Source organism: Ooceraea biroi, chromosome 3 (genome assembly GCF_003672135.1).
Source record: "Ooceraea biroi isolate clonal line C1 chromosome 3, Obir_v5.4, whole genome shotgun sequence".
NCBI lineage: Eukaryota > Metazoa > Arthropoda > Insecta > Hymenoptera > Formicidae > Ooceraea > Ooceraea biroi.
In genome coordinates, this window is record NC_039508.1 from 8545020 (window position 1) to 8606941 (window position 61922).

Sequence of the window (61922 nt, forward strand, 5' to 3'; positions counted from 1 at the left end):
GTTCAATAGGTCTGTTCTTTTTAGCTGCACTGCTGAACTAGTGCAATACGTTAAAGTGAGACAAGTATATTTTTTCTCACTCTAACTTATTGCACCAGTTCAGCAGTGCAGCTAAAAAGAACAGACCTAATATTGTCGTTCTAGTTGTGGTTGTTTAGAACATTCACGCCGTTGGTTAGGATCGGATCGCTATAAGACTGCCTTCATATGAGGCGTAAGGCTGCCTCCCCATGTGTACGCGTAACTTGCGCCACACTGCGTCAGCCAATAAAATTATCTCAACTGCCATTGTTGTATCTTATGCCCTATGTGAAGGCAGCTTTATAGCGACCTGATTTCGAAGCAAGCGATCACGTAACGTTTACCCTAAGGTGGAAACAGGAGTGACAGGTAATAAATATTGTTACTTGTGAGTGAAGAACGCGTTACTACGCGGAGTAAAGTAAAAAAGTAAGGTAAGTAATAGAATTAGAATGTATTATTATGCGCATCATTAATTTTAGTCATTAGTGATAATTTCGATTTGTTTATTTTCAGGAGCAGACAATTGTTGCGGAGGAGCACGCAGAGAAGGAAGAGAATGTCTTTGGTTATCGTCGTCGTCACGCAGGGATTTCAGATCATTGAAAGACGAGAGGAACGGACGAAACAAACTCGCGACTTCTCTATTTTGAAACTACGTAGTGTAGGTCTAGCTGCAGTGTAAGTCTCAACATTCTGCTTTATGTTACAGGTACAGAGTTTCCCTTTAAAAATTTAGAGAAGGGACGAGACGTTGCGCATTCCGGTCGTGAAATTCTCGAACTGGACGATGCACTGATAGGCTTGACCGTTGGGAACGGCGAGGCTACCAGTGTTTCGACTAGGTAAATACATAAACAGTTAGTATAGAAGTACCATTAATTGTTGTTTGGATGTGTGTGTGTGTGTGCGCGCGCGCGTGTGCGTGCGTGCGTGTGCGTGTTATGCTATATATATTAGGTTGTTCATTAAGTTCTGCGGTTTTTTGCTCTAAATTAAAACATAAATCTATTGTACTTACACATTTATTCAATCTAGAATGTATTGTCCATCTTGATCGACCACCTTCTGCCAACGTTCTGGAAGAGACATAATGCCGCGTTTGTAGAAGTCGCGCGACTTCTGCGCGAAAAAGTCCTCCAAGTACGTTTGAATATCGTCCACTGAATTAAAGCGCTGCCCGTCGAGATTGTTTTGGAGTGACCGGAACAGATGGTAATCCGACGGCGCAAGGTCTGGGGAGTACGGTGGGTGCTGCATGACTTCCCAGCCAAAGCACTTAAACTTCTTTTTGGTCACCAAAGCAGTGTGTGGTTTGACGTTGTCGTGGTGGAAGACAACGCCCTTCCTGTTCGCCAATTCCGGCCGCTTCTCCGCCACTGCCTGCTTCAATTTTTTTAACTGAGCGCAATACTTCTCGGCGTCGATGGTCTGACCGCGCGGAAGCAGCTCGAAGTACAGGACGCCTCGCCAATCCCACCACACACTCAGCATCACTTTCTTCGGATGCAAATCCGCTTTGGTAACCGATTGTGACGACTCACCTGGACCGCACCATGACCGCTTGCGTCGAATGTTGTTATATACCACCCATTTTTCATCTCCCGTGACCACCCGTTTGAGAAAGGCCTCCAGCGAGTTCCATTTCAGCAGGGATTCACAGATCATGACGCGGTCCAAAATGTTCTTTTCAGTGAGCTCGTGAGGGACCCAAACATCTGCTTTTTTCGACATCCCAAGCCGTTTTAATCGCTGCGCAACCGTTGTATGGGCGATGTCGAAGCGCTCCGCGATCTCCCGCGTCGTTAGGTGTCGGTCTGCTTTGATTGCGGCCACGATTTGGTCGTCGTCAGTGGTGGATGGACGACCGGAGCGAGCAGCATCGGAGACGTTCACATCTCCGGAACGAAAACGCGCAAACCAACGCTGACAAGTGTCAGCGCTTATGGCCGAGTCCCCGTACACGCCACATATCTCACGTTGTGCGTCTGTCGCTTTTACTCCTTTGCGGAAGAAAAATAGCAAAATGTGCCGAAAATGCACCTTTTGATCCTCCATTTTCAATGAATAGCGCGTACACACAACACGTCAAAACACAACAAAGACTCTGGCGAAATGTCAAGCGTTGTCTAACCTGTCACGGAGTATGCGGCAATCCGCGGTTCAGGCGATGTATGCTATCTTTTTCAATGGACAAACGCTATCTATCGAGAAAACCGCAGAACTTAATGAACAACCTTATAGTATATATGTTTACGTTGATTTTAATTTGTGTTTTCCTTTATGTTTCAGGTCTCTTACGACAGGCAGAAGACTTGAGGAAGAACGACTGGTGGTTATCAACGCCCTAAGGAGAACGCGCAGCCCTAATTGTGACAATGCCCTGATAAAAGTACTATCGAACAATGCTTCAACACCCTGCGGAGAGTACAAAGAGAAGATCAACTCATGGAAAAAGCACAAAATGAAGGAGACATCGCAAATAGCAATCAGATAAGTATCTTTCTAAAGATTATTTAATATTATTAATTCCTTTATTTGTTAGACATAGTATAGCTTGTGTAAAAGTTTTCCTTGTTTGTTTCAGATTTCTTTTCAGGGATATTCATTGGAGGACGAGGAATGGCTAACGAATTCCAGTGTGCAAGAAAGAAGAGGATTCAGTGTTTAATACTAAAGTCAGTGCACTAAGCGTGTCAAGTGAGTGCATTGAATAGTGTGTAAGTAATGGTTTGTAAGCAGTACTACAGTACTTAGTATTAATTTGTTTAATATGTAATCTTTACAATAGTAATTCGAGTAGAGATTTTGTTTTTTTTGTATACATCATGTAAAATTATAGATGTATAGATGTATAAATGTATAGATTGAGCGAGTTGCTTTGTATAAATTGTGAGTGGAGTATGAATGTTCATGTAAAACACGTTGTAATTTATTGTATATATTCTAATTAAAAACATAATTAAAACAATTATTTGTAGTTACGTGTATGATTAACGAGATTTAAGGGTTCTATGTGTAAAATAGAGGTTTCGAAATTGTATGAGATCTGAGTACATGGTATCTATTGTGGTAATAATATGGCAATTATTTTGTAAATGTGTTTGTGTGGTTTCCCATCTTTCGCATCTTGATGTGAGATGTGTGAGCGCAATTATATTATAGAATTTGTACTTATTTTATGTAATTGTATGCAATTGCAGTGTGAGGAAGTATAAATGTGATTTTATATTTAAAAATCTGTACATATTGTGTAAATTATATATTTAATTGTGAAATATCATTCAGTGTATAATTTATTATGCTTCCTTTGTCCCTTGTAGTAATGAAGAGCTTATTAAAGTTATGAGAATCATGATAATAGCCTCATTGTATTATACTTGGTTTGACAATTTATTTGATGAACGTAAATACTAAATGTTGAGAACAAAATTACATTTCTTATATTAAATATAACAGTTTCAAGATATAATATTCGTTCTTTATTTATTCATATTTGCGCGTTACGCATCAAGTGTTTGTTTCGTGTCATGTATCAGTGAAAATTGTTTAAGCGCATTTTTATATGTGCATTGTAAAGAAGGCGACATTGCCGTAATTGTTTGTCAGTACTTATTACATATCATCATGTTAATAATTCTTGTAGTAATAGAATCAAAGCGTATTGTAATTGCATATAATTTCTTAAACTATAAATTAATGAGTATCGCAATGTCATGATAGTGTGTGTAGAGTGTGAAGAATGCTTGTAGTAAGTACATTTTGTAAGGTTTCTGGATTGTAAATATAGGTTGAATGTTATATTTGTGCGAATAGTGTGCGGGTTGCGTATGCAAAGTGTTGGTTTGTCAAAAGGATTGTAATAAGTTTCTAGTAGCATGCATTGAGTGAGCATATATGAGGTAATTTATATTGAAATTAAGAGTATGTGTAATTTGTATTTAAATTAAGATTGCGTATAAAATAGATTGTAATTTATTGTGAATATTTTATATTGCATAAATCTACTTGCGTGTATAATTAATTAGATTTAAAGATTCTACATGTAAATAATAGATCATTGCTGTTGTATTTAAGATCTGGGGGTCTATTACGTATCTCTTCACGGAGTGAAAATGCGAAAAGTGAGCAAATTCACTAGGTGTTGACCAATTAAATTATAAATATTCTAGTAAATTTGCTCATTTTTCACATTTTCACTCCGTGAAGAGATACGTAATAGACCCCCTGAGGACATATTATCTATCGTATGGCCATAATTTTGTAAAATAGTGATTCTAATCGTAGTATAATATATGTGAGTATGATTACATTGTAGAAACTGTGCATATTTCATGTAATTGTATGTCATCACTGTGTGTGGAAATTCGAGTATGCTTTTATATTATGCAATCTGTAGATATTTGTGAAAATTATATTGTGAACTGTATTACTGAAAATATTACTGAATATTTTATTTATTCTGTATTGCTTGTTCTTAATTGTAAAATAAAGATATATTTAGTTGAGAGTATGAGAATCATAATGTTTGTAATTCTGAATTGCACAGTAGAAGTACAATAATGAAATATAAAATCTTTAGGATTGAGGAATTAATTGAATGAATTAGTATTGTAAACATGGTATTTTCGGTATCGGTATTTTATTATGAGCAATAGATTAGAATTGTAAAGTAATTATAAATTATCTTTGTAAATGTAAGTTAAAGCTTTAAATTCTTTGTAATAATAGTCTGTTATGTAGTAATGGTCTATATCATCTGCAATTAAATTACTGTATGTGGCTAGAGGAATAATAATGGAATGAATTTATGGTCGGTCATTATATTTTAAGTCACATTATTTTAATTATGACTCTTCGTCAATATAGAGGTCTAATAAATATTCTGCAGTATTTATAAAACCGTAAATCGGTAAATTATAATATAGTCAGAGAGGAGCCTAATTGTAAATTAATATGAATGTAGATATTCATCATTCGACAAGATGAGCGAAGTCTGCTGTATAATCTGCTTACGTTTACTGGTTAGTGACATTCGCCTTAAAACTAGTTATATTGGACATTAATGGATTAGGGTCGCAAATACTTGGCTTGATATTACCTCGATCTTCGTTGGCTTGATATTACATACGAACCTCGATAACTTCAAAACGGCTAATCCGAAGTAAATTACATTAGTGTTCTGCAAAGCTCTCGAGGTAAGCTACGAGAATATGCAATGAAAAATTGGGGGTTCCGTTTAAAAACTTCAAAGTGACTTTGATCTGACCTTAACGGCGTCACCCAAGGTCAAACGAATGGTACTGGTCCCCCAGTTGGCTGGAAACGCACGCACGCATGCACATGCTGATGATAAACAGTAAGATACTAAAAAAAACTTAAGTGTCTGTTATAAAGCGAGTATTATCATTGGTCCGCCTAAGGTTGAACCTGAGTTTTCTGGATAAGGAGAGCGTTTTTAAAAAACATGTTTCGAACAAAAGTTACTTACTTTTCGACGAAGAATCAGAATCTGCAATAAAAAGTATGGGGTTCCGTTTAAAAACACAAAGTTGATCTTCACATGTCCTTGACACGTTCACTCAAGGTCAAACTAATGACGCCGTCTTATGTCCCCCTTCGAACCGTACATCTTTTGTATGAAACATTTTTCCGTATCTTTTATACATTTCGAGATATTTCGGTGTCAAAGTTAAAATGGGACACCCTGTATAAACTACTACTGATCTACTGATCTACTGATCTACTGATACAACGCATAGGCTGGAGAGAGGCTCCACTTTTTCCCCTGCATCCCAAAAAAATATAACCTAACTTAACCTGTGTGTGAAGAATAATTTACCATGCTACAATAGACGACTTTTTTGAAATAATGAAGAAAGTATATCCTTTATAATAACAGATATTTATAATAAACTGTTTTTATTATATTTCTGTACATAATTTTCTTCCTATTTATATATTCGATGACCTATACTTAAAGAAAACTTCATTCTTCGAACACAAGTTGGATTAGGCTATATCTTTTTAGGATGGGGCTGCAGAGGAGGGACGGAGCTTCTCTCTCACCCATGCGTTTAATTTACTATACATAAAACATGAATTTGAAGGTACATTCTATTAAATGTACATCGTGTCAGAACAATTATACAGTTCCATTTATTAAACTTCTTTCATGAATAACTTTTTAACAATCAACGACGGCTAAAACATCTTGGAGATTACCCAGGAGGGTAATGTCTGCAATATATGCAATATCAAGATCAGTCGGGTTCGTTTATGATTAATATTTCCGGAATTCAAAACCATTTCGAAAGCTCTAGAATTTGCAGATCGAAAAAGTATTATCTTATAAATCGCTATTTGCCACTACGCGCAAAACCGCGAAAAACTTGCCCGTAATCATACAGAGATAGGTCGATATATATTAAAATACAGTTTTTTCTCATTTATTTCTAAACAGTTAAGATAGAGATTTCCGGAAGTCTATCATTTAGACAGCTCTATATTTTGTAGGTTAAAAAGATCTTATCTTATGAAACACTATCTGCCACTGTTTCAGCGCCAACTACGAAAAAGTGATATTACATTTCCGGAATTACCTTCTCGATAGTTATAGACGTTCCTGATTGAAAAGGTCTCATTATGCGAATTGCTGTCCCACCGTTATATCCCACCGTTTCACAAAATGTGAAAAATTTGACGGTCCTCATGCAATACGATAAGCCGATACGTAGAAAACTAAAGTTCCTTCCAATTTCCATTTAAACGGCTTGGGATAGAAATTTCTGGAGTACTACTATTCTGGAGTACTATTTCACCAGCTCTCGAATTTGCAACTCTAAAAGGTCTTATCACGCAAATCTCTTTGCAATCGGTCCATCAAACATTACGAAAACCTTAGCGGTCTTCATAGTAAACGATATACAGTAAAATAAAATACCTTCCAATTTACGCCTAAGCAGCTTGAGATAGAGATTTTAGGAATACTATCCTTTTCATAGCTGTAGACTTTGCTGATTGAAATGGTCGTATCCCGAGAATACCTATCTGCATCCGTTCCATGTGAAAAATTTGTCGGTCCCCATAATAAAATTAACTATACATTAAAATAAACTATCTTCCAATTTATGACTAAACGGCTTCAGATAGAGATATCCGTAATACTACTCCGTCGATAGCTCTGGAAAGTGTTGATGGAAATGATCTTACCCCCAAATCTCTATCTGCCATCGTTCCCTCCGAAAATACGAAAAACGTGTCGGTCCTCATAATAAACGATATACATTAAAATAAAATTCATGCAATTTGCGCATAAGCGACGTGAGATATAGATTTCCGGAATACTACTCGGTGTTGAAATCAGTGTTTCGTAATTATTATTCCTTTCCAACAAAATGTATTCCAACAAAATCTAGCTTTGTACTGAGTTGGAATACAAATTGTACAACAAATTCCGAAATTTTGCAAATTTGGTTTAGGTGACAGTTTATTTCCGTTGAACAGATATTGCATGCCAGAAAGCGATGAGAAATAAAACAATATATATTTCAGAATGAGCAAAGAAAGAGTCTAAATAATTTCTAAAATATCGGTCCTCAGTATATACGATTACTGTATACAGAGGAAAATGCTGAATAATTTCGGAAAATTAATACATATAAAAAATTCCGTTAATATACTCATCTACACGTTGATGTACACCTATGTACTCAAAAAAATATGTGTTAGTGTCGGTCCTCACAATATACGATTCACATACATATATATATATATGGACAAAAATGATATATAATTTTGTATAACCAGTTTTGTCTGATTATATATAAAAAATTTTTTACCGGGATGTTCCTAGAATATTTATTGAATATTCTATAAATATGCATAGTTATTATACAGAATATTTTATAGATTATTCTACTCACATTCAAAAAGGATTTATAATAGTGCTATTCGAATGTCCTACGAACATAAGATAAATATATAAGAATGACTTATGGAATATTCCAAATATTCTTCAAGAATATTCTTAAAACATTCATAGGAATGTCTTGTGCTATCTGGGTTATTGTACGAGGTTAGGTCACAAGCCGGTAATAAAAATGTACTGTTTAAATTTTTTTTCGTTTTTAACATAAATTTGGAGTCATTGACAAGCATTTCTATCTGTACTGTAATTGTGGAGAAGGATTTGTTGTTTTGTGCAACCAAAAAAGAATTATTTATGTAATAAAATTCTTTAATTCCGATGATGGCAACACTGTTTCACTAGCGACTCCAGGATCGCCTGGATGCGACCCGGGCACGCCAAGTACTTCAATGTCGTCATGCGATAAGAGAGTATGCATGAGAAATATTTAGATAAAATACTCAAATTGAATTGCTTTTAGGTACTTGGTTAGTTAACAATTGATTTTATATTTAGTTTTGATTTTTATAATAAATATTTTGTTAAACTTTGTTGTATACAAGTTGGGACTTTTTATGTACTTGGCGTATTTTTTCACCTCTGTGGGGTTTTTTTAGTGGGTCTCATTGCTTTTTGTAATATTTGTTTCTGCAAAAATATATATGCATTTCGAGGCCAACTGCACTTTTGTACTTTCGAATCATTTATTAATTGCCATTCGGTACCTTTAGCACGTATTTTATTTGTATAATGTCCGTCAAATGTACTTTCACCTTGATGAAAACTTCCACTAATCTTCTATACATATATATATATATATAAGCCAAATACCACTCACTGACTCATCAACGTGCAGCCCGAACCACTGCACCTATCGACTTGAAATTTTAAGGGTATATTCCTACTATTACGTAGATGCTCACTAAGGGTGGGTTTTCCGAAATTCCACCCCTAACGAGTGAGAAGGGGTAAAATGTGATTTTATTTAATTCTACACATAATATCGCGGGCGAAGCCCGCGTGACAGGGGATGCTAGTAATTTTATATATATGCAAACCAATAGAGATCTTTTCAGTAAGTACAGTTTTATTTTTGAAATCTGGTATTTTAATAATTTCAAGTTGAACTTGCAAAATAAATCTTTATTTAACAGATTTATATCATTATTATATCGGATCACTCGAATTTTGCCTAGTTTTATGTATTTTTTTTTATTTACTTGATTTTATTGACATCGTGACGCTACCGCGTCGTTGAATTTAAAATAATTAAATTTAAACTTTTATAATTTTTGCAATTTATATTTTTATTTATTTATATTACAATAAATCATTTCTCATGTATCAAAATCATTTTTAATTTCTAATAAGTTAAATAAGTCGTGCATGTGTGAACGCACCTTGAGGGACAAAATCGCTTTGCTTGTATGCGTACGAGCATACGTACGTGAGTCTGAACCAGAATATGGAAATGGAGAAAAACGAAACGTCATAATTCTAGCATACGATTACAATATCTCAGCATTAACTGCACCAATCTTATTCGGAGTGGTCGCGATCGAAAGCTTGTATCCACATTATATTATAAAAGTGCCGTTAGATTTTTGAATATGGCTTTAGTTCCTAAGATATTTTAATCAAAAGTTTGTTTGACATGAATTTGGCATGAAATTCCGGATAAGCTATACGGTAGCGCTCGACGTTTATGCAATGAATTTGGCAACGCTCGACGTCTATGCAGTGATGCTCATTGCTTGAAACCTTGTGTTTGTATGTACTTGGCGTCGCGACGCTACCGCGTCGCTTGATCTCTTGATTATGTCATATGTCAAATTACTTGAGCAGTTGTCATGTGCAATTATGCATAATTTCCTAGTATGTAACAAAATGCAGGCACTGTCCTCCTTGTGTTAAAGAATTCTACTAAAGCAGGTCAAATGATTTGTTCGATTTTAGGAAATAATGCAATGACCTACAAAATGTGTAAAAAATTATATCAAAGGTTTAAAGCAAGAATTTTAATTCTATTAGCCAAAGAAACTTGAGAATATCGAATTATATAAGATGAAGATTAAACACAAACAAACATTTCTTTTTATTGCATTTCTGTTCTTTTATCGATAGTGAGAATGAAAGCGAAAGATTGTTCCTTGTTTCGGCCTACATACAACACATGTAACGAATGTTACGCTCACTAGAGGTACGTGCATCATTTTTTATACGATTAATCAATATGCGGATACGTTTTACTGGTGCTGACATGCATCCTTTTTAAGGTACGTGCATCACTTTTAAACCGTAAAATAATTATCCATATTTTCCATCGTAACATTTCACAAACTTATACTATTTTCTTGCTTTTCTGTTCTTTTATCGGTGGTGAGGATGATGGTGAAAGATTGCATGACGCCAAAGATGGATAGATGCAGAGAGGAATGTAATGAGAAACCACGCATGAGATGTTCGATACTCTGTGGATACGTAATAATCTGTGGATACGTGTTACTGCTGCTGACATTAATCAGTTTTCCTTGTTTCGGCCTACATATAAGATACGTAACGCATGTTAATCTGATTGGAGGTACGTACATAAATATCAAAACGTAAAATATCTTTATATCTCCATTCTTACTGGTAATTTTGCAAACTAATATTCTTTTATTGCATTTCTGTTCTTTTATCGATAGTGAGAATGAAAGCGAAAGATTGCATGATGTCAAAGTTGGATGGATTGTGAGAGGAATGTAACAAGAAACCACACATGAGATGCTCGATACTCTGTGGATATGTAATAATCTGTGGATACGTGTTACTGGTGCTGACGTTAATCTGTTTTCCTTGTTTCGGCCTACATATAAGAATGGTAACCTGACTGGAGGTACGTGCGTAAGTGTCAAAACGTAAAATATTTATATATCTCCATTCTTCCTTGTAACATTTTGCAAACTAATAACCTTTTATTGCATTTCTGTTTTTTTATCGATAGTGAGAATGAATCTCACTATCCGGAAATCTCTGGGTGTAAAGTGCAGCCGCTTACCTTTGATTTTGTCGACACTCGCCATAAATAAGGATCATATCCGTCAACTCTTCGTACGAGTAATGGTTTCCTACAGGTTCCATTGTAATCTCTCAAGTCAAGAGACACAGAGACCGATCGTGTATCTTTACGCGACGTATGACTTTGATGCCATTAACTTCTTTTAAACAAAGACAAGCGGGAGGAAAAAAAAGCGAGAGATACTTCTAGATACTCAATTTTATGGCGAGTGTCGACAAAATCAAAGGCAAGCGGCTGCACTTTACACCCAGAGATTTCCGGACAGACGACGTGTGGACCATGGATTTTATTACCGCCTCTGCGAAAGATTAAAAAGAAATGGACAATTTTATAAATCCAGCAGGCCCATTCATGTTCCGCAAAGAAGACAGGAGGTAATTGATGCTGTTCAACAGACTCTTGTGACAAATCCCCATACGAGCACAAGAGCAATTGCCGCAGATTTGAATATGTCTCATGTTGCCGTTCATAAGACCATTAAAAAGTCTTTGGGTTGGCATCCATTTAAACGGCATACAAGACAAAAACTCAAACCTGGTGATATGCCACGAAGGTTAAATTTATGTGAATGGATTATTGAACATGTAAGTTTATTTAAAAAATTATTTTCTGTTCTTTTGTTGCAACATACTAGATGTTATTGTTGTTTACTACCTATAGAACATTAAACGTCTAAAAGACGTTTTTAAGACGTCTTTTAGACGTGCGTGTTTTGTAGGTACCATCAGCTTCATACTAATCATACTAACTTGCTCAATTTATGATTGGCAGGTGAATCTCAATGATGCCGGAAATGATGTATTTTTAAAAAATATTCTGTGGTCTGATGAAGCCATTTTTGGAAGTGATGGCTGCATAAACCGGCATAATGAGCATCACTATGCAGAGCGCAATCCACATTGCAGAAAACAAACAAAGATTCAAGGCAGATGGACTGTGAATGTGTGGCTCGGAATAATAGGGGATCACGTCATCGGTCCCGAATTTATTCAGGGCTATGTTAATGCACAATATTATATAGATTTTCTTCTCCATCGGCTCAATGAACTCCTGGAGGATGTGCCACTGGCACATAGAATAGGAATGATGTTTCAACAAGATGGACATCCCGCTCACTCTTCACGTTTGGCGAGAAATATTTTAAATAAAAAATTTCCCGAGAAATGGATTGGACTTCATGGTCCTCGCGAGTGGCCACCACGCTCTTCGGATTTGACGCCACTAGATTTTTTCGCGTGGGGCTTCTTAAAAAATAAAGTTTATGAAACTCTACCGGAAAATGCAGAAGTTCTTAAAAATAGAATTCGTAACGCGTGTACCGAGATCACTCTTCTCATGCTGAAACGAGTGAGAGAAAGTTTTATGCGTAAAATTGCTCTATGCTTGGAGGAAAATGGTGGTTACATCGAACACTTATTTTAAGCATAAGATCAAAAATATATGTTATTTTTCCAAATTTGTAATTGTTTTATTCAATTTGATATTTACGTCATTTTATCTATATTTTTAAATATATATTTTATCTATATTATTTAATACAATATTTTATCCATATTATGTTATTTATATACAGGGTGAGCCTTTTTAAGTAACGCATTGATTTTTCTCGAAAACCAAATCTTGTATTGAAAAATGTTTCAGACAAAAGTCGTTTGGTTCGAAGAGGGTAAGATGATAGCATTATCAATGTAATTGTAGATGGCGCCACTTTAGAGATTTTATCATGGCGGCCATTGTTTTAAATCGAAGTTGATTTTTCTCTTTAAGTAAAAGTTGTAGCTGATAATGAGACGAATATAACGGTTTTTTGTTTTTTGCAATTTGACAATTTTTCAGTGAGTTACAGCATTCCAAAATATACTGTTTTATAATTTAAGTATACACATAAACCAAATCTTGTATCGAAAAATGTTTCTTAAAAAAGTTTTATGACTTCAAGGGGGACATAAGATGCTGCCACTGATTTGACCTTGGGTGCACCTGTCAAGGTTATGTGAAGGTTAACTTATTTTAATGGATCTCTTTATTTCTCATTATACAGTCTTGTAGCTTACCTCGAGAGCTTTTCAAAACGCTATAATGAAGTATTTTGTCGTTAAATATTATTCGAGTTATGAGAACTAAAAACGTTTCTCGAAAGTAAAAGTCCACAAAGATTGCATATAAGTCGCTAAGCCAAACCGCGAATTAATTCTGTCGTATTGCGGCATACTGAGAGGAAGCTCTGCTACTCTATGGCGTGATAAGTTAGATATACGTTAAAGTTTCTTCTCTGTTCATATTTTTATTTCTTAACTATAATATTATCAGTAACATATTTTTTACGATAGTAAACATGGGTGATTATACTCCTAAAGAAATCGTCAATATGTTAGTAGTTTTCGGAGAATAATTTGGCAATTACCGTGAAGCTGCGAGACTTTACTGAAATCGGTATCCAAACAGACGACATCCAAATAATACCGTCATTCAGAGGCTTAAGATAAGAACCGAACAGGGTCAGTTGAATCGTCGTCACGCTAAACGTGATTATGATGTTGATGATGTACGTATTCTGGCTGTCTTAGCGGCTGTTCACATTGACCCTCATATTAGTACGCGCCAAATAGCTAGACAAACAGGTATACCTCAGAGAACGATTGTGAGAAGTTTGAGGAAAAAGAAGCATCATCCATACCATATCACATTAACGCAGGCTCTAACTCCAAATGACATGCGACAACGTGTACTGTTTTGTCAATGGGCTAGACAGATGATTGCGCATGATGCAGATTTCTTTAAATACGTTCTATTCTCTGATGAATCGACATTTAAAAATACCGGAGAATTAAATACACATAATTGTCATTACTGGTCGGATGTCAATCCTTATTGACATAGGCAAGTTAATAATTAACATCGTTGGAGTGTAGTAGTTTGGTGTGGAATTATCAACGGTTATCTAATTGGTCCTTATTTTTTTTCATCGGAATGTGACTGGACATAGCTTTCTAGAGTTATTAAGAGACTACTTACCCACTTTACTTGAAGAAGTCGATTTGGAGACAAGGCGAAGAATGTGGATTCAGATGGATGGTGCGCCACCACATTTCGCACGAAACATAAGACATTTTCTGGATAAAAACTTCAACGGTAGGTGGATCGGACGGGGTGATCCAATTGCATGGCCTCCTCGGAGATTTGACTTCACCTGATTTTTACTTGTGGGGGTATGTGAAAAATTCGGTGTTCGAACGGGAACCGACGACAAGGGAAGACATGATCGAACGAATGCGAATGGCTTGTAGAGCAATACCAAGGGCTGTCTTACTTCGAACGGTCGAACACTTCGCAAAGAGAATCAGGTTATGCATTCGAGCCAACGGGGATAACTTTGAACAGCTTTTTCGATAGATGCTGAGAAACAGTTAATCAAGCACCCAGAATCGCGAGAGGCTAGGGGACTCGCGTTAATCAAGCACCCCGAAGGGAACAGAAACCTACTACGTCCACGCCGTTGTTCCTGGGTAGCGCTAAAAGTAGGATAGTTGATAGAACGGTACACTTTGGGTAATGCAAATGCCGGCAGTACTGTAACTTGTAGTTCGCATAACTCGAATAATATTTAACGACAAAATACTTCATTATAGCGTTTTGAAAAGCTCTCGAGGTAAGCTACAAGACTGTATAATGAGAAATAAAGAGATCCATTAAAAAAAAGTTAACCTTCACATAACCTTGACAGGTGCACCCAAGGTCAAATTAGTGGCAGCATCTTATGTCCCCCTTGAAGTCATAAAACGTTTGTAAGAAACATTTTTCGATACAAGATTTGGTTTATGTGTATACTTAAATTATAAAACAGTATACTTTGGAACGCTGTAACTCACTGAAAACTGGTCCAATTGCAAAAAACAAAAAACCGTTGTATTCTTGTTTCTATGCGCGCGAGTTTCTTTCTGAAAAACAAGTGAAGGTTTTGTTATATGATGTGATCGTTTCAAGTATTCGTTGTTGTGCATTCGTAAGTGATAGACCATCTACCAATCTCACCATGCCAGTTTATTACGTACAAGATTACTACGATATGATTCGTTTGTATTTTACAAATGGAGAACAGGCTGCACCTGCCGCAGTTGAGTATACTAACTTATATGCGAATCGGCGCCATCCAAATCCGAACGTGATAGCTGATGCTGTTCGACGACTTCGAGAAACTGGTAGCGTTTTACCTAATCATAGAGACGGAGGTCGCCCGCGTCAAATACGCAATCTTGTGATGGAAGATACTATTATGACTGCCGTTCACAATGATCCCACAACCCAGTGGGGAAATTTAATTCTGGAGATATCATCAGATTAATCCGTGCAACGTCTCATTGAGACTGGGTGTTTAAAATATTTCTAGGATGTTCCTCCTTTGTTGCTACAGAATTGTTTCGGGGAATACTATTTGGAATACATTCTTAGTTGGTACGTGTTGACTTGTCTCTAACATGTCTTTTGAGAATGTCTAAACAATGTCTTATTTTCCTCCGCTTCGGAATATTCTGTGTTTTTGCGCCTAAGATATCCTAAGATAATCTAAAACGCATAAATGCAGGACATTCCGAAGCGGAGGAAAATAAGACATTTTTTAGACATCGTCAAAAGACATGTTAGAGACAAGTTAACACGCACCAACTAAGAATGTATTCCGAATAATCCTTAGCAGACTAAGAGAGGATATAGTGAAAAGAGCAAATATGTAGATATCCTCGAATAATATTCTCCGAAATAATTCTGTAACAACGAAGCAAAAATATTCTAAATAGATAGTCTCAATCTCCTTATATTTGAACCCTATACAAATATCTTGAAGCAATAGGTTTAGAATCGTAAAAACATTTCTACTATTATTGTGTTAAAATATCTAATTTATGAAACGTCATAATATCTAAGCATTCTTGGTTTATGAACGCTAAAATGTCTCGAACGTTGAACATCTTATGAACATTTTTACTCCCTTTGTTTAATTCTTGTTCAATTATACTGTAATTCTAACATATTCAGACAATCTTCTTTCAAGGTAAGTATGTGTTTTATTAAAGTGTTAAGATGTTCAATGAAATAATTTTATTCATAATGAGATTAACCGGAAATTCAAGAGTTTGTAAAGTTTTGTTCACGAAAACAATTCGCTCCTCCGCCACCAGGAGCTCTGTGACGCAGAGATGCCAGATTGCAGTCACTGGTCGTATTTGGAGGGGATAACGCACACAAGCTATGTATCGAATCCGTCTGTGCTCGAGCAGTTCCGAGTGGTCCCAAGTAGTGCCGCCAATTCGTTCCCGCGGTCCGCGACTCACCGAAGTGGTGGGGATGCGCAGACAAGCGCTGAGCGCCCGCTCAACGCTTGTCTGCGCATCCCCACCACTTCGGTGAGTCACGGACCGCGGGAACGAATTGGCGGCACTGACACGACGGCTTGTGTGTCCCTTCCACATGCTATCAAATGCGACACTGATGCGGGATCTGGTATCTCTGTCTGTGAGTCTTTCCGTTAGCAACAGGTTTGCACCAGCATTGACGTTAAGTGTGAAGCCTTTACTACACTTAAAGTATAAGCATATTTATATATAAGTATAATTATATTGGAACAATCTCCTTTCAGGGTAAGTATACGTTTCTCTAAAGTATTGAGATTATAGGTTAGGTTATACAAGTGCGTCAGGTCTGTTAAAGTGAGAATTCATTTCTTTTCTCCTCATACGTCCACATAATTTTGTTTGTTTAATTCATTGTGTGTTTGATATGTTGTAATGCGTTAGATATCAATTGTTAGATATCAGTAGTTTCAAAGATTTAAGAAGTATTGATATTCTATCGACTAGAGGATTAGGACTTAATGTGTTTCCAGGAGCTCAAGTCCCAAATCCCAATTCAAATCGAGAAAGAAGTTGGCAAATTTGATAGTTCGAGATATATTTCGGTTTTCACGTTTCATCGCATTCAGCATGTAAAAGTACGTACCAAGGGATCTGCAGTATTCTTCGATCCAATTGCTTTGAATTGGACTTGGACGCCAGCGTTACCAGAAATAATTGCCGAGAACTACGGATATCTCTTATAAACCTGAACTCCTAGCAACACATGAAATCCTAATATCTCTTGGAATCAATAAACCATTTGTCTGCAGTATTTGACTGTTTTCTGAAACTAATGACTGCTTCATTTATTAACTTCATTTATTTTGTTTTTACAGGCCATGAAAACAATTACAAAGAAACATTATACTACTAACGTGCAAACAGACAGGTTAGATATGCCACACAGTCTGTAAATATACAGGGACTAACATTTTCTTTCTTATGTTATATTTATCTGTCAAAATGAAAAGAAAGCGTAATACATCAAGGAAAACGTATCAAGTATTGAAAGCTGAAGTTGACAGACACTGTAGGAAAATGAAAAAGCTGGCCGAATCTTTAACAGATAATACTGTTGTGCAAGATTGTGTATTATCTTCTTCTTCATCGGATGAATTATCAGAAATTGAGGTTTGCGGTCCCTTGAGTAGAAAGAAAAATTATGAAACTATCACTCAAAGTAATATGTTAAGATATAGTTCTGATCAGTCCAGCAGTAGTGTAATGAGGTTTGATATAGAAGATATGACTTTAGGAAGTGAAAATAATGTATCGACTAGTAAAAACAAAATAGAGGAGGAAAATGTCCACATTTTTTGCGATTTTGATTGTTCTTCTGAGAAAGGGAGAAAAGATGCTATTTTGGATGTTGCTGATAAAGGAATGTTATGTTATGAAGATGAATATATAGACTGGTCATGTATTCTTCGCAAGTGGGCAGTTGAGAATCAGGTCACTTTGCGAACTTTGGGTAGTTTACTTAAAATTTTGAAATCAATATCTATGTTTTGTAATCTTCCACTTGATCCCAAAACTATATTGAGGTGTGGCAAACGGGTAGAAATAGAGAATATGGGTGAAGGAACATATTATAATTTTGGATTGAAAGAATCAATACGGAAGAGAATATTGTCAGGCCATATAAAGCAAAACATGATTTCCCTAAACATTAATATAGATTCGGTTCCACTTTTCAAAAGTATTGGTACATTGTTTACACCAATTCTTTGTCTGGTAAATGATTCCGGACTCCCTCCATTTATTAGTGCCGTTTACTGTGGGCCTGGTAAGCCTGACATAAAAATGTTTCTAAAAGATTTTACCCCCGAGTTGGAAGAGCTTTTACATGATGGAATTGATATTAATGAAATTAAATACAAAGTTATTGTGAAATGTTTTGTTTGCGATGCTCCTGCAAGAGCATATGTCAAGTGTATCATAGGACACAGTGGTTATCACGGATGTGAGAGATGCATTCAGAAAGGGAAAAGTGTAGGGCGCATTACTTTTCCTGAAATCAGTGCTCCCCTGAGAACGGATGAAAGTTTTGCATGCTATGTTGATCAAAAACATCATCATAATATAAGTCCCCTGACAGATATTGGCATTTTGATGGTCTCACAGTTTTCTCTTGACTATATGCATCTAGTATGTCTTGGTGTTATGCGTAGACTTTTATTAAAATGGATTAAGCAAAAGAGAGAATATCAATTTTCTTCCAAATGTAAAAGAACTGTGACAAGTTTGCTTCTCGCAGCTGCAAAGGTTTGGCCTTCTGATTTCAATCGTAAGCCACGTTCATTAGATGAAGTAAAGCGTTGGAAAGCTACAGAGCTTCGACAGTTTTTATTATATCTTGCTCCTGTTGTTCTTAAAAACTATTTGCCAAGACTTGTGTATCAGCACTTTCTCCTGCTTCATGTTGCAATAACAATATTTATAAGAGAGGATTTGCACAAGTGCATGCATTCTGAAGCTGCAGAGACGTTAAGAGACTTCGTTAAGAAAGGTACATCTCCTGAACTCTATGGCGAGACTTTTCCAGTATACAATGTTCATGGACTTATTCATATTGTTGATGATGTAAAGAGATTTGGTGTTCTTGATAATGTTTCGGCATTTATTTTTGAAAATGAATTGCATCGAATCAAGCATCTAATTCGAGGAGGATCAAAGCCTTTGCAGCAATTAGTAAATCGAATGACTGAGATTGAAATTAATGGGTTTGCTACAGCCAAAGCACGCCAAGATGGAATAGTTGAATCGTCGCTCCAACGTGCAAGTCCTACGGTATAATTACAAGGTGGTAGTAACTACTCAAAATACATTCATAATGGAAAAACTTTAACATTGAGAGATGGAGATAACTTTGCCATGTTACATGATAGCACAATAATTAAAGTAATTAATTTTTACAAGAATCCTGTCAGTGAATGGGTTATAGGAAAGAAATTTGTACAGTATACAGACTTGTATTCTGTTCCTCTAAAATCTTCGAAGCTGGGAATATTTGTAGTTGAAAAGCTAAGTGACCTCCCAAGAAAGTATCCAGTCAAAAAGATTAGATACAAATGTGTTGCTATTCCTTTGGAAAAACGTGGAGCTTATGCAATTTATCCATTAGTTAACTAAATTAGGTTTATTTATTAGCAAATTGTACAAACATGGACAAATGATTTTGGCTGAGTCAAGTCCATTAGTGAGAACGTTACTTGTTCTTTTTGTAAAAAAAAAGAAAGTTTACATTAATGTATATACTATGACATGATAAGACAAAGTGACAGACAGTAAAATGTGTGAGTTAGGATTTATGGCTATGAACAGTATAACCTGCCTCTCTATAAAGCACCTTGTCTCATGAGGGAGATGCGTTCTCAGTGTAGGATGTAAAAGGTGTAAGAAGAATTTATCGTCTTGTAAGGTGCAAGTACGTATCGTACTGCGCAGTTTGCATGTTAAACTATAATTGTATTGATTGATCTTGAAATGCATGAGAATTTTTGCAAACAAATTTTAGAATCTTCGATTTCTTTTACAACATTTGTAAGCAGTTTCAGCCACTTTTCTTTTTTTTACTATAATCTACTAAACTTTGCTTTATTATCTTTCTATCTGCAATCATGTTTGATGGTATTTGTTTAAAGAAGCATCGCTTTGGTGATAAGTTCTCTCTTTTATTTAACTTACACTTTATTTTTTATTTGAATTTTATCTTTTATTTCAGTTAGTTAAATAATAACTAGTTTATTCAATTGCAAGATGTGGTTGAAGTTTTAAGAGACACGAATAATTTTTAAACTTTGAAAGTACTACTTCGAACAATTTATTTCATATTTCCCATATTATTAATTTTTTTTATAGTTTCTGCATTGCAGAATTTCCATTAGAAAAAAATGCCACATCAGTGATACCTTCTTCGTGGATTAAAACGAAGGAAGGCTCAACATTTTGTTTGTGGCCCACTAAATTATCCAATTCAGAGACTAGTATAGCTATTAAAAGGGGTGATTCTCCTAATGCGGACTGGGAAGAAAAGTTAATTATCAAGATCTATCCGAAAAAGAGATGTGGCGGTACGAATTAATTCTAGTTTACATGTTTTGCCCTTATTTTGTTGTTATTTAATTTTCATTTATCTGTTTTTTTATTTTTTAGTACCATTCAAGAAATGCCAAAACAAACATTCTGCACTTTATAATTCAGGCTCAACCGGTCTTGACACTGAAGATACAGAAAATGGTAAGTGATGTGTGTCTAAAAATGATATATGCATCCTTTCTTATGCTTAATTTCTGTATATTGTTCTGTACAGATGAGATTCAATAGAGAATGCCGTGCCAATATTTCCCTCTCCGATAGGGTATAGTTGCAAGAGGCCATCAAAGACGTCAAAGCCTCCCTGTGCCCCATCCCAATGTAAGAAGCAACGGCTGGAAGTAGGTTCAGATTTATCTGGTTTTAAGGATGTTGGCAGCCAAAGCTCTTCAAAGGAGCCAAATGAATCAAATTCAGCATCTGCCAGTGAAGAGCACCTTAATAATGTCTCCCAAAATATTACATCTTCAAAATGTGCAGAGAAAATTCAAGACTCTGAGGAAGATTCAGATGTCAACTCATCATCTGGTACATCCGATGCGGAAAGCTCTAATTTTGAAGATAAAGATGCTGAAAGGAATAAGAATAATACATTAATTCAGGAGTTCAATGCTGAAAATAAGAGCACTAAAGTAATCGATTCCTTTCTGGATCAGCAATTTAAAAAAAGTGGCATTGATACCACGAATGAGTTGGGTATTATGAGTGGTAAGTTTTTATTTTCCATATTTCTGACTGCATTGTCTCGTGAAAACATATGTAGCTCTATTCTTATGTTTCTTTTTTCATAGAGTATACCATTCGACGTTTATTCCGTTGGATGTACAAATTGAACTTGCAAAATAAGCAACTCCAACAGTCGATTGAGGAGTTGAAATCCATGCTACAAAGGAAAAGCTTTAAAACATCTGCAACAGTAGTGCCAGATCTTATTTTACCATGTGCTAATCCGGATGAAGTAAAACGCTTGGACGAAAAACTTCAAGATAAAGTTGTTTTTGCAGATTTTGTAAGCGAAGTTATCATAGTTATTTAACTGAGTTTATTCTGGAGTCACCAATTTATCATGCTTTAGATGTCATGGTATATATTCGTTCACAGGTGGAATTCCTGTCTACCAAAGCTGCAGGAAACACAGCACTTCATATTGGGTATACTTTAATAGGGCTTATCATGACACCTTATTGTGGTGGATACTATACTTGGGATGGACTTCACAAATCAACAAAGAAACTTGCCGTGAAGTCTCACAGAAACCTGCACAAAGCCTTAGAAGGTGAGGCTTTATGTCGTCCTATCACATTGAATCAGGCATTAGTAGTTGTATGACAACAAAAGATGTATTTTTAAAATTGTCATCATAATTTGCAGATGCCATGAATGCTTTAATTGTAAAAAATGAAGGAGGAACTGTCATAGTGACATCTGACGCCATTAAGAAAAAGGCTGGTCGTTGGCTAACGACGTTTGAAACAAGACTCAAACCAGAAGACTCACAACCTGTTCTGCCGTGGAACAGTCAATGAGTTTTTGATATTTATGTACATATGAGCTGTTTTTTAAGTAGTTATAAGTTCATTTTTTTAAATATAAAAAGAAGACATCCATCTGTACCTAAAACTAGGCTTTCACTCATTTTTTAAAAATTGGACTTATACCACTTAAAAAAAACAGTTTATATGTTGTTCGTATTCTGTGTTTGTACCTATAAGACGTAAGTTTGTACCTATTTTATTTTAACAATTCTTTGTTTTATCCTCGAGCAATTTAATTAATACTTTTTTGAGACTCACTTGCTATTTGTATTCTGTGTATTAGATGCAAGTTTGAACCTATGTTTTGTTTTTACATTTGTGTCCTGCAATAGTTGCTCATTTTTTTACATTTGTATGTGCAATCTTATTTGTATTGTGTGCGTCATACCTATCTAAATACATCTTTTAAATTTACAATTCTCTGTCCTGTCCTGGAGCAGTTAATAATTATTTCATTATTATTTATTTACCTATTTTATTGTGGCTCTTACCTTTTTCCCTCCCCACAGCTCCCTGAGGCCCATCGACATATAGAATGGACTGCTGCTGGCTAGTGGAAGGAGGGTGTAGAGTGAGAGGAAGAAAATAAGAGGATACGTTCCAACTCTTTCTAGTAAAGTTTGATTGGTTGCTGTAACAACGTCACCAATCAGGCTTTAGAATCAGAACGTGTCCTCATATTGTTTGCCTCTCACTCTACGCGTGCAACCTTCTTTCCACTAGCCATCAGCGGTCCATATTCTGCATGTCGATGTTGAGGCCACTATTGCGCTTCCCAAAAAAGATTCTGCGAAACAATCAACAAAACATTCTGTGCATATCTTATGCATATATGCACATGATATTTAAATGAAACATGAGGAGAATATAGCTGCCAAACATTGTAAGTATGCCCTGAACGTAATTCAGTTTCTTGCACTGGCAGAACATTCAGGGATAATATCTAGAGTACGTGCTAAAGATATTCCCAACATAATTTTGACATCGCCTCTATCATCAATCCAACAGATATATGAACTACAGATATCCTACAAACATTCTGGAGACTATCTCACAGGACATCTTCCGGTCGGACTATGTGCGCATTGAGGCTAGTCTATAAGACATCTACCGACAATGTTCTGAGGACATCTAAATGTCACTTGAGATCATCTTCAGAATATCTTTCATACATTCATTTCCTCACTGGGAATAAGTACAAGATCTGTTGCTCGTCAATTAGGTATATCGCATATGAGTGTTCATAAACTGCTTAAAGAAAATCAGCAACATCCGTATCACTACACAAAAGTACATCTATTACGACGAGATTATCAACCTCGCGTGGACTTCGCTGTCTATTACTTAAATCAAGTGAATTTGAGGCCTAATTACAAAAGTCGGATTCTGTATACTGATGAATGCACATTTACAAGAAATGGTATGTTTAATATCCACAATTATCATTATTGGAGTAATGAAAATCCATTTCTCATGCGAGAAAGTACTTTTCAACATCGATATTCCGTAAATATTTGGTGTGGATTGCTGGACGATCAAATCGTAAGTATTTTAAGAAAAATTGTAATTCAAATTTAATTGAAACTATTTTTATTCTTTTCTTTTTCATCTTTCGTTTCCAATGTAATTTCTTCTCTTAATGTCTCTCTTGATTTGCCAAATTTATTTTATTTAATCGATGCAATAAGTATTTTCTTTTTAGAATACTAATTTATAATCATTAATTCACTGAGAAAGAAGGTTTGGTTGAAGCAAGTAAATTTTAGTTGAATCTCGGCCTACTAGATTTCAGTAGATTTTAACGAAATAATTTCGCTACGATTTTAATCTATAAAGTCGTAACATAATCCGATGCTTCCTTCCTCTGTCTCTCATTGTCAGTGCTATTATACTGTTAACTTTTGTTACATTTTGTATAATATTGTTCATATTGTTGACATAATCTTATTAACTTGGCTTATTAGATTGGACCTTTTATACTACCTGCACGTCTGAACTCTCAAGATTATCTGAATTTCTTGCGAAATGATCTGCCAGATTTGTTACTTCCGATAGAGAATAATTTGGAAGATATAGCACTAAATAGACGAGCTCCGATATTCATGCACGATGGCGCACCTGCCCATTCTGCACGTAATAATTGTTTTATTATAAAAACATTCATTGCCTGTAGTTTAAACGAATCTATCGAAATTAGTGAAGATTGATTCAATCAGTTCTCAGTTTTAATACTACTCTTGTTTACTCTCAAAGATAAATTTTTATATCATGCTTTATCAAGACTAAAAATCTTAATAACAGCAGTCATTATTACATATAATAATTTGTATTCATACAATAAAGCTTTTCGTTAATTATGTTACAAGTAAATATAATAAGTACATATTCCTTACCTGGGACAAATTTAACATGCAAGTGCAATTATTCATTGAATTTAATATTAATTTCAATTATTCTTATTCAAAGGTATCGTCCGCCATACCTCGATGAAAATTTTCCTCAAGGATGGTTCGGGAAGGGTTCAGTAACTCCGTGGCCTGCTCAATCGCCGAACTACAACCCATGCGATTTTTTTCTTTGGGGAGCTGTCAAAGAAAAAGTATTTCTGAATACAAATATCGAGACAGCTGACGAGATGGAAGAATTAGTATTCCGCACTATCGAGAGAATTGAGAATAATCAAATTCGTAGAGCTACGCAAAGCGTACAAAGAAGAGCAGAAGCATGCATTGAAGCAGGAGGGGCACACTTTGAACGTTGGCTTTAATTAATATTTGTTTAAATTCTGAGAAAATGATATTGTATTTTCCGTTTATTAAATTAAAATTGTAAACACTTATTTTAATTGTGTAGTTCTTAGTCTTACGAGAGAGAGAGAGAGATTGGGAGGGAGGGAGGGAGGGAGAATAAATGATTGCTTCGCTGCTCACTGTCGTTCTCCCGCCGCGTAGTTCCTCTGTTCCACTTTGTCTCGCTACGTCCCTGCTTTCCCGCTGTAAACGGGCGCTCAATGGCTAACTTTAACACTGTGTAACAACGAAAAGAAACCTTACATCAAAAAGTGGCTAAGGACTTTTCGATTTGGATTGTTGTCCTGTATCCGATGGTGTGTTCCATATATGTTTTTTTAGTTACACCCTGTATATGAATGTATAAATGTATGTGTACATATGTAATGTAACAATTACATATAATTCAATTGTTAATATAAAATAATATGAAAAAAAGAATGGGCCCCTCCACCGCCCATTCTCGTGAGAACGCAACCAATATATTTTTTCGTCTCTCCGATTGTTCATACGAGGCGTGTGAACAGTAACGCACTTTATTTGCAAGAAGTGTTGGCGTAAATTTCGCACACATGGAGCAACAAATGTCGGACTGTAATTGTCACATGCAATACCACGTATGTGATGCTTCGAATTGTTATTTTGAGCATTATTTTCATGTAAACCGCCTCTAACGTTGTTTCAGGTAGATACCAGTTCACGAGGTAAACCGTTACTGACTAATTATTCTACATATCAAGCTACGAGTAGATCGTTTTTTGTGTGATTTTTTTGTGCATGTCAGTCCACGAATTTCCGCATCTGACTTTATTTTTTATAAATGCCAGCCCACGAATTTCGGCATCTGACTTTATTTTTCGTAAATGCCAGCTCACGATTTACCGCATCTGACTTTATTTTTGTGATAAACATTTATCGTGTTGGAAATGGCGTCAATTTGTTACTTTGCAAAATAGTAACTAAATGACGTCTCATGCGCTCTATATCTTTTGAATATATTTCTTCGCATGGATTTCTTCCTAACACTATAGAAGTAGCGAAAGCGGCGGCATAAATACCACAACACGTGCTGTCCGGTTGTGTTTGCACTTTCTCAAATCACCTACGCTTACTTGAGGAAAACGTAGACGAATATAATGTTTTTCCTGCTCCGCTAATTTCTTGTATGTACAGTCAGGTATGCTGTCATACACATGCAGTTTCGAACCGTCGAAAAAAAATGCACCGCCAGTGATCGGTACAATTCCCTCCAATTATCTGTATGCTTTTGTCGCTATTACTAGCGTCAATAAGCTTAGGGAACTCGAGATACTGCACGCTTTGTGTCTCGAAAGGAGACGTCTCTCTGACGACGCGTAAAAAGGCATCTAATGATTCGTCGTTCAATTTGCTGTGCATAGGTAAAATATTCTGCTCCAGCAAAGAGAGACCAGTGATTGGTCGTCCAGAGTTTTTTTAAATTTCTTCACATCTTCATCAGTAAAATTATACTTTGATTGACTGATTATGATGCAATCATCATCTTGCCTTTCTAAAGCAGAAACAGCGACAGCTGTTATTGGACTCTGCTGTTCAGCAGATTCATCTGTACTGATATCTTGATATGGACTATTTCTTTTTGTACATGCATTTTTTGCCTGTATCGCTTCAGTTATGTATTTCGGATTTTTTATTGACATGTGCCTATTGTGGCGATTGTTCAATATTTCCGGAAGCATGCATTCGTAATAGAAACGTGTTAGGAGAGGTAGTATTTCGTTTTTCCAAAAAACAGCGTCTCTGCTAACACGCACTATTTTGCAGCTTTTTGGCGTCCACACTGCAAAAATGCAATATTCCCGCCGTGCGATGTTCAATTGACCTTGAACCTGATAATAAAATCGGTGCTTTCGATTCATTATATCAGGATTCTTTTTGTCAAAAACGGTTTTTAAATAAGGCAATTTCTGTAAAGCTTCTTCAGCTGTCAAATTTTCAGCTGACAAAGGACATTTAATCTCGACAAGACCGTCTTCATCAATAAGACCGTCAGGGAAGCACCCAAGCATGGATTTCCTTCATCAATGAATAATCCACATGATGGGATGTCCTTTTTCAATTTTTCAGCAATCTCTTTCCTTGCGATTCCCTCCATGTCGCGCCCATATTTCATGGCTGCAGTCTCCAAGGACAGAGGAAATAAAATGCTTTTGACAGTCGCTGCGCAAGGTGTTGTTTGTCTCAAGCGACATACGATTCCAAAATTGGATGCCGTCAACATTTCACGTCTCAATGACTGCCACAATTCGCAATCACTTTGACCACTTGTTTGGCATTCAATTTCATCACGATTATTAGCATTTTCGAGCAACTTTTCAGCATGATGTTGCTGCAATTGCTCAAAAACATGAGGTGGAAGATCTGGTTTTTGCGAGTGTGGGCCGTAATGAGAATCTGGTCCTGCATCTCGCTTAAACCTTTTTCTTCCATGCACTTTTCTACATTCTTTATTTCTGGCAACTTTTAGTTGTCGGTTTTCTAAATCGGCGACAACAGCAGGAACATCCTTACACATGTTTTCATGAATCTGTGTAAGAACTTGTGTATTATATTGCACAACACTTCCTGCAATTCGAACGTTATAAGAACCTCGTTTGCCGAAATGTATGCGTTTGCCACCAATTTCCTTGCAGATTATCGAATTAAATGACTCTGCAGGATTGTTTGTTACATTCAATAACAAACTATCGGAGTAAGTACTGAGCCACTTGACAGCACTGTAAATCTGTTGAAACAGACCGCAGTGTTTCAGAGACGGCACATAATTTTTCTTATTATTGCAGAGGTCTTGGTGTACACCACGTTCTCTGCATCGCTTATGCTCACCAAAGATATGGCTAGGAATATTTAAAATGTCTTCAAGTAATTCCTTAGCCTTCATATGGTGAGCTTGCGTTTCTTGATTTCGTACAGCGGCTACTCGCAAAATTTCTTTGCGCATTGCCAAAATGTTATGGTCCACAACATTTCGTAACTGTACAAAATCACGCTTCCTATGCATCATTGCCTTTGGCACAGTCGTTCGTGCGACAGTTTTCAGCTTTTTGCATAGGTTGTAAAGTAAATGATTGGTGTATTCTACCTTTCGCACCACTATATTCATGTCGTGGTACGGTGCATTATGCCTGATGGAATTATATACGCTGCTGTCGCCATCGGCAACCAGTGTTTTGTATATTAATCCATGCATTTCAAGGTTACTTTTAAAACCTTCTACAATGGCATCACTCTCCATCCTTGTTGAGCTTGCATTGGAGTCGAAGTTTTTGTAGCACTTGTGCTTCCGTACCTCGACACCTCGTTGCTCTGCCATGTCACATAGCACGCAATATTTGTTGCGAACACCGACGAAGAGTACTTTTCCCGTGCGGTAACCAATTATGGTACCGACACCGGAAGGTGAGTTATAGGCAGAGCCGTACGACCTCTTCATCCAACTACCATCCGCAACGACGGTTATATATGGAATGCCATTTATAGTTTCATTCCTTTCAATTGCAAGTTGTTTTTCCTCCTCGCCTGCCATTTTCATGCTTTGCATGGCAGTTTTCAAAAAATCATCGACTAAAGTATCTCGACGATTTATATATGTCTTTTCAGACATACAACGAATGTTTACAGCCGTACACAATTCTTCCAGTTGGGCGTAACCAATTCCCACTGTAAGTGTGCCTGCTGCAGCAGCTGTATTACTATCTAATACATGCGGTTCCGTGGGTTCTGACCAGATGTTATCTTTATAATTGCACATTTGGCATTGAAAGAACAACTGCGTCTTCAATCCACGGCGAAGAGAATTTACGAGTTTCCAATCTTTAAATTGGCACTCTATTCCTCGCGCATAATTGTCAAACGTTCTGTGATTTCATTCCACATAAAAGAAATGTCGACAATGCGACGGCCTTCCGGCAGGCTTTCTTGGATACGATTGATATCCAGATTGCCTTTTTCGATGACAAAATCATCGAAATCGTCGCAAACTTCGACATTGTTACTAAACTTACCTTTACTTGAGGCTGACTCCAAGCACTTTTGTATTACTGGAGTACGAGTTTCTGATTGCATCGTGTCGGCTGCTGATCCGTACTGATCCTCATTGGCATCGAAGCATTCCTGGCCAGTACCCACAGTATTCTCATTGCTTTTGGAGTCAGCCTCACGTGCAGCCTTCACTGCCCTCAGTACATGTCGCCTAAAACGGAACACAGTATCTTATTATTTCGTTTCACAGTAAAATAATTCACATTAAAATAATATGACACATATTACATACTACTCATAAAAATACATTTCCTCATCATATATTATTAATACGTATCACTTTACAAAAATGAAATGTATGAAAAAAGTGCAGTCGTTTGTTTATATTTATTTATCTTACAATTAGTACTTATATTGCCACTTTCTCAAAAAATACATATATATATATATATATTTGGAGAAAGTTTATATAAATATATACAGGGTGTCCCGGGTTTTAACCGACAAACTGCGGGAGCATATTCTACTAGTGGAAATAAGAAAAAATTCTTATATCGAGTTTGCTTAGAAATGCTTTATTACAAAGTTATAAACCAATATTGAAAAGAAATATCAGATAAGTAACAACGGAACATAGTCTAGAATTTGGAAGGTCGAAGATGTTTATGTTATATGTATTCACATGTATTCATGTTCACTATGTTGAAACGATTCAGTATGATTGTTACTTTCACAACAGTAGCTGTTAGATTTCAATCGTCGTGTGAACTAGCAATTACTATCAGAATGCCAAAAGTGTTTTCAAATGAGGAATACACTGATATTCATTTCGTTTACCGGATTCTGTGACGGAAATGCACGAGCTGCCGTACGAGAGTATCAACGTAGATTTCTTAACAGGAGAGTACCAGATAGTTCTGTGTTTAGTAATACCCATTTGCAATTACGTAATTTGGGTTCATTTCGACCTATGAATGAATATGATGATGTTCGTTCAGCTCTAAGACACCGACGACGCTCGGAAAGAATCTTAAATCTTCGCCAAAACAGCTGGATACAGTTAGACAGTTGTCCATCGCACTATGCTAGACAAGTTAGAAACTGGTTAGATGAACATTATGCTCATAGGTGGATTGGTCGAGGAGGACCGGTTTTCTGGCCTCCAAGATCGCCCGATTTAACGCCTCTTGATTTTTATTTATGGGGAACTTCAAAAAATAAAGTTTACAATACAGAAGTAATCTCGCTTGAAGATTTAAAGCAACGAATTACTAATTCAGTTACTGAGATGCAACAAAATTTTCAGAAATGTCGTACTGTAACAAATTCTGTACTACGTCGATGTCTAGCTTGTATCGATGTGCAAGGACAACATTTTGAAATGCGTCACTAAATCATTGCGTACATAATTTTTATTTTTGTGAAAAAACCGTTGTTACTTATCTCATATTTCTTTTCAATATTGGTTTATAACTTTGTAATAAAGCATTTCTAAGCAAACTCGATATAAGAATTTTTTCTTATTTCCACTAGTAGAATATGCTCCCGCAGTTTGTCGGTTAAAACCCGGGACACCCTGTATTTAGAAATTGAAAAAGAAGTAATAAATTTGAAAATAAAGAATGTTTCATTAATATTGTTACTTTTTATCATTTTTTGTAATCAGAGCATTACAGTAAAACGCATCTGATATAAAATATTTCTAAAACAAGCAATTCACGAATTGCCGCTTTATATCTGCCAGTTCACAAGTTGTTGCATGTGGCTCTCTTTTCTAAATGCCAGCCCACAAATTACTGCCTCTGACTCTTTAATTCCAGCCCACGAATTATCGAGTCTGGTTTAGTAATTGTATGCATGTACATACGTACTGTTCTCCCCTTGGGGGTTTAATTTATTACTTATCTAACTTACAAAACTAACTACAACGACTCTTACATACTAATTTATAGTAATAGAAATTATACAAAAAATAATTATGTATTTATCTACTTGGAACGTCAATGCAAATATAAACAAAAGACTGCATTATATTCTTTTTTTATTACAATTATTGAAATAAAATTATATAATTATTAAAATTAGAATTATTGCAATTATATATATAAATATGTATGTAAATGTGTCATATGGATTGATAGATAGACAGAGAGATAGATAGAGAGAGAGAGAAAGGGAGGGAGGGAGGGGGAGAGAGAGAGAGAGAGAGAGATTTAGTGAGTGAGTGAATGAGTGAGTAGGGCTGTATAAATACATGAAGTACGTATGTTTACTCATTTCATAAATTTATTTTAAAATTTGAGGAATAATTAACATGCACTTTACAGTACTCATACAGCCACTTTTTCATTTACTCTGATTCCATTTTTTTCTCTCATTCGTTCAATGTATTTCGTTTCTGCTCTATCTCTTACTTGCTCCAATTTCCCCTAGTATATTCTGTTATTCATTTATTATTATTTTTTTCAAACAATGTAAGGTACTACTAAAAAAAGTACATCATGTAATATAATTTAGAATTTTTGTACACTACTGTTATCTTACATCATGTTGTAAGTACTGTAAATTTTTTTATAAATATATTTTAGGAGGTTTAGAATAAAAATGTAAAGCAGTTAGAAAATGATGAAAATGTGAGCTAAGTGATGTACAAAAAATAATCTAAATTTTATTACATCATTACTGTATCTTTATCAGTATATTACATTTGTTAAAAAATAATAAGTAAGAAGAAATGAATAACCTGGGGGGAGTATTGACACAAATAAGATATACAGCAGGAACAAATTACGTTGAATGAATGAGAGAAAAAATGGAATCAGACTAAATGGAGGAAGTGGCTGTATTAGTGCTGTAAAGTGCATGTTAATTATTCATCAAAATTACAATTAAATTTCTAAAATGAGTAAATATACGTACTTCATGTATTTATACAGCCCTACTCACTCACTCACTCACTCACTCACTCACTCACTAAATCTCTCTCTCTCTCTCTCTCTCGCTGTCACGCACACGCACACGCCCACGCACACGCCCACGCACACGCACACGCACACGCACACGCACACACACTGCATACAGTTTCAAACTATAATCAAGTATGTATAATGTAAGATGGACATACTAACCTCATCAAACCTTTCTTGCGAGTAAGTCTGTGGCGACTGATGGGCTTATGACCTTTTCGTCCCATTATGTGAAGACACAAACAAGTAAACACAATACACTATATATATCTACTTTTATATATCAAATATAAAAGCATTTATATGTTTCCAATTTGTCACCGTTGACTACTTTATACGTAGGACAACGACCACATGATTCTATCGCGCTGTTTTGTTTCATGATCGACGCGTATCTCCCGCGCGACTACGTGTATCCGTTAGCGCGCGTAATATATAGCGCAGATATATAGCGCTTCGCGAATCAGCTGGCTTCGCAAATCAGTTGATTTCGCTATTCACCGCATACATATAAGGTGTAATAATGTTAATCTGCATATTGTCTTGAATATAGAAATATTGTAGGGTAAAAGGTACAGTTATTGACACGGATATATAATAGTTATTGACACATAAATTTTTTAATTGCAATTTCTCGACACATGCACGGTTCTCGTTCATATGCTCGTACATACAAAGTACTCCTTCACCAATAAATTAACTGAGTTGTCTTAGATTTCTGTCATTGCGTTTCGAAGCGGGCAGCAAAAACATACACTGATTTATTCGTAGTATCGCCAGGAGTGGGTCAGTGATTGTTTTTGCTACCACTTCAAAACGCAATGACAGAAATCTAAAACAACTCAGTAAATTTATTGGTGAAGGAGTACTTTGTACAAGCATATTAACGTTTCACACGAGAGCCGTGCATGTGTCGAGAAATTGCAATTAAAAAAATTAATGTGTCAATAACTATATCCGTGTCAATAACTGTACCTCTTACCCTATATAATATCATATTTGATTATTTACGTAATATAATATTTCAGTAGAATACAACTAATGAGAAAGTAATACGTAATTAATTATTTTTTAATTTGTTTCTTATATTCCAATTTTTTACCTGAGACAGTAATATGTAATATTTATTGTTTCTATTTTTTTATTGTATTGTATTTTTTTGTAATGCAAGAATGTAATTACCTAATAATGGAATGTACAAGTACGAAAAAGATACTCCTTCAATAATTACTTCTTCGTAATATTATCTTTTGTACATGTAAAAAGGAAAAAAAGGAAAAGGCGCAATTATAAAGAAGTATCTTCAATAATTACATAATTACAATCATGAATTACATATTATAACATACATATACATATTATAACTACATATTTAAAAAAAAGTTGAATGCAACAAGGAGAAGGAAACAATAAATCTTTATGTATGTGTAATACAAAACATTATAATAAAGAAACAAAGAGAAGAAAAAACATTATTTTTGTATTACTTTGTTATTAGTTGCATTGTACTTAAGTACGATATTATCTTTTGCACATATATGCATAAAAAAAATTTAGACCATGGCAAGCGTCGGCGTAATACTCTCGCCCTGTACCCACCGCGATCTATGCAGCGTGGCTTGCTATCCCAGTGCTTGTGCACTACACATCCTGGTGCAGGCGTATTCTTGAGCCGGCGGTGGCGGTGCGATTCCGTATCCTTGGGCCGACAGCGGCGAATCCATCGCCTGTCGCATTACTGCGAATGTTTTTTGCCTGCGCCGGGATTTGAACTCGGGTCCTTTGGGTGAGAAGCTACCACGCTGCCAACGCTGCCACTGGTCCATGTGACAGAATTGTATTCGATACGGTTATTTAAGCTACACTTGTAGCAAATGACCACATAATGCACAGAACTATAAGTATCATGTCTCATTACCTCAAATGACAATAGCAAGATATAAGTATATTATAACAGTTTTTATAATTCATATCGTTAAAATCTGATTTGTCATGCTTGATATCATTTTAATCCAAATTCCTTTCCTTCATTACAAGTACTAAGCTGATTACATGAAAAATACTGCAACTTCATAGTCCATCAAAGGATAACATGTATTCTTAAAAAACTATACCCGGCGTATCATAATAGCAATAGAGTGATAACGTTGATGAAGATTATTTTCATTTCTTTTTATTTTTTACTATACAACGAACGGGATCAGCTATCCTGCTCACCGCAGTTAGTAGAGTAAGCAAAATAGCATGATTTGGACTCATGTTCACGCTTCGCGGGACCTTGTCGTTGTGTATATTCTTTTAGGCAGGCAGAGAATCCTTTTTCCTTTTATGGACAATACAATTGTAGTATTTTTCATGTAATCAGCTGTACAGTACTTATAATAAAGCAACGGAATTGTGGCGTTTAGAATTATTACAAATGGGTATATATAAAGGTGGCATAATTTGTAAAGATTTTTTTCACAAATGTTTGAGATCTGCATCGTATTATTTTATCATAAAAAAATTAGTAGGAGGATCGAATTATTAACTATATACGTTTAATTGAACGAAATCGGAGAAGTCCATGTGTTGTGTTCCCCGTGTTAGACAAAGCCACAGGTGACGAAATACGGTGTACGGTAATGAATGTATGGGATGGTTTGTGTACACAAGCGCGGACACGATACGTTGAGATCAGAGAACTTGGAGACGGGCAACATCATACACACATAGCAAAAGCCGTGTACGTGTGAGCTCGGCGCTCGGCTGCGTTCGACCGCGTTCGGCGGCGGCTTCGGCCCGCTTCGGGCTTGCGACCGTTGAGTGCTGCGCGAGCAATCCTCTCCCTTTCATAACCGTGCTTTATTTCTGGCACTGCTGTGGCTCACTTCTACCTTCGTCTTCACGATGGCAAGATGTAAGTATATACTACAGTTGTTCCATTTATTTTTTTTTCTCTTTGTTTCTTTTTTCCTCCAGCGTCTCTCATAATAGCAATAGAGTGATAACGTATATTATTTTAATTTCTTTTTATTTTTTCATGTCCAGCAAAGAAACGAGAAAACGAAGCGGCGACGACGACGGCGATGACGACGACGACGGCGTGTACGCAGACCACGCCACGAAAACGATCATACCGTACGCGTACGGTCGGCACGGTGATGTCGCCGCGCCAAACCAGGAACGTACAAACAAATACGGGGCGCGACGCGGCAGAAGAAAAAGTAAGTAATAATTTGATTAAAGTACTAAGTTTATATCGCCAGGTAAATTAGTAATAAAGACTCCCTCTCCAATCGACCAGTCTGGCAAACTTTATTTGTTCTTAGATACACAACGTTTTGACCACACTTTCCGGTAATTATCAAGTGTACAATAATATTAGCAAGTCCTTTTCTGTACAAAATACGAAGGCAATTTTAGTAATGTATTAGGAGTGTGATTTAATTTTGAGGGTTTTGCAACAGATGGCTGTAGTGTCAGTTTGTTCCAATAGCTGTTTCCGATAACTGTTGTTCCTTACAGTGTTGACATTATCCATGACATTTAGTAGCATTATAGCAATAGATGCAATAACAGTCGTGTTTATATCATCGTAAAAATGGAACTTTCGAAAGAGCATTTTCGACATGCGTTGCTTTTGTTTTTTAATCAAAAGAAAACTGCGGCTGACGGTTATAGAATTCTTGTGGAAACTTATGGTGATTCTGCCCCATCAATTAAGACGTGTGAATACTGGGTTTAGACGCTTTAAAAGTGGTGATACTGATGTGAAGGACAAAGAACGCTCGGGACAACCAAGAAAGCTTGAAAATGCAGATTTGCAAGCATTATTGCACGAAAATCCAACACAATCCACTTCAGAACTTGCCAGAGCATTAAATGTTGATCGTACAACAGTTACCAAACATTTACATGAAATGGGAAAAATTCAGAAAGAAGGGAAATGGGTTCGACATCAATTATCGGAAAGTGCCATTGCGAACCGGTTGAACATTTGCATTTCGTTGATCGCCAGGCAAAAAAAGAAGAGTCTTTTGTCTCGGATTGTTACTGGGGATGAAAATTGGATCTATTTTGATAATTCGAGACGCAGAAAATCATGGGTGGATCCAGGCGAACCATCAACATCCACTCCAAGACGCAATATTCACGGTTCAAAAGTAATGCTCTGTATTTGGTGGGATAGTGTACTATGAGCTGTTAAATCCGCATGAGACTGTCACGGCTGATCGTTATCGACACCAATTGTACAAGTTGAAGCAAGTATTGGACCAAAAACGACCAGCAATTGCGAGTAAACGACGGAAAGTGATTCTTCTTCATGACAACGCTCGACCTCACGTTGCGTTATCAGTGAAACAAACACTATTAGAGCTTGAATGGGAAGTCTTACCGCACCCCGCGTATTCTCCGGACATTGCTCCATGCGATTATTTGTTCCGGTCGATGCAACACGCTTTAGAGGATACACACTTTGATAATTTGGAAGAAGTGCGAAAATTCGTCGACGAATGGATCAACTGAAAAGAAGAGTGATTTTATCGTGGTGGAATCGATCTCTTGCCAGAAAGATGGGAAAAAGTTATAGAAAAGGAAGGAAAATATTTTGATTAAGGTATTCATTCATTATCATATTTAAATACATGCGTTTTTGAGCAAAAAAAACTCTCAAAACTAAATCACACCCCTAATAATAACAGTTATAAAAATTATGATAACCAACTTACTGAAAATGACTTTTGAAATAAAGAATAGTGTGCGGAATATTCTTTAGAAAAAACACGTCATTATGGTTGTGTTGCGATATTCATTGCCAGTACTCAAAATCTATAATGTATGTGACATATGGCGAAGTCGATTGGATGCACTAGTGCGCACTGAGTGCACACTAAGGCTTGTTTACAGTCAATTTTTATATTTATATTCTTATGTTTCTTCTTATAAAAATTGATTGTAACCAAGCCTTAGTATGCACTCAGTGCGCACTAGTGCATCCAATCGAATTCCCCAATAGATTTTCAGTACTGGCAGTGAATATCGGAACGCAGCCTACATCACAGAGACCAAGAAACAATTGATAAGCAGGAGACAATGGTATGTGTTTATATCATAAACAAGTTTCAAATTCTTTCGTGTGTCCCTGTGTTGTTTAATCGACTTGACATTCTTTTTCATAAAGAACATTTCAGCAATCTCACTTTTTTTATTACGATGATGTTCATGATGCAAAATATTAATATTGGACCAGTGAAATTCGTGGTTGTAGAACTCTATGTTTACTGATTACAAAATAACTGCTTTCATGTTTTTGAATATCTAATTTATGTCCTTTGAATGTGTCAACATGTTGTTTCGTCTATCCAATATAACAAGCATCGCAATCTGAACAATTAATTCTATAAACAATTCCTGTTTTCGGATCGTTGAAAGCCTTTTCCTTTTATTTATAATAACATCTACTTTTTTGGAAACCGTGAATATGGTGTTCACTTGACATCGTCTCAATAATCGTCTAATATTTTCACATAAACGTTTCACGTAAGGTATAGTTATTAAATTATTTCTATTAGGTGTGTCTTGGTCAATTCAGCAAATAACATTATGGATATTATAGTTATTTCTGCAACCAACGTCTGTAATAAATTTCTGTTAGTCGTTTTCTAATTAATCAAATAAATTTTAAGGATAACAGTTAGTTAATAAAATAGATCGGACTAAATTCAATATTAGCCAGTTGATATATGTTTCGTGATACCGGAACCGCCCAGCGTTGAGCGCGAGACTGTGCTCTCGGAGCCCTGATGATTCCGAGCGTATGGAGGGAGAGGGAGTTACAGGTTGAGAGAGAACTCTTGGGTACTCAGCGGTCAGTTTATTTCACTGCAATTCGTGCACCAAGTCGAAGTAGGCGCAGATCGGAGATCTTCAACACTTGCGGATGACGCGGCGGATGTCTTGATCGCGTCGGTTTCGGCGAGCTTTCACGCGTGCACCGATACACGAGGTGGCAGTTCGTCAAAGACACCGAATGGTTTTGTGCAGCGGCGAATCGTTGACGCGCGCCTGACGACGTTCAGACGCGTCGGACGTCGAAATGAGAGAGCGGCTCAACAGCGAAGCGAGTTGAGAGTGGCTCGAGACTCGAATTGGTTTGAGATCGATCTTTACGCGAGCGCTGACAAAGCTCTAATAATGTTCCCGAGACCTCGCTTTCCTTTGAATCCCTCAGATAACTCGACTGACACGGTGACAACAAGGCTTCGGACGTTAGGCTCTTGATAGATATACGTGTCTAAAAACTCGAGTCAATGTCGCGGACAGCCAGCGGATCGGCTAGCTCCATTGTTTCGAGTCGATCGAGTTCGCGAAAATAACTTATTTGTCGCGTTCTTACATGAAAACAAGCGAGCTCGAGAACTGTCTGAAGATCTCGAATAACGACGGATTAAATTAAGCTTCAATGATTGTAATTCGGAACAATATACTTCTCAAAAACACATAGCATTGTCTCCTACTTTTCAATTGTTTGCTGGCCTCTATGACGTGTTTTTTTTCAAGAATATTCCACACACTAGACTTGATTTCGAAAGTCATTTTCAGTACGATTTTATAACTTTTATTGGACTATTATAATAATGTACTAAAATTTTGCATGTATTACAGAAAAGGACTTGATAAGATTACTGTACACTTGATACAGACGGAAAATTTTGTCCAAACATTGTATACCTAAGAACAAATAAATTTTATCAGATTAGTCGATAGAAAAGACAGTCTTTATTAAGAGTTTCATGAAAGGCACAATAATTACTAGTAACATGAGTACATTTATATACATTCACATTATTACTTCTATTTAGTATACGTTGCATTTACACATACGCATACTTCTGTTTATGTATGTTGTATGCAAGCACATGTTAACCCGCGCATATAACAAGTACGTGTAAGTATACAATTTCATATACAGATGCACCTATTTACATATTCATGACAAATGTTTTTAATAAAATTTTAATTTCAGCGCTTCCAAGATGCGAAACGTCGTGCCGTGTAAAACGAGCGAAAAAAAGCAACACGACGGTGGGCGGTGGCGATGGCACAGCCCTACGGCGTGCCACCTAACTATGCCGCACCGCCACCACCGCCGGCTCGATATGCGATTCCGTCGTTACAGCCGGCCCAAGGATACGGAGCCGCACCGCTAACGCCGGCTCAAGGATACGGAGTCGCATCACCACCGCCGGCTCAAGGATACGCGGTTGCACCGCTACTGCCGGCCCAAGGATACGGAGCCGCACCGATAGTGCCGACTCAAGGATACGGAGTCACACCGCCGGCCCAAGGATACGGGGCCGCATAAAAAAATACATATATACAGTTCCTATTCTAAAAAAAGGCGTGTATTTAAATATATATTAAATATTTTTACATTGAGTCTTTTATTTTGTTTTTCAACACCCTCTATGCGAATTTAAAGATTTATAACCCTTTCAGCTCCCCCCTCTCTTTCTCTCTCACACACACACACTCTCTCTCACACTCTCTCTCTCTCACACACTCTCTCACACTCTCTCTCTCACTCTCTCTCTCACACTCTCTCACTCTCTTACTCTCTCTCTCTCTCTCTCTCACAAGTGTGTGTTTATCATGTGTATGTGCTTATGCACGCTTCCTCGTCGATTCAGATCCGTCCAGTATTTCTGAAATGTTTCGTGAATATTTATATTTGTAAGACGTCACACACTCGTCTGACAAGGGGAACATTAGGATTTGTACTCTTTGAATTAGAATGCAATTGATATATGTATATAGCAGTACCCTTCAGTAATAATAGATAAAGCCATTTGATACATTGTACAATATTCGCTAGAAAAATTTACACATTATGTATCGATTAACAGAAAAAGTTATCAACTAGCAGTCGCGGCCCATAGTGTAAGGCGACGGACTGCTAGGCGGGAACATTGTATATTACAGGTTCGAATCTCACCTTTTACATTTTTTTTATTTATCATCTTTTATACAGATTTCTATTTACGTGATTGCACATATTTAAAGAACAATATTATTATTTTTATACATTTATACATTATATATTTCTTTTTATTTATGTATATGCAATATATAAATATATCTATATTCCATATGTATGTGTGTGTGTGTGTGTGTGTGTGTGTGTGTGTGTGTGTGTGTGTGTGTACAGACATAAATAGCGAACAATATAAATAGCGAATAAATGTATGAAAATAATAATGTTGTTCTTCAAAATATGTACAATCACGTAAATAGAATGACGCTCATCGCGAGCGCCCGACAAAAAGAAACAAGATACGCCTTGCTATAGTGTGCACGATATATATACTTTACACTTTTACAGCCTCTACAACCGAAGACAGACGAGTGCGTCTGTCCTTGTCCAATAGACATAGATCGTAACGCCATCTATCGCGACATCAAGCAACTAATCTTGTACTCCGGTTTACTCTTCACCATGATTTCACAGATACACATATGAGCCACATTATTATTCCAATCAAACTTTTTTACTATACTTCTGAAGTCTCTTTTTAAAGTTTCCTTATATTCTATCCTTCTGTCTCTTTGTCAATGACTATTTATTTTGTAGATACAAATTACACAACTTATATATTAAGCATGTTATTCTATGAAGTGGGTAATAAAACTGTAATTTCCAAAATTTTTTTCGTTTTGAACATTAAGTCCTAGTCATTGACAAACAGTTTTATGTATATTGTAATTGTGGAAAAGCATTTTTTGTTTCATGCAACCAAAAAAAAGTTTGATTGGAAAAAAGTTCCTGATACAACAGACGACTCCAGGATCCCCTTAAGCAGTTAATTAAGTTTTTTAGGTTCATTTTACCTTTCGCGGTTTGTAGAGTGGTCATTTTAGTTTATAATAGTTATAGGTACGTCATACATTTTCGCATTTATATATTTATGGCTTAAATAAATAGATTTTGTAATTATGGAATGGAGTACTTCTACATCATGTATGAGGATTCGGCCTTCGTCTTCTCTTCTATTTTGTTTGCTGTCTTCAGCGGTTGTTTTTTCCTTCTTTGTTCTCCTTCCCTTTATGGAAGTTGAGATGGAGGCTTTGCGGGTCTTGTTTCGGTTATCTGAAATATTCAGAAGAGGATTATTTTAACGGCGGAAGTTCTTCTCAGTTTTATGCAATTGGATTTGGTTTTAATAATGATTGTAATAGTATTGTCGCAATATTGATTATAGTATGTTCGAGATTCACTGACTACGCCCAGCGCTGAGCGCGAGAATCGTGCACACGAGACTCGGAAGTCTTCGATAGGGATTTGACGGCAGGATTAGACACAACACACAAAAAAATTGAAAATGTATTTATCGTCTCAACGAAATTAGGTCACGGACGAGAGCTTCTAACGGGTGACGTGGTCGACTCAGCGCAGTTAAAGAGAGCTTCAGATGGGTGTACTCAGACCTGAACAGGCGGAGATCTTGCCGCGATTAATCTCTGACGGGAGTCAGGCGGAAATCTTGTCGCGTGTATTCTCATCCGTACGTCAGGCGGATATCCTGACGCGTATAGTAACGTGGGAACTCTCAGACCGATCGTCACAGATTAGGACTGGAACTTCAGTTCCTTACAAGTTTAATATTGGTTAACGCAGAGAACCCGATTTAGTAAAACCAGGCGTCGAATGGTCATTCGAATGAGACTCGGTTACACGGCACTCGCGAGGTGAACCGAACAAAGAGAAAATTACGAGCTAGAGAAGAAGACTTTCTTAGACTAGAATCGTGAGACGACCGACTCGGTTTCGCCGCAGTATTTTCCTCATTTTGTCTTCAAAACTATCTTGTTATTCGCCCGAGTTGCTCGAACGACGATTCGACATGCCCATATATGGCAACGCGAGCCGCTTCGACCGATGTTTGCCGAACATTAGAGAAAAATATTTTCCCCTGCTCAGACAAATACCGTATGTACTGAGTCCTTGCGAAGGACTGAGATTATTTCGTGAGAAATTAGGATTTTACTAAAATTCTCTTCAAAACTATATTCATTCCGCTCATCCTCAAACATAGTAACAGGTATAATAATAGTAATAGTTATTTTATTTTCTTAATGATAATAGTAGCAAGGTATTTTGTCTATAGTTATTTGATTATGCAGATTGTTCGGGATTCGGACCACGGTCAAACCATTTTTGTAATTAGACTTCGATTAAAATTTCGTCGAGTCTTGCGTGGCAAATCGAGCACCAGATGTTTGTCGCGCGCTATCCGGATCTCACAATATTTGCGTCGTTCGCGATCGAAAATTGATCTCGTACGGGCGCGAATCCCGACGATCTCGCTCGCACGGCTTAAATCATCACGTGCGATGGACAGAGACGAAAGAGATCGCTTGTTTGATCGCGTATGCCTATTTTTCTCCACCGAAGGCGACAAACAAGAGACGTCGCTGTCGATCGCTCATCGAGAACAAAGCCAGATAAGATTCAGCCTCGTTCGCTAACGAATCGTTGTCGCAGACAGTACTCATCTATTTCGCTCAAGTTCGGCCGCACGTTAAATCGTTCGAATTTCTCGAGATTGAGTTCGGAGTGCATCCGTGGAACAACGTCGCGTTATTCCACATTAGCAGATACGCGCGTTCACGATCTACGCTCGATATTTTCGACGGACGATACATTCACGCAGATTCGCGTTCTCTCGAGATAATCCGTGACTGACTTTTTGTTCATTTTATTTGACTGTGTTACAATAAACTTGTTAAACAAACATTCCGCGGAATTAGTGAACTCCTGTCACACGCCCCAGTCCTTGCCGTGATCACCGAGTGGTCACTTTTCACGTCGCACGTTTTCTTCCGAGCGAAATCAGCAATCAGTGCCAAAATCCGAACACTAAAGTTGGATCTCGTACACAGGTTATATTACATATTTATCGTTGCATTTGCTTTTTTTCAACGTTTTGGGAATGAAGAACTTCCTATGAGGGTAGCGAGGAGGAGGTTGGCCTGTCTCTCGCTGTTTGATCGGGTGTTAGCTGAAACAATTACAGTTAAGTTAGTATTAGTGTCGCATTTGAGAAATATAATGTGTTATTATGGTCGAAATTATGCTTTATATCGTAATTTAATACTTATCTTTAATATCTGGTCGACGGACGGGCTGCGTTGTGCGGCTTTCTCTAGGGCGGTCGTGATAGATGGGTCACTGGATTACTGTTAACGGTCTTTCGCTGGATGGGACCCGCTATGAGCTGGTTTCCTCCTGGAAAATCGTCTGAGGAACGTACCCTGTTTTGACAGGAGAGGTTAGAAATGAGGTTTAATAGATAGACTATTCGCGCCTTTTTCGGCTACTATCTCAGTGTTTGCTAACTGTGAATTGGATGTAATAAACTATGAGAATAGATTTAAACGATAGGTATTTGTATTATAGTACAGGGTGGGGAAAAATTATTGGTCAAGCTTTCGCCAGTCGATTCTACTCGTCGAGATCGCCAACATTGCATCATAAACATGGTGCCGCAAAATTAACTTTCAAGGTCATTTTCAATGTCAAATTTTTTTATTGGCTTAGTCGATTCTACTCGTCGAGCTGAACAAAAGTCTCAAAGGGACCATATGCCGGAAATCAATATTTTATAGAGAAATCTTCGTTTGAAGTTTTTTTGCCTGAAATTTCAAAAAAATCGATTTTTATGAAGTCAGAAAATAAATCTGATGCTTATAAAGTTCTTAAAATCATGTTCTGAATATCCTGATCATGATTAGCGAAAATCATCCTCCAAAAATGACCCTGAAAAATTCGTTTTCAAGGTCAAAAATCTGCTTAATCTACTCTTAGCGCTACCCAGGAACAACGACGTGGACGTGGTAGATTTCTGTTTCCTTCGGGGTGACTTGATTACAGTGAGTTCCCCTCGCCTCTCACCTCGGGGTGAGTTGATTACAGTAAGTTCCCCTCGCCTCTCACCTCGGGGTGACTTGATTACAGTGAGTTCCCCTTGCCTCTTACTTTATCGTCGTCGACGCTACCTACGAACAAACAGAACTGACCCATCGGCCCCAATAGCTCTGAGCAGTTGTGCTTGTCTGCCAGCTTCAATGTGACCACCACCGTTATCAATGCAAGCTTGGAGTCTCTCCACCAAATTATCTCGCACTCTACGAAGCACAGCTCGATTTCGTGCTAAAGTAGTAACCGCCTCTTCAATGCGATCTCGTAAATCCTGAGCTGTCCTTAAAGCCTTGCTTGACCCATAAACAATGGCTTTCAGAGCTCCCCAGAAATAAAAGTCCAGAGGGTTCAGGTAAGGTGAACGAGCGGGCCATAAGTGTGGCGCAGGATTACGACCGATCCATCGAGTTCCAAAAACTCGTTGTAATAAAGCGCGGACTTGCCTGCCGAAATGCGGTGGAGCACCGTCATGCATAAAAAAATTCGATTACGGGCATTCCTCGGAACCATACGTCGCAGTCGATTCAGGAGAGTATGACGTAGAAACCGCAAATACTCAACGCTTGACAATCGGTTTGAGAGAAACACAGGAGCAATATAATCATTCCCGAGTATCCTTGCCCAAACATTGACTGAAAAACGGCCCTGCTGAACTCTTTGGACCATTGCGTGTGGATTGCGTCTGCGCCAGATGCGAACATTTTGCCGGTTCAAAATGGAAGTGCTGGAAAAACTGGATTCATCAGTGAACACTATATTTTTCAGAAAGTGCCGATATCTTCGGATCTTGCAAAGCATCCACCGACAAAAACGAAGACGAGCTGTGCGATCACCAGGTCGTAACTCATGCATTACCTGCACGTTGTAGGGTCGTAGGCCTTCCTCACGGAGAATGCGCAAGACTGTCTTATGATCAACCCCTACTCGCGCGCCTATGCGTTGTGATCCCATGACAGGATAAGTTCGAGCTAGAGCAATCACACGTTCCTCAATTCTCCAAGACACACGAGGACGACCTGCCGTACGGTGGCCAGCACCTGCAAAATTCATTTGCTCCTGATCATGTAATCGTTCATCGAGTCGTTGAAATTCTCGACGATCAGGCACGGACCCTGGACGTAATGGTTTGCCATTAGCTTGGCGTCGCAACCAACTAGCATAAAGAGCTCGTGCTCGTGTGTAATTACCATGAGCACGATCAATTGCTCGAAGCATTAGACGTTGGTTACGCCCATCCCGAAGCGCCCGATCACGACCACCACGGCCACCACGTCGAGGCATGCTACAGCAACGTTATTCTTAGAAAAAATTTGGTAAAAAATTAAAACAATTGTTTTTTAATTTTACACTGAAAATTGATTCAAGATCAGTGGCGGTCTTCTAATAATCACGAAAAAGGTCTGGATATGGATGGAAAGCTTCTTAAGCACAAGTAACGAATGTCTTATGGAGCGATATATTATTCCTCTCCGAGGCAAATGACCGTTGCTTTAAGGAACCAACAGCCGTTGAAACGTTACTGGGTACCAAGATACCCCGAAGGGAACAAAAATCTACCACGCCCACTTCGTTGTTCCTGGGTAGCGTTAAGAGTAGATTAAGCAGATTTTACATTCATCACAATTAATTTTACGAAATTTTGTGGCTTCTAAAAACTTCAAACGAAGATTTCTCTATGAAATATTGATTTCCGTCATATGGTCCCTTTGAGACTTTTGTTCAGCTCGACGAGTAGAATCGACTAAGCCAATAAAAAATTTGACATTGAAAGTGACCTTGAAAGTTAATTTTGCGACACCATGTTTATGATGCAATGTTGGCGATCTCGACGAGTAGAATCGACTGGCGAAAGCTTGACCAATAATTTTTCCCCACCCTGTACATGTTTTAGGGTTAGGCTGTTTATAGTTTTGTGTCGTTTTACTACCTTTTGTTGTAGCTCCTTGTGACGGCAGCACCATGATAAAAATCCGTGGCTTTTTCGACCTTTGAGGGGGTCTGTCGCCACCGCCGGGCGGTTTTTCCTTCTTTGAGGAGCTTGATAACCAATATCTTCTTGGACGGTTGGGTCACGCTATGCGTATAACCTCTATGACAGATGGAGGTTATGACTCGATATTTCAGGTTATAATTGTCTTTGATATTGACAAGCGGTCTGTTGTCAAGTATATTAATGGAAGCAATGAGAATACGTACAATTTTTACGCGATAAAGAGAAATCCGTGCTCCGGACTGTTCCTTGTGGCAACCGGAGTACTGCGGGATCGATGCGGTGGCCGATGCGTCTGCGTCCGCACCTGCATATTAATGGAAGCTTATTTGAATGCCTACGCGTGATACTTACTTGTATTAGCTCGTCTTTTGTTAATAATAACGATAAAAGACACTTATTTGTCCGATCGGCTGGATGCTGACAGCTGATGTGTACGGTCTGCGAGAGCGGACGATGAAGGCGCGCTACTCACTCGAAAATTCCCTAGGGATAGTTCTTTGCGGATCCAATAGATGGCGCTACCTGAAACCTCAGTGTAGGGATTTGGTGACATTATATTTACACTTTTGGTACTACACCGTATTACACGTTCAGTTGAGTTGTCTATCTAGACTTTATATACTCCTAGTTACTTTTAACTTCCTTGGCGCGAAGTTTCGCCTTTGTTAGTTCAGTTATTCAGTTACTGTTACACGAGACAGTTCTTCGGAACCCTCCGAACCACACATAAGCTTATACGAGTGTACGCGAGTGATACCAATAAAACTATCATTAACCATTACGTTGAGTCTTTATTAAATCTCCACTCGTGCCAACGCTACATCAGTAGTATTATCTATTCGTTTGTTTTAAGCTATTATTATGTGTTTTTGCTGTGTTTTGACCGCAACACAGGTTTTTCTTTCTTTGTTTATTATTATTATTATTATAGTTTATAGTTTTGTTACATTTTTCGTTATTGGTTACAATACGGCATTCTTTCTTGTATATAAGTTTGATTTGTTTGTTTGATAATTGATTGCATTATTTGGTCGTTGTTCGTCGGTCGCCGTCGCCACGGTTTTCTCCCGGTGAAGGGCACACCGTTAACAAACCATTTATTATGGATTATGTCAGACAAAGAGGAATTATCCGCTGGAGTTCGGGTATCCAGCAACCGGTCTGGTAGTGTTAGCCCTGGCACTGCCCGATCGTCAACCTTCGAATCAGGCACAACTTTGGATAGTGCGAATACGACAAATGATGCGAACACCGCGATTCTTGAAAATCTTGCGAGTAACGCGAATACGGTGACTGCGAATACTGCGACTACCGAGAGCGATCATTCAGTGCGTGTTACTGAAGACAATAGAAAGGACCTTTACCCAGCAATGGGGTCTTTCACTTTTCGTTTTAAGTTTGGTGCACAGAAGGACCTCGACCTGGCTTCTCAGCTAGGGTCTTCGGAATATGAGGGAGGAGCGTTGGCCCCTCTCTCTAGTACGGAAGGTGGAGAGGATAGTGCGCGACCCGGTAGGGAAATGGCAACTGTCTCTGTCACCGGAACCGGAGGTGGACGCGATATTGGACGCGGTGTTTAGCGGGGCGGGTACGTCGCACGTTTTGGAGAAAGCCGCACCTGTTTGCGGGGATAAACGGAAGCGTGCCCCGTCTACATTGCTGGGTACTCCCGCTTTCGTAGAGGCGCGCGAGGAGGATTCTGACGTGGATGTGCGACCGGTCAAGTCGCAAGTCCGATTGCGTCTTTTCGATTCGGAGGAACGCGAAGACGTACCGGCTCCACTTGTGCTCAGCGGTAACCCCATCCAGATTTCGGACTCTGAGTCCCCGGCGACGCCTGTTTCCACTAGGAAGTTGGCTAAGGGACGCCCGAAGAAGAAAGCACGGCGCTTGCAGGCGGCGACGAATGTTAGCGTCATCGAGGCCCTGGAGATCGAACTGGAGTCCTGCCCCGACTTGACGGATCTTGAAAGTCTTTCATGGCGTTCGGCGGCTGACATTAAGATGTTTGCGCTCCGTTGGCTTGGCGACATCGATACTGCGCGGGCTAAAAGTGGTAGGATTCAAGGCAAATTGTCTGGCCAAATGAAGAAGCGAATCGACAGCCTAAAGAAAGTTGTTGAAATTATGTCGGAGCGGGTTAAAGACGTTGGAGACGTGGCCTTCTTGCGTCAGCGGAACTCTGAGCTGGTCGCTCAGGTGCGATATGCCCAGCCTACCGCTGATAAACTGCGTAAAGACTTGGCGGAGGCGGAGGAAAGAGTTAGGGTCTTGCAGGAGGAGGTGGACGTCTTTAAGCGGCGAATCGGTTCTCGGTCTTTGTCGCCGATGCCCATGGATGTGGTAACACGCGAGAGGGAGTCACCCAAACCTCAGCGGAAGCAGCGAAACCGGGTGACGGAACGGGATAAATCTGCGAACAGTAAAGTGGAGGGTGCCCAGTATGAGGCTCCGTTAGTTGGTGCTACTTACCAGCGCGATGATCCTGTGTCCAGTGTTGGTCCGAGTTATGATCCAGTTCCGGGTCCTAGCGGTGTTCGTCCAGCAGATGGTGCTCCGGGTCCTGCGGAGGGATTGGCGGCTCACCTCGACGTCCTGAAACAATATGACGACAGGATAATGACGCAAGTGGAAATGCTGCTGCGCCTGAGGGACGAAATTCACCATGGAGGCGTTGGTGGCTCCGGTGAGAGCGGTAGAGTTGCCACAGAGGCGCGCGCTCGTCCCAGGATTCTGGAAAACGTCCTATTGGCTCCTTCATCTTTCTCGGTGGCGGGCGGAAGCCGAGATAACTTGGCGGATGGAACGCAACCAGGTGGCGATAATGAGGAATGGCAGCGGATTACTCGACGGAGGAAGAAGAAGCGAGGTTCGTTGACTGCTGCTGGGCCCCGCGAGCCTGGTCCTTCAGGGGACCCTCGACGGACGGGAGAGTTGCCTGCTTCTAGGGTGACCGATACCCCCGCGCGAACACCACGTCGGCGTCCGCCGCGTACGGCTGCTGTCGCCATCAAGATTCACAGCGGGGTCAAAAAGACGTATGGTGAGGTGCTCCGTCAGGCTCGGCAAGCGTTGGAGTTGGAGACTTTCGGGATCACCGACACGCGAGTTCGAAGGACGGCAAATGGCGGTACTCTGATTGAGATACCAGGACCCGACGGTGCGAGCAAGGCGGACCTCTTGGCCGGTCACCTACGTACAGCGTTAGAAGGTGAGGCTTCTGTCTCTCGCCCAGTAGTGAAGGGTGAGCTTAGGCTGTCCGGCTTTGACGATTCAGTGTCGGTGGATGAAATCTCGGCGCTAATTGTCGATCTTGGTGGATGTGCACATAGTGACATTCGGATAGGTCCTTTCCGCCCTCTGAACAGTGGACTCCTTGCGGTCTGGTTGCAGTGTCCTTTGGCGGCGGCCACAAAGGTCGCGGCATTAGGCCGCGTGAGAGTTGGATGGACGACGGCACGCGTCGAGCTCTTGCAGACTCGTCCGGTCCAATGTTTCAAATGTTGGAACTTTGGGCATGTACGGGCGAAATGTACGGCAACTGTCGATCGTCGCGGCTGTTACTTCCGGTGCGGAGGAGAAGGTCACCTCTCTCTCAGTGGGCTGTTCCGCGCTCGTGAAGTGTCCGATTTGCGCGGATCGCGGATTAGACGCGACACATAAGGTCGGTTCGGCGTCTTGCGCTGGCGTGGTACGCGGAGGAGCGAACACTAGGCCTTCCAATAGTGCCTAACGCGCTTAGATTTCTGCAGGCGAATACAAACCGAAGTTGGCGTTCTCGGGACCTGTTGCTGCACAATCTCCTTGAATTGGAGATTGATGTGTGCTACGCCTCGGAGCTACAATCGGTCCCGCAAAATAACCCGCAGTGGTTCGCCAGCAACAACCAACTGGCAGCCATTTATTGGAATATGCCGAAGATTGGAGCTGTGTGTTCCTTGGTGACGTGTGCGCGAGTCGTGACAATACGATGCGGGGACTTAGTGATCTTTTCGGTGTATATCTCTCCGAATTGCATGATTGGCTACTTCCTTGAAGCTTTGGACGATCTCACCGAGGTGTTGCTTGCCGAGCGCGGCGTTCATCTTTTTTGCGGCGATTTTAACACTAGGTCCGCCTTATGGGGTTGCCCGGCCACCGACCAACGTGGCGATATTCTTGAAGGTTGGCTTGCGCAGCACGACCTGCGATTATGTAATGTGGGGACCACGCCGACATGTATCCGCGCTCAAGGTCAATCAATTATCGATCTGACTTTTGTCTCCTCCGTCCGATCTTCGTATGTGCGTGATCGGCATGTTTTAGCTGACTCCGAGACACTATCGGATCATTTGTATATTAATTTTATTTACTCGCGTTCGGGACTTCCGCCGGCAATACAATCGTGCGATCGGTTTTACCCTCGGTGGAACTTTAAAGATTTAGATAAGGAACTTTTCGCGGAAGTCCTTATGTTCTTAAGCACCTTTTGACCCCGTGATCAGAGCGTTGATCGATCCTTGCGGTGGATCGGAAACGCTATAAAAGACGCATTCGACATGGGTGCTCAGCGGTCTGCTCCCAGTCGTTCCCGCTCAATGGCGCATTGGTGGAGAGAGTTGGTGGCGGAGGCACGACGTCGTTGTTTCCGTGCGCGAAGACTTTGGAAGGGGTCTCGCAGAATGAGCGAGGAAATTCGTGCGGAGTGGGAACGCGATTACCGGACTGCGAAGCGGGAGCTCTGCGCGGAAATTAAGAAGGCTAAGGACGAGGCATGGCAGGCCCTTCTCGACTCAGTCGACGAAGACCCGTGGGGCCTTCCGTACAAGGTTGTCTTGAGTCGTCTTCGTAGGTCCTCTCCAGGCTTGACAGAGACGCTTAACCCGGCAGATCTGGAGCTACTGTTGGCGTCCCTGTTTCCTGCGGGACCCACCCACGATCCGGTGGAGTTGTGGAGAGACCACGATGAACAACAGATGGAAGTCGAGGAGGTCTCAGTGGCCGAAGTCACCGCGGCCATGAAAGGCAGGAAGCGTGGCGGCAATCCGGCCCCCGGACCGGATAGTGTGCCGCTGACTGTCTGGCAAAAAGCTCTAGGCGAGATTCGTGCCATTCTGGCCGAAATCTTTACGGCCTGCCTTCGCGAGGGCGTCTTTTCAAAGCGATGGAAGAAAGCATTCTTGGTGCTAATTTCCAAAGGGGGGGGACCCCGTAAGTAGTCTGAAAGCTCGGCCTATTTGCTTGCTGGACGATGTTGGTAAGGTCTTCGAGCGTATTATCGTGACTCGGATGAAGGCCTTTATGGATGCGAAACCCCGCGCGAGATTATCACCGCAGCAATACGGATTTCGAGAGGGCCTATCAATAATCGACGCGTTGGACGTGGCGATTGCTATCATTGAGCGGGCAACGTCGGAGGCAGTGCCGCCAATTCGTCCCCGCGGGCCGCAACTCACCGAAGCGGTGGGGGTGACGCAAAGAACCACTGAGCGGTTCAGCCGCCTTCGGTTAGTACTTAGGTTGCGTTCCGATATTCACTGCCAGTACTGAAAATGTATAGTGTATGTCACGTGAACTATAGATTTTCAGTACTGGCAGTGAATATCGGAACGCAGCCTTAGTAGACGAGAGCCAACATATATGTATAGTATATATTGGCAATATAATATCATATTCGGCCGATTATATATAGAGGAGAATCCCCTATTATGAGATATGCTCCTAATATGAGTAATGGGGTTTCTGCTAAACTATTGAGCACCATCTGTTAGTTCCACCATGAACTTATTACTCTTGGTGTAAAATGTATTTAGTGAAAAATTCATTGTTCGTTATTGAGTTTAGCCTTTGCAAGAAAAGGTTTGTGAAATTGTGAACACGTCAAAGGAACTTGAGGTAAGTCTTTAAACCTTGTTTATTATATAATAAAGAAATGGTTGGCAATACATTCAGTATGCAATGATAGAATAGAATCGTAGTAACAGGAAAATACGCAATTTGTTGAATTGCTTAGTTGTAGAGGTTAAATTTCATGATCGCGGAACCGCTAGGCGTGTGGCTCGTATAATGAGATAGTCAGGGTACTCTTAATATGAGATAGTTATTGCTCGAATATTAAGATTATGTAGTGTAATAAAAGAAAGAAAATACTACTTAAGGTTAAAGAAAAGTTAATACGAATTTATATTATGAATTTTTGTGTATTTAAGTTTTATAGAATCTGACTATGGAGGTTAGAGAAACGAGGAAGCGTCGTTGACAGTGGAATCGTGAAGATTTGGCGAAGGCTGTGACAGCAGTATTTTTATAAAACTATCTAATAAAGTTTTTTACTTGCAATACTGATATATTTTGCACTTTTAACATCGATTTCTCGAGGTATCTTATATTACGAGCACACTTTCTCGATCCTGCGTAAAGCTCTTTTAAAAATTTTTTTAATTTTCAGAAAAAATAATATTTAAATTAGATTTTTCATTTCACCAACCTAAAGCTTATTAAATCACCAACAACTTTCGTTGAGCACCATTTTTCAACAGTCTGATGGTACTTGTAGAAAAAATTTTATTCTCGCATCAGTAGTTTACGGGATATTGCAAAAATTGAAAAGTCACTATTCGTTAAACAAATATACATGATTTTTCAATACGTTTAGTGTAAAAGATTTTAATAAATTATCAGTAGTTCAAAAGTTATATGGATTTAAACGAATTAAGTCAAAATTAATTAATTAATAAATAATTAACTACGAATAACGAAAAACCAATTGCGCAAAACGTATAAATTGTTTAATTTGGGCATTTAGTTAATACATTATTAGTTATTAGTTCACTATTGAATTATTAGTTCATTATTCATTTAGTAAGAGTTATTATTTGAATATACAGGGTGTAACAAAAGTCTGGAAACGGTCGAATATTTCATAAACTATGCATTTTAGAAAGAAATGTTTCAGACAAAAGTTGTTTGGTTCGAAGAGGCACATAAGATGGTGTCATTGGTTTGACCTTGAGTGAACATGCCAAAGTCAGAAAGAGTTCAACTTTGGTTTTTTAAATTGAACACCCTATTTATTATTCCATATCCTTGTAGCTTACCTCGAGAGCTTTCCAAAACACTATATGAAAGTATTTTTTCGCTCATTACTCTGTGAGTTATGAGGCTTGAAGGTTACACAGTACCGCCGGCATTAGCATTACCCAAGGTGTACCGCATGGAGGTTGCACGGTCGGATTTACACCTCGTGTGTGTGCGTGCGTGTGTGTGCGCGCGTGTGTGTGCGTGTGTGTGTGTGCGTGTGTGCGTGCGCGCGTGTGTGTGTACAGCAGGGATCAGGACCCCGGGGCTCGTCACTGCTCCGGTATTTCAAGACTCCAAACCCTCCCTGCCGTGACGTGTATTTGTTGTGCGTGCGTGCGTTTCGTTTAGTTGAGTAAGTGTTCAAATTGACCTCTGTCTGCTGCTTGACAGTGGCCTAGTCGTAGATAAAAATTATTTAAAACATTTCGTCTCATCTCTGCCGAGATAAGATCGCTTTGCTGTATTATACGTTCCCTAAGGTCCACAAGGTTCGCAGGTTTTGTTTCGTATACATTATTTTTAAGATATCCCCAAAAAAAATAATCGACAGGTGTAAGATCTGGTGATCTAGCAGGCCACTCTATTTGACCACGTCTTCTTATCCATCGATTTGGAAAAGTATTATCCAAAAATTGCCGTACTGCTACTGCATAGTGTGGCCCTGCAGCATCTTGTTGGAACCAAATATTTTCTATGTTCCCATCAAACATATTTTCAAGAGCGGGTATGACTTCATTTTGCAATAGCTCCTGATAGATCGCTGCGTTCAAATTCCCATTAATGAAGAATGGCCCGACTACCACGTTCGCAAAAACCCGCCCAAACGTTAAGTTTTTGGGGATACTGCGTGCGGAGATCACGCATCCAGTGAGGATTTTCATCACTCCAATATCGGCAATTATGCCGATTTACCGCTCCATTTAATTCAAAAGAAGCTTCGTCGGAAAAAATTATGTGATCGAAATAGCTATTATTATCGTCGTATCGACGCATCATTTCGTCGCAGAATTCATTTCTTCGATCAAAATCATCTTCCGATAGCTCCTGAGTGATTTTAATTTTGAAAGGATGCCATTTCTCTTTCACTAAAATACGATGAATGGACATTGTACTAATATCATGCGCCTGTGCTGTCTTCCTCACAGTAGAATGAGGATTTTCGACGAATGTTTGCATCACTTCTAAACTCTTATCCAAGTTTGTCGCTAATTTTGGTCTGCCAGTGCGTTGTCGGTCCTTGACGGATCCTGTTTCATCAAATCGAATGACCGTTTTCTGGACTGTAGACTTCGCAATTGGTTCACGATCTGGATAAAGTATTGTTAAATAAAGCAGCTACTTGTTCATAGGATCTAACGCGGTCACCATATCCTCGCATCATCAGTAAAGTAATTCTTTCTCTTTCGGACAATGCCATCCTGGATGCCACTGAAATTTCACTCAGTTGCTTGATAGTTTGTCGCAATACGAAGAGCTGGATGTATCTAGGACAGGAAAACGTTCGACTACGGGCATACTTATTATACTTTTCAGAGTTCTTTTCTAATAAAAGTTTAGCTACATTAATCGTTCTGATTTGACTTGTAAGAGAGGCAAGGGGAACTCACGTTAATAAAGCACCTCAATTGTGAGAGGCAAGGGGAACTAACGTTAATAAAGCACCCCAATTGTGAGAGGCAAGGGGAACTCACGCTAATAAAGCACCCCAAAGGGATGAAAGCCCCGTCACGTCCACGTCGTTCATCCTGGGTCACGCTAAGCACGGGAAAATGCGTGTCAATCAGTCTGGAGCTGGTTGACTGTCAAACAGAATCAGTCCAGATAACGGATAGGAACAGCATACACGCACACGCGCGCGCGCGCACACACACACAGGTGGAAGGTAGTGTGAAGTCGCAAACTACGCAGATTGTACGGGGGTGGACGCTTTTTACTTAAATTATAAAATATATTTTGGAACGCTGTAACTCACTGAAAAATGGTCCAATTGCAAAAAACAAAAAATCGTTGTATTCGTCTCATTGTCAGCTACAACTTCTACTTTGAGAAAAAAATCGACTTCCATTTAAACAAATAGTCGCCATGATAAAATCTCTAAAGTGGCACCATCTACAATTAAATTGATAATATCATCATCTTGCCCCCTCGAAGCCATACAACTTTTGTCCGAAACATTTTTCTGTATCTACCATATTTTTCGAGAAATCTTAATGCATTATTTAAAATGGAACACCCTGTATAGTATGTCTAATAGCTAACGTTATGAAATATCCAAAAATTACTACAATTAAAGTATTAAAACGTATTATAATGGCTTTTTAGTGGTTTTTCATTTTTATGCATATTTTTATGGTTTTTTCGTTCTTTTATATATATATATATATATATTTATATATATATATCCACAAATATATATCCACAAATTATCCACAAATATATATATATTTTATATATATATATAAAAGAACGAAAAAACCATAAAAATATGCATAAAAATGAAAAACCACTAAAAAGCCATTATAATACGTTTTAATACTTTAATTGTAGTAATTTTTGGATATTTCATAACGTTAGCTATTAGATATTAGATATATATATATATATATATATATTATTTTTTTCCGTGCGATATCTGTAATCTGAATATATGTAGTTTTAACTTGCCTGTACATCACGGTCGATCCACGCAGCTGCCATCTATGTGCCGGCCAGTTAAGCAGAGTTGCAGTCGGTAATCCATCTCTCATGGTAAAAGAATGAGACAGTTATTAAGACTCACCCTGTATATATATACAGGGTGAGACCGACTGCAACTCTGCTTAACTGGCCGGCACATAGATGGCAGCTGCGTGGATCGACCGTGATGTACAGGCAAGTTAAAACTACATATATTCAGATTACAGATATCGCACGGAAAAAAATAATTTAGATGCACAAAGTATATTTTATGCTGTTTTAAGTAAATTTTGTAAAGTTATTGTATGAATAGCAATATCATTTGTTAAGAATACTAATGGTATTGAAAAATAATTTCGTTAAATTAGCAAAAAGTGTTTACTGTAAAACTAAAATGAACTATAAAAATAAAATAATTTCTGTTCTACGCTCTGCTGTAATGTTGAATAATTTTATGAAGTTATAATATTATATTATTTTATAATAGAGAAATTTGTCGTTATTACATCAAATATGCAACATTAGTAACAACAGCAGTTTCATTGCAACAGTAAAATTATTTTTTTTTCGTGCGTATTATTGAAATTATACATAAAATAAATAAAATAAAATGTTGCGTACATAAAATCAGTGATGCCATGTGATTTCATGCAAATTGTTCTCTCGCCCGAGCGAGACTGAGACAGTATGCTCCGAAATGCACGAAATCAGGCATCACTGTAAATATGAACATAAAAAATTAACACAAAAATAAAAAATGTTTGCATGCTGTTATAACTTTACGGTAGACTTCCACACCACCCTTGATGTCTTACGAATGGCGCGTTAGTTTTTTTTAAGTGGACCTTCACCTCGAACCATATATTGTATTACACATACATAGTTTTCTTGACGAAAATAAAAATCGGAGAATAAGTCTAATGTAAAGAAAGAATGATAGAAGTTTCTATCATTCTTTTTTTACATTCCATTTCTGATTTTTATTTTCGCTAATGTTAGAATAACTTTTTTTTCGATTTAAGGTGCAGATATGTATATTGATATCATATTCAAAGTGATTTTGAAACCTTACATACTATTTTCTGACTAATTTCTTGATACCGCATGATGATCTATGCGTTAATTTTATTGAATTATCCGTAATCATTTCTTCTATTTACATCTTATTTATGCGTAGTATTCATTCTGTTTAAACAAGCAATAGAAGTAATAATAAAAAATACAATATTTATCGTATTACCAGAAAATCTGATAAATGATTATGTATTTTAATATTTGAGAGAAAATAAGCCGTTTTTCGCAGCTGCAACTCTAGTCTTGTAAAAAATATGTGACTTGGTTCCTGTATAGATTATATATCCAAGACAGAAGGATCTGTCTTGGATATTTTAATTTATAAATTTTCATAGTTACGCGCCACAATAAAAGAGAATGCTACGATACTGTCAATCTTCAATTGTTTCTTGCAATTGTTGCCTAGTAGATTACTGTTTTCTCGGCTCACTTCGATCTCGTATTTCGTATGAGACACGAGAGTACGTAAATTTTCGAGATGAGTTTCACAAATAGTGAGATGTGCGACATGCTTCTTATTTATGGAGAGTGCAATCGACGACCGCGGGAAGCTGCGAGAGTTTATGCTCGCAGATATCCACATCGCAAATAGCCATATTCTAAATTGTTTGTGAGATTAGAATCACAATTGCGAAAACACGGACAATTTAGACGTATTAAGCCTACAGGTACATATTGATTTATGAGATTTTCTGATAATATAATTTTAAATATTGTGTTTTTTACGTTCATTTATTTTTTCGTACAGGGCGACCGGCGCACATAGATACTAATCCAATTTTACAGATGGTTCGTGACGATCCAACCATCAGCACACGAACCATTGCGCGGAATATAAATGTTAGCCAGAAAACGGTATGTAGGGCTTTAAAGTCGGCTCACTTTCATCCTTACAAAGTTATTCTGACTCAAGAGTTGCGTATCAATGATGAATCCCGCATATTGAGGTATTGTCGGTGGCTCCTTAATGTACGTGAGGACAATTATTATTTTATAAAGTACATTTTGTTTTCGGACGAATGTACTTTCCATAATAATGGCATCGTCAACCGCCATAACTTACATTATTGGGCCGCCGAGAATCCTCACTGGATCTATATATAGAAATATGTTATATATGATTATATATGATGATATATAAAATATTATCTCACAATTATACAAAATCACAATTTTACAAAAAGACAATGTGCAAATTACTTTTCTACTTATTTTTCAATTATTTATCTTATTCATTCTACATATATGTGATCAGAAATTATACAAGAGAAAGGAAACACGTATGTACCTATATGGATATATTTGATACATAATTTTATATGTTTCTATATAATTATATGTACAGTTTTATATGATGATATATAAATAATTTTTTATAGGATTATACATAATAATATCCGCCGTTTGGCGTGATATGATCTTATTTTTATATAATCATATTCGGCTGATCATATATAATCTATACATATTGATTACATATAACCGCGATTTCAGCTGTATCGCTCGCGACTTCATCACTCGCGAGTCTCGTGACGTTACACGGTTCGGTAGGATTAGACGGAGACAGCAAATGTTGCCTCTCGTCTACTACTCGAAGGCAGCCCGCAGCCGAAGCGCTGAGCTCACACGTACATACGCTCTCGCTTGTGTGTGTCATCTCCACTACTTCGGTGCTGCTGGGGGCCCCGTGGCCAACTTGGACACACTCGAAGGATAGAGATATTCGTTTTCTCTTTGTCCGAATCATATGTGTTACAGTAAATACATGTATTGTGCATACTATCTCATATCAATCCTCTTTTTCGCACGCCCTTACTCCAATCGCTCGCTCATTATGTTTTCGTTTCCTAATGTTCCTGACACACGTTCTCACTTTATCTTTCACTCTATCTCTTTCTGCGTAATTGCGCGTTATTTATAAGAATGTATATAATTATATATTTTTATTTATATGCATATATTTATACTTTTATTTATATATTTTTATATTATTATTGTATCCATAAAACAATGCAGTTACGAGTTATTATTTTGTTATTTGATATTGAGAAAAAAATAATTACGCTCATGCAAATTATTCAAAGTATGTTTTTTATTCGAAATAGGACTGACGCGAAAAAGCATGTTATACTAAAATTTCGACAGTACTCCTATGTAATCAAAGATTTGTTACTGATTACATGGGTTGTTATGAAATAAGGGTATTATTTATATATTATACATATATGTGTACACACACGCGCGCGCGCGCGTGTGTAAAGTATTTGTTATATGTATACATATATAATTTTATATAATTCTTACATAATTATACATTTTATATATAGTAAGTGTCATATAATGAGAATCATGTTTATTTAAAACAATTTAGTCACCAATTACATAGAAGCATTAATAATTGTATGACAATTTCTCGCGTGTCTTTATTTCGAATATGACACATATTTTTGCAAGGAAAAAGTACTTTTGCATGTATTATTACATTATGTACATTCTCTTTCAATATAAAATTAAAAAATAATAACTCCTAACTGTATTCTTTTGTGGACAATAAAAATATTATACAAATGCATACGTATAATAATATAAATATGTACATATATACATACATAAATATATATAAACGTTATTTACTTTTATGCGCAACATGTAACGAAAAGAATTGAAAACAATTTCCATTTCAATAAACCTTCTTCCGACAATTTTGTCGCGCGGATTAGTGTTGGCTAGTAAATAATATGAGTTGCTATGAAATTGCTACTTGCAGTTGTAACGCGTAGCGGTTATTAGGTGTAGCATCTCACGCAGTCAGTCGTTTGTTACGGGTTCGAACCCTGGTCCATATATCTTTCTTTTTTTATTATATAATGTACCTATTATGCTAATATGAAAGGAATATTTGTTATATTATACGAATTTTATTTTAATCATGTATTACATGCTACATATTTTCATTTATAAATTAAGCAATACTTTATCACATAAATAGAGGAATGACAGAAATATGTACGAGATACATAAAGAGAAATTCAAAAATAAAAATAATCAGATATATCTATTCATTGCTCATTCCTTATACTTATACTATGAGAAAGTGCTGCTTTTTGTATATATGAAAATTAGCATATAATAAAGTATTATGTAATATAATAGTTTCTTCATCTATGCAAAAAGCAACACTTTCTTATATAAGTGTAAGCAATGAGCGACGAATGCATATATTTTACTATTTATAGTTTTAAATTTTTCTTTATGTATCTTTTATGTATTTCTATACCATTCCTCACATTTATGTGATGAAGTATTGCTTTATATATCAATGAAAACATGTAATATGTAAAATATATAAAATCTACATAATATAATAAATATCCCTTTCATATTACTATAAGTATATTACTATAAGTATATCAAGGAAGTAAAAGGAAAGGAAATACTGTAGGTATAGTAAGGAGATGTACAGAAAAATATAAAATATATATGTATTTTTGTTGTATTATATTATATTTTTTTATTTAAAAAAAGTTACGGGGCAGGCACGTATCCTGGTGGTGCCGAAGTCGCGGGCACGTATGCTGGTGCCGCCGATGCCGATGTTGCGGGCACGTATGCTGGTGCCGCCGGTACCGCAGGCACGTATCCTGATGGTGCCGAAGTCGCGGGCACATATGCTGGTGCTGCCGGTGCCACGGGCACGTATGCTGGTGCCGCCGGTGCCGCGGGTACGTATCCTGGTGGTGCCGATGTCGCGGGCACGTATGCTGGTACCGCCGGTGCCGCGGGCACGTATACTGGTGGTGCCGATGCCGCGGGCACGTAGCCCCTTGCCGCCCAGTCCGCGACTTTGCGCCGCTCCTTTTTTATCGCGCGGCGCACCGCGTAACGGCGACGCTGAAAATAAATAAAATAAAATTTCATTAGGAATACTTATATCTACGTACATAGACATAGTCTATGTACACAGATATAAAATAAATACCGAATATGCACATAACATGTGTGTGCACACATACACACACGCACGCACACACACACGTTATACATACACACATACGCACATGCATGCGTACGCGTACGTGTGTGTACTAGAAAAAAACAATTGCTTATTTGTTTGTCTTTATCTCGCCGCTTAGCCGCGGGAGTCATCATCGTCATCGACGTCGTCGGTGTCGTCGTTGTCGTCGTCGTCGTCGTTGTCGTCGCCGTCGTTGTCGTCGCCGTCGTTGTTGTCGTCGTTGTCGTTGTCGGTGTCGTCGCCGTCGATGTCGTCGCCGTCGTTGTCGTCGCCGTCGTTGTTGTCGTCGTTGTCGTTGTCGGTGTCGTCGCCGTTGTTGTCGGCGTCGTCGGCATCGTCACCGTCGACGTCCGTCTTGTCGTCGTCGGTGTCGTCGCCGTCGTTGTTGTCGTCGTCGTCGTCGACGTCACCGTCCATCTTGTCGCCCTTCCTTTTGCGACGAAACTATCGCTTTTAGCTGTAAAAATAATGATAAAATAACAAATACTTGTGTGTCAAACAAAGAAAAGAATGAAATAGAGGAAGAGAAAGAGAATATATATACAGAGAGAGAGAGAGAGAGAGAAAGAGATTTATCTGGGACAGGTCCCCTAAAGCGCTCAACTCTACAGAGCATACACATAATATAATTATAAACACACAATATCCCAAAGAAATATAAGTAGTGAATAAAATGAAATAACGTGATATTAACTAACCTAAAATAAAAAAATAAAGATGAACTACAATGTAGTAATTAGGCCTGTTATTTTTGATCGAAGTTCGATAACTTCGAAGCTTCGAATGACTTCGAAGCAACAAAGGAATCTTCGAAGGTACGAAGTTTCGAAGGATCGAAGCTTCGAAGAAACGAAGGAATCTTCGAAGGTACGATGTTTCGAAGGATCGAAGCTTCGAAGATGTAAAGTAGTCTTCGAAAGTCAATAACTTGAAATTATGCGGTAATCGACTACATGCTACCAATTTCAGCTTGTGTTATCCTCTCAATACGTCTTTTCTATTTCTTTGCTATTACCGCATAATTTCACGTTATTGACCTTCGAAGACTACTTCACATCTTCGAAGCTTCGATCCTTCGAAACATCGTACCTTCGAAGATTCCTTCGTTCCTTCGCAGCTTCGATCCTTCGAAACTTCATACCTTCGACGATTCCTTCGTTGCTTCGAAGTTATCGAACTTTGATCAAAAATAACAGGCCTAATATTATAATGAGATGATGATAATAAGTAAATGAATGTACAATAAAAGATCAGGTATCACGATACAGGATGTTTTCCAGCAACGATACAGTGTGACACAGTGTATCACTCTATCTTCTTTCAATACCAGCGAACAATAAAGATAGAAGATGCCGTTGTT

The 61922-nt window shown here is 38.2% G+C and overlaps 3 protein-coding genes and 2 long non-coding RNA genes across 7 annotated transcripts in view; 3 read left to right on the forward strand and 2 right to left on the reverse strand.

The window, feature by feature from the left end:
• LOC105286416 overlaps window positions 1–208 on the reverse strand; it is a 2804-nt gene extending 2596 nt beyond the window's left edge. The window contains exon 1 of the long non-coding RNA XR_895235.3: window positions 1–208. This exon is cut by the window's left edge and continues 697 nt beyond it. This is a non-coding gene — a long non-coding RNA (uncharacterized LOC105286416).
• Window positions 209–9602: 9394 nt separating this feature from the next.
• LOC105285975 lies at window positions 9603–12447 on the forward strand. Of its 3 annotated transcripts, none has more exons than XM_011350552.2 (4): window positions 9603–10511; window positions 10618–10816; window positions 11332–11575; window positions 11763–12447. In XM_011350552.2, the coding sequence occupies exons 3-4, from the start codon at window positions 11441–11443 to the stop codon at window positions 12411–12413; spliced, it is 786 nt and encodes a 261-aa protein (XP_011348854.2). In that variant the 5' UTR covers window positions 9603–10511; window positions 10618–10816; window positions 11332–11440; the 3' UTR covers window positions 12414–12447. The 3 variants fall into 3 exon arrangements, with proteins under 3 accessions (XP_011348854.2, XP_011348856.2, XP_011348855.2); XM_011350554.2 differs by having other exon boundaries at window positions 11335–11575; XM_011350553.2 differs by having other exon boundaries at window positions 10618–10808.
• Window positions 12448–16414: 3967 nt separating this feature from the next.
• Window positions 16415–23314, forward strand: LOC113561587. Its single transcript, XM_026968089.1, has 9 exons — window positions 16415–16624; window positions 17215–17267; window positions 17350–18341; window positions 18636–18887; window positions 20254–20451; window positions 20534–20617; window positions 20696–21181; window positions 21265–21482; window positions 21575–23314. The coding sequence occupies exons 2-9, from the start codon at window positions 17218–17220 to the stop codon at window positions 21800–21802; spliced, it is 2508 nt and encodes an 835-aa protein (XP_026823890.1). The 5' UTR covers window positions 16415–16624; window positions 17215–17217; the 3' UTR covers window positions 21803–23314.
• A 17527-nt stretch (window positions 23315–40841) lies between these two features.
• On the reverse strand, window positions 40842–46536 carry LOC113561663. Its single transcript, XR_003406352.1, has 3 exons — window positions 45942–46536; window positions 45673–45834; window positions 40842–43078 (listed from the first exon to the last, which is right to left on the reverse strand). It is a non-coding gene; the product is annotated as an uncharacterized LOC113561663 (long non-coding RNA).
• Window positions 46537–57025: 10489 nt separating this feature from the next.
• Window positions 57026–60367, forward strand: LOC113561588 (keratin, type I cytoskeletal 10-like). Its single transcript, XM_026968090.1, has 4 exons — window positions 57026–57041; window positions 57168–57215; window positions 57296–57494; window positions 60073–60367. Exons 1-4 carry the CDS (start codon window positions 57026–57028, stop codon window positions 60365–60367), a joined length of 558 nt encoding a protein of 185 aa, XP_026823891.1.
• Window positions 60368–61922: the final 1555 nt, after the last annotated feature.

What these genes read in the sequence shown, in the direction of transcription:
- LOC113561587 (XM_026968089.1), top strand. Translation starts at nt 17,218, where the DNA reads ATGAAAACAATTACAAAGAAACATTATACTACTAACGTGCAAACAGAC. An exon ending in TCCGAAAAAGAGATGTGGCG is followed by an intron (nt 20,452 to 20,533) that starts GTACGAATTAAT and finishes TTTATTTTTTAG; the next exon opens with TACCATTCAAGAAATGCCAA. An exon ending in CACTGAAGATACAGAAAATG is followed by an intron (nt 20,618 to 20,695) that starts GTAAGTGATGTG and finishes TGTACAGATGAG; the next exon opens with ATTCAATAGAGAATGCCGTG.
- LOC113561588 (XM_026968090.1), top strand. An exon ending in TAGACGTATTAAGCCTACAG is followed by an intron (nt 57,216 to 57,295) that starts GTACATATTGAT and finishes TTTTTCGTACAG; the next exon opens with GGCGACCGGCGCACATAGAT. An exon ending in GATGAATCCCGCATATTGAG is followed by an intron (nt 57,495 to 60,072) that starts GTATTGTCGGTG and finishes ATTTAAAAAAAG; the next exon opens with TTACGGGGCAGGCACGTATC.
- LOC105285975 (XM_011350552.2), top strand. Translation starts at nt 11,441, where the DNA reads ATGTCTCATGTTGCCGTTCATAAGACCATTAAAAAGTCTTTGGGTTGG. An exon ending in GTGAATGGATTATTGAACAT is followed by an intron (nt 11,576 to 11,762) that starts GTAAGTTTATTT and finishes TATGATTGGCAG; the next exon opens with GTGAATCTCAATGATGCCGG.